General features: G+C 36.2%; 1 protein-coding gene across 1 annotated transcript; it reads left to right on the top strand.

The window, feature by feature from the left end:
• Positions 1-16,144: 16,144 nt before the first annotated feature.
• On the top strand, positions 16,145-56,840 carry LOC311155932 (sodium channel protein type 2 subunit alpha-like; the record flags this gene model as incomplete). Its single annotated transcript, XM_084209433.1, has 26 exons — positions 16,145-16,417; positions 18,089-18,220; positions 19,528-19,604; positions 20,446-20,574; positions 21,029-21,120; positions 22,168-22,404; positions 23,695-23,758; positions 24,891-25,032; positions 25,838-26,044; positions 26,626-26,916; positions 27,557-27,937; positions 29,387-29,519; positions 30,345-30,583; positions 32,373-32,546; positions 33,345-33,701; positions 35,512-35,949; positions 42,218-42,335; positions 44,209-44,363; positions 45,534-45,707; positions 48,705-48,827; positions 49,092-49,373; positions 50,910-50,963; positions 51,761-51,902; positions 54,482-54,612; positions 55,016-55,286; positions 55,657-56,840. 26 exons carry the CDS (start codon positions 16,145-16,147, stop codon positions 56,838-56,840), a joined length of 6,000 nt encoding a protein of 1,999 aa, XP_084065559.1.
• Between the last annotated feature and the right edge of the window lie 12,967 nt (positions 56,841-69,807).

Here is a 69,807-nt window from a genome sequence, read left to right as displayed (position 1 = left end):
TAGCAACAGTTAATTTCAGTATCCTTTCCCCCTCCTTTTGCAAAATCAGATTTTGCTGTTGAACTTGAGGATTCCACTATATTTCATGTTTCTATGTTCACCAAAATATCTCATCATTTCTGGATTGTAATAAAAAAACTTCTAGTCTGAGTGGGATGCAAAAAGAAAAATTAAGTAGTGGAAGGGTAGACTTAATGTTATTTTTCCCACTTGAACTTGCTGAGCTTGAACAAACATGTGGGTATGAGTTACTAACAACAAAATCCCCCATACAAACAACAACAAAAAAACCCAAAAAACCAGCAATCAACGAAAACCCCAAACCAAAAGAAAACCACCCACCAGCACCCCCCCAAAATTAGTGTTCCTGTGTGACATGATTTGATGCATAGCACCACAGCTCCGTTTAAGGTGAGAATTTTCATATGGAATGAAAGGCAGTTCTGACACTGCCATTTTCATGTCAGTTGTGTGTTTGTCTAAACGTTTTTCAGCTTTTAAGCGGACTGAAAATTTACTTTTGTTAGAATGGGATCAGTTGCTGCGTTGTTGTTGTTGCTGTCTGCCAAACCCAGCTGTTGAAGGCAAACAGGAGGAGTCCATGGTGGCTCTGATGTCCCCGGGAGAGGCACGGCGGCTGCCGGGCGGCTCCTGATGGAGGGAAGGGTGTGTCAGGGTGGGAGCGGAGCGCTGGGCGCGCATCCCCCTCGGAGGGTCGCGGGGGTCACAGCTGTGTACGAGGTGCTGCTGGATTTGCCAAGGGCTGTGCTGGCATTTGCCACTCCAAGGGCTTTGATGTCACCCACCGCTTCCCCCCATCCCTGCCCTTCCTCTGTGTTGGGGATTCAAGAGGAGTTCCATTAGGCTTTTGGTTTTTTCTTCTTTCTTATCTGTATTTAAAAATATTGTGGCTTTTAACTGGTCCTCTAAAGGTGTATTAGCTAAAGTTTATACAAGTGCAGACTTGATGAAAATACAATTTCTGTGTAAATCTTAGGCATTGATAATTTTATGTTATTCCTAAGAGACACAAAAGCAAACATTGCCCTTTCCATATTTAAAACATTATTCGGTGTTTGCAGATGAAATTCAACAGAGAGAAATGGAAGTGGGTAAAACAGGTTGTTGATTTTAAAACTGCATGCATTAAAGGAATACTAAGTGCAGATAAATAGTATGAGACATGAAAAATTTTCTGGGCTTTTGAACAGATTTTGTTGGCCTAAGGTTTTATTACCAGCCGTGCAATATTGATATTGACAGTTTTTGTTTTCAATATTTTATCATAAAATTTGTTTCTCTTATTTGAGGCAAGGATGAAGCTTTGAGATAATGTTGAAAAACACTTTTTCTTAATTTAAGTAAATTTAATTTCTTGTTAATGCATACCCACTACTGATAAGTGGTGATAGCATGTAGAAGACATTCCATCTTATGCTAGTCCAAAGAAAAATACTGTACCTGGATCTAATTCTCCAAGAATATGTGTCCTCATTTAATGATTTTATAGGGACACCAAGTTAGGGGCCTTCTGGAGCATGTCGTTTGGGACTGCACAAGTGCATATAATCCAGAACACATAGGGAGAGAACTGGTGTAATTTAATCTTCAAAAATGTTTTCCTTTCCTGCTGAAACAAATTGTAAACTCAGCCCAGGACAAGGATGTATTTATCAATAATAATCACAGATGTCATGCTCCATAGAGAGGGTTGAGTCATCCTCAGTAATGAGTGATTGTCCTGGTTGAAGCAATTGTGTTTGAAGCACACTGTCTGCTACCAGGGAAGATTCTCCATCAATTGTTTTGTTCCTCTTGTAAAGGTTTCTGTCACCATGAACTAGCTGATGTCTAGACAGGAAACTAACTCTTTCTCAAATTTTTAAGTACAGGTTGCATTTTCCCCTGTGATGTAATAACTTCAGTATAAATAGTTTTCTTAAAGTTGTGGAAAGAATGCATTCTAGAAGTTTAGTATCAAAACAGAAGTTTAAAAGAAAAATTAAATTATCATGGATGCAGTTGTTGTATACTAAACAAAGCCCCTTCCCCCCAACAGAAATTTGAATGTATTCTCATATGTGAAAAGATAGATTTAATACAGGTATCTCCATAGAAGTTCTGTCATGTTTTCTGTGAGGACTGGGAAAATCTCGCCATAAAATTCAGTTCAACAATTAAAGTAAGGAAATTCAGCCGTAATGGTCCAGCAAGCCTCTTTTGTGCCCTTTTGTGATGTATTTGTGACATATGTTAAATTTGAGACCCTTCTGTATCTACAATTTTAATTTATTCTTGGGTTTTTACTGTGTTGATGAAACCAGTGATGTATAGATCTAGGCTGGGGTCTCTTTAGCTTGAAATTACAGCTTTCTCAGATGATACATTTGCAGAATCATTATCCAGTGTTATCCTGTGTGTTTGGACTTAAAATTCTTGTTTGAAGTTGCCATATCTGAGTGGGGCCTGAGTGGCCAAGAGACCTAAAATGTCCCTCTGTGCCCTTGCAGTGTTACCTGCTGCTGCAGCGGGGCAGGAGCAGTGTCCTCCAGCAGCTGTCCCCTGTGTGCATGCAGCAGTGGGCAGTGCTGGGCTCCCTCCCTCAGGACTGGGGCTGTGCCCAGCAGGCAGAGAGGTGATGCCATTTATGCTGCACCCAAAGCAGGACCTGGCAGGTCATCTCTAGTTTTTTTCTGTCTTGGGTGCTCCCAAGACCCCACCAAGTTCTGGGACAAAACAGGCAACCCCTTTGCATTTGACTGCCTGTTTGGCTTTGTGTCTGGACTGGCTTTGTGATTCACTAAACACATTATCCTGGTATGAAAATGAGTGGAGTAGATAATCAGTGATGATATACTACAGAGGAGAAATAACCAAATACAAGCTCAATCTTGACACTCACTTTGATTTAATTTTAAAGTGCATGTAAGTTTACAATGCTTTTATAGATACTGATTTACCTTGAAACAGTATCATTGATAAGGGTTTTTTGGTTTTTTTGTTCCTTAAGTGTGAAATATGAGATCCTGCTGTGTTCGTTATTATGCCATCAGGTTTCCTGAATGTATAATATATGTCTTAGAATATTTACAACATCCCTGGGAAGTATTTTGCTGAACTATTTTTACTGTGTATAAAAAACTTACACACCAGAGGTTAGGCTATTACAGATTGTATAAAGGCTGCATCTTTCCCTTTCTCCTGCCTTTGCTGTATTTATTTTCTTTCCATAATTTCTTTAGTAATTCTTGACTGTTTCACACCACACCTCCCTTACCATAGCCACCCTTTCCTTCTGATGTACCCCTCCCAGCTGCCTCCACCCACTGCACTGCTTTCCCTCCCAGGTGGCACACAGTTGTTCTGTTCTCATGCTGCATGTGTAGAGGAAATGTTTGGCATTTGATCAGACAGCATCCAGGAAGGAGCTTTCTGTTTCTAGTACCCAAATAATTAATGTGAATATGCTTCTTAACCATCTGGCTTGCTCAGCCAGCATGCAAATTCTTTATAACAATGAGAAATGTGCCTTCTGAGCAGCTGGCCAGCCAGTGAGGAGATGCTTATTTTGAAGGTGTGCCACCTAGTAGGAACCTGTCCTTTTTTGCCCCTAATCCATCAGTGGCTTCTCTGGGACCTGCTGCCTGGGAGCTGCACGTTTGCTCAGCTTTGGGGTTGTGGTTGTTCAGCAAGGGGTGTGTTTTTATGTGCTGGCTCAGCTTGGTATCTCCACCCTGATTCTGTCTGGGAACCCTTCTCCTACAGCAAGGTTTACATTGAAGACAAAACATCAAAGGAAATTAAATAAATCAATTATTTGAAAATATGCAGTATCTTCAGTGTTTTTAGGATGTATAGCCAGATTAATTGGTACAATAAGAGACAGAAGAAAGCATTTGGAATGCGTTTATCTACAATTTGTTTATAAAGGTTATGCAGAATTCTGATGAAAAAAAACCCAAACCTTCTGATTTGCTACAAGGTTTTCTGGATTTATTCATCTGGTGCATAGGGTGTTTTAAGGTTTTGATGTTTTTTCCTACCTAGATGGTGGAGGAAAGAGCGGGTCATTGTCTGAGAGCTGAATTACTGGACAGAGTATTTCTAGTGTTGGTTGTCTTTGATTACATACAGGCCAGTGGAGCCAGGAGGGAGGGGTGTCAAACAACTGGCACAGTGAGGGTGTACTTCATGAGGAGGCTAATGTGTGAAGGCACTACTTAGGCAAACATGTCTGTAGAAAATCCAGTGGAAACAAAGGAACTTCATATTTGGAATCGCCTCATATTAAGGGTAACATGAAGGTGACTGCTTTCCATATAAATCCATCCAAATCTGAGAAGTCTTTATGACAATTGGGACCTCAGGTTCAGCAGTTGGAGGGATCTCATCCAGGAGTGGAGCCCCTTACTGCCTAGGACATACCAATCTTCATGCTGTAGGTTCTTTTTTCTTCTATCCCAATCAAAAGACAGTTTCTTTTCTGTTAACAGTATTTCTGCTTTGGGACTTGGACTCCAGCTTTAGTGCAGAGCAGTGGTGGTACTGAGCTTGCTGAACTTTTGTTGATCTCATGGTCTGTCCTGGAGAAGGTAAGAGTGCAGCTTGCTTGACATCTCCCTGCAGGCAATCCTGTTAGGTACAACAGCCTGGATCAACACAGCCTGGATTTCTTCCAGAGCCTCCACAAGAGATTTCCAGGCATGTAAATACATGACATATTGGACTACTGTGTTAGATAATTTTGAGTTCTGTGTTGTATACCACTTCTGTTAAGAAAAATATATTCATTAACTTACATTTGGATTCAGATCCTATTTCTTGGAAGTTTATTTTTCTTTTTGCAGGTTAACTGGTGTATTTTTAAGGAGTTACTACATTTTTCCCTTGTTAAAAAGATTATACAGGTCTTTTTGTAGAGAGAGCTCTTGACTTACTCTTAAGTTATTCACTTCATTAATAATATGAACCTCAGTTTTGGAGGGAAAACATAATTCAAAATTGGAGTGATGCCTTGCATGACTTCTAAAGAATTTATAAGGAAGTTAAACCAATAAGAATTTTTATTATCATTTTCTTTCACGATCTTAAGGATTTAAATATTTTTTAATGTCTTTCAAGTGATATATCAATTGCCAGTTCTTTTTGTTAGACAAAGACTGTCATAGGCAAGAAGAGGTTTAAAATGTTTTAGAGATAATATTTGACAATATTATGTAGAGGTTTCTGTGGCCTAATAAAGATTATCTTTTTAATTAGATTAAATAAATTGAATGAAGGAAGAGTCCTTTTGTCTCAAGCACCTAATAGCCATGATCACCTATTTTGTCTTTCTTTCCTTCATTCTCCTTCCATCTGGTCACTGGAGGCATATTTTATTTTCTTATCTTGTTACATCTTTGTCCTTTCACTAAATTCAATCAGAGTTCTCTCCTTTGTAGTGAAGATACTACTTCATGAATGATGAAAAAGAATAAAATTAAAGCCTTCAGAAAATAATAAATAAGAATGATCTTCGAGTTTTTCTGTTAAAAATCTGTTCTCAGGCAGATTGAGGACGATGTTCCTCCCATCTTTGGACAAATGTATCAAGTGACAGTAGCTTAGTATTTGCAAGTAGTTTAAGAGATGTAAATGTGTTTACCAGCAAATCAATTGGCCAGAAAATCCTTTTTCATGGTTTTTGCATCACTGATGTGTGATGTGTGCTCGCTGGTGATGTGTTCTCACTGCTATCTTTTAGATGGAGATGGGTGTTTAATTGAAGAAGTCTCTTGTAACTGTTTTTCCAAAAATGGTGTTTTAGTGCTGTTCCTCAGTTTCTTTCACATTGTGAATTTTCTGGCACTTTTAGAAAAGTTGTAACATTATGTTTATAATGGATATGTATTCACTTCTAGCTTTAGAAAGTTCTACATGAATTTACAGATACTCTTTTTTTTCTTGAACTCATAGAGCTTTGGTTTTGGCTCCGTTAAAAAGGATTATGTGCTCTTCTGGAAATCTAAATGATGCAAAGAAGTGCGGGGGAAGGAATGCAGGCACTGACTAATAGGATATTCCCCTCTCCTGATGAATACTTGATTAAATTATTGATTCCTACTCTATGACTGGGAAGGAAGAAACACAGAAGGTTTTGAAGCTGAATGTCATTCCACAGTGCTGACAAAGTACAGTGGCCCTGGTGGTCTGGACTGAAACAGCTGTTTTCCTTTTGTCTGAAATAGAAAATGGCAGAATATTATAAAAAAAAAAAAAAAAAAGAAAATTACTTTTTTAAAACCAACTGCTGCACTTTATATCCTCCTCTTTTATTGACTGTTTTCTGTGAATGCCTTGCAATTCTGTTTTCTGTTGCACAACCACAATATAAAATCTGTGCAGTTCAGGCAGAGATTCCCTTGTTAAAGGGCACTGTGTCCTATGGCACATGTATTAAGAAAAGTCGTGTCCCTACAGTGAGGAACAAGATTAGAGTTAGTTTTGGCTGGGTTTTATGGGTTTTGGGGGCCAGTGGGGGGAGGGAGGATTTTTTCACTCTCTGCTAATTCTACTTCTGTATACTCTACTACTTCTAGTCACTGTTGCTGTAGGTATATTTTCAAACACCTGCCTGTAGATGCCACCAGATATTCATCTGGTGCTGTTTTGTGCCAAGGAAATGATTATCAAGTGTCATTTCTGAAAGGATTCCTAATGGCTCTAGATTTTATGATGAACAAACACTGATCACTATCTGGCCATCTTTGGATGTTTCCTGTGCTGATCTTGCAGTAGTAATAAAAGTGAGAGTCTTATGAAGTGCTTTCTTGTGTGGGAGGTGGGGCCTCAGCTGCTCAGAAGGGCATTTCACTCCCTGTGGTGGAGACAGGGACAGACCTGTCATCAGGGGCACGCAGGGACATCTTCCACCCCATCAGGCTGCTCAAAGCCCTGGCCAGCCTGATGTGTTGAACCACACCAAGGGTCCAGGTGGGTTTGTTCAGGAGGGGTATGAATCACTGAGTTCAAGGCAGTTGATTCCAAACCAGTAGATGGTTCTGTGACTTCAGAATAAGTATTACTGGCAGACACTTTTCTATGCAGTTCTTTTTCTTTTACCAAGTGGCACACCCCGATAAGGCAGTGTGAACTTGGCAATTTTTTTTTTTTTTTTACGTAGTCATGCTGCTAATAAAATGATTGCAAGCAATTTGATATTTCACAATATACAAAACCTAGGTCAATAAAACTACCAACTTTGTCTCCTTATTCTTAATCACTGAATTTTGTAGCATGCTTCAGGAAAACATGGATTTCTGGCATTCTAACCTGAGGAGAAAAAGAAATTTTTTCAGTTGTTCAGTATGTTGTCAGTGACCAGAAGATTGAACCAGAACACGACATTTATCTTTATCTAAAGATTGTAATGAAAAAGGTTATAGAAGTCTATCCTTTTCTTTCTGATCTTCAAGAATCTTTTATACTTAATTGATGAACATTACTTCTAATTGTACAAGCAGTGAAATGCTTTAAAATGGATTTTCAATCAGGTAAATTGGTTGTAAAATGTATTTCCCTGGCTAGATTCTAGTACTATTAATAGTGATACTTCATTAATAATTGTCAATATTTCAGTATTTTTCAATAATCCAATGTGACATAGTGTTTTACTGCTGCCTCTTTTCAGCTGGCAATTGGTATCAGCCAATGCAGTCTTGATTTTGAAACTCTAATTTTAATGTAGAGGGTAGAACATGTTCAGCGGGGAAAAGAAGGTTAAAACATGTTCAATGGAGAAAAAAAAATATTTTAGAATATTCTTCCCTTTTTGATTCAGCAGGTTTTGTTTTCTTTTGGAGGATACTGTCATATCTGTTTATTTGTTCATCATTTCCTCTGCAGGCCCAAGAGTAGCAATAACTTGGGGGTTTTGTTTTATAATAGCTTAATCTAATCCAGTTAACTTTTCTTGTCCAGAATTTTTGTTTACACAATCTAGAAGAGGAGTAATTTTGAAAAGCAAGTAAATATGGAAAGTAAATGAAAACATGAGACGTTTCCAGCTGTCCTTTTGTCTCCAGTGGTGAGGGTTTTGTATGAGAAAATCTCCTGTTGTATTCTTGCCAACTGGATGAAATGTCAGGTACATTTGAATGCAGACCTGTCTCACAATATAAAGCCAAGAATAAAAGGGAATGAAGGAGGACAGATACTTCAGAAAATGTTAAGACTTTTGGATTCAAGCCCCAGAGAAGACTACTGCCAAATTTGCCTTGAAGTTCCTTTGTTCTGGCTTATGATCACATGAATGTCTGAAAATGACTGATAAAGACTAAGAGAATTACCATTGTTTATAGGAAAGACTCACACTCATAAGAAAAAATTCCCTTTTAAAAATAATTACACCCCTGAACACAACTGAGCAGAACAGACAGTGTAGTAAATCCAGGGCTTGTTTGTGAAAGAGGCCTGTGCTTATCAAACTAGTTTCACCTTGACACTTTCTAACGCTTTAAATTCAACTAACCTGTTAACGAGTTTCTTTCACAATCTCTTTTCCATTTGAATCACTTGTGATAGGAAGGAATTCTGTATTAAACTAGTTCTGATTGTTGGAACATGGAGAAAAAACAAAGGAAATGCTCTCTAGCTCTTTACTTCAGCCCCTGGCATAGTTGAGGATTTAGTTTGGTTAACATTTGGCTTAAAATGATGATGATGAGGGTGTCTGATTTGTTTGGGGTTTTTTTGGGATGAATTTGGCATGAGGAAAAAAGCCTCTTGCCCTAATTCTGTTATGCTCACTCTAAGTGCTGTGCTATTTGTAATTTTGCTGTGTTCTGCAAATTCCTACACTGCTGTTAACATGTATGTAATTTGTGTATATATTTTCTGCTTCAGCTAGGGGAGTTTGTTTGGCTCTCCAAAACACTTTGACTTGTCTATACCCTCCTTTGCTTGATGGTTATTCCTGTGGCTATTCCACAGCTAATGTATCAAAGGGAAGACATGCTCTTACATTAGTTTTCAAATTTATAAAAACAGTGGTTTTTGTAAACTGACAGAAATGCACATTAAGTGAAATTTTAATATTAAGTAAATTTTTAATAATGTGAGTTTTTAATATTAATGTGCCATATAAATTGAATTGGTTAGGACAGAATATGTAGATGACAAGTAACAAGGTACAAACTAGTAACATACTATGGAACACAATCACAGGAGGTAAGGACCAAAGCAGACATGTAAGAGAAACTTCTTCTGTGACAAAGCCTTGACAGGGGACTTCTATTTAAAAGTTCTGCCCACAGGAATGAGATACTTTGGAGTGATGCTAATGCCACTCTTTATACTGCACCCATTCACAGAATCACAGAATAGGTCAGGTTGGAAGGGACCACGGTGGGTCATCTGGTCCAGCCTCCCTGCTCAAACAGGATCATCCCATGCACATGGCAATCTGTACCAAAAAAAAAGCTTTTCTTTGTAAATAATTGAATCTCCACTAAAACAAAAACCAAACCAACCAAAAAATGAACAAGTGCACTTTTGAATGCCATCATGGTGTCAAGTGTTCTAGCATATTCTTGCTTTCCTTCTCATGCTCTCATGTTCATTGGCAAGCAGATGGTGAACTTTGTCAATGAGGCTGACAGCCTGAAATCCTCTTGTACCAACACAGCATTGTGTTTCAGGCTGTTGAACTAAACAGAATAATTGGTATTGAGCTCTCATTTCAGTTTTACAGGCTTATTCTGCTTCTGTGGCTTTTTTAATGGATGTCATTAGTAAACAATTTTTTTCTGATACGTACAAAAATGTAGTAATATACTGGAAGGAGCAAAATCCTTTTTGAACCTAACAGGTGGACCTTTTCAAGAACATCCTACCATACATCTCTCTGTTTATGTATGCTGATGCCATTTTCCACTTTTGGTGTGTTTGCAGGAAGCCCTAGAATGGATGTGGGAATAAGAAGCTTGACTAGGCAAATATTCAAGCAGCAATCAATTTATTAATTAATATGGCAAAGTATGAGCAACACAGCGCTGGGTACAGTGGAGGCAGTTTTCCCTCCAACTGCACACCGATATTTGGGTTTACAGGTATTTATAAGGGCACTCATAAGCTTTCCCAGCAGTTTTTATTCCAGTTTTTACTCATCAGCAGTTTCTATTCCAAATTTTTACATCACAATTCTGTACACTATTGTGATTTAGTTTTTCTCAGGATGTGTCCCAAAAAGGAGGATCCCCAGATGGCGGTGGTAGTTTCCGAGATGTTGGTCCAGTTTCTGCAGGAATAAAGACGAATCCCAGCTGGTGAAGTCCAGCTCCCCAGATGTGGGTTCAGCTTTTTGATTACAATGACTATAAATCTCACAACAGTGATGTCCAGCTTCCCTTGGTCGAAATTATAAATCCTTGAGATGATGTTCATCTTCCTTTCTCAAGCTGTTTTTCTCGGTTTGTTAAGGCGTGAGATGAGCATATTTCCTTTATATATATTCCAAAGCTATAGTTTCAAGAACACAAGCAATATTCTAAAATTATATTCAAAAGGTTATTATTGCAGCACTCTTTAAGGCCTGACTACAAGCAAAAAGCAACATCCTTAACACTTTAATTCAAATGCTCCTAAACCTACCAAGGTTAATTGCAAACAAAGGATAGGTTCAAAGGCCCTCTTCCATGCTTTACTTTCCTCAGTTATTATTAGAATTTGCAGCTGTCCCATGGTTGGTGTCCACACATATCTCAATCACAAATACACACATTGCCTGTCTGTACCTGACACCAAACACAGTATTTCACAGGAATTTTGCCCCCACATTGCTATAAACTGAGCAAGGTCTTACCAGTCATACCAGCCTGTATCCATTTGCAGAACAGTAGCTGAGTCTTTCTAGGAAATCAGAGCAGCACAGAAAGTGGACTCAGATTACACTAATGAGGCCATTAAATGAGATACAGGGAGTCTGTCTGGCCAAGGAGAGGAATGGAAAGAGGTCTGGCTGTACTCCTTGCTTTATGTCTTTTACATTCTGCAGCCAGTTTTCACATTCTGTGTGTTTACTTCAGTGGGAGAGTCGCTTTCTTTCTCCCCCTACCCCTCCATCCCCCACCACGTTCTTTTTTCCTGTGTTCCCTTATTTGCCAAAAGGAGAAAAAAAACCAAATCAAAAATTTGAGGAGGAAGACCTGACATAAGTAGGTTCACTGAACTGACGTCACCAGATGAAAATTCTGAGAGATTTTTTACTATAAATACATGAAAGTAAGAAGCACTGATGGGCTGTTGAAGTGAATAACAGCCTTAGTGTAGGAGCAAATCTGATATAAACTTGTCTTTAGATTGTGAGAGTTAAAAGGCTGAGGAAGCTTTAAGTTAGGCTTATTATGCAGAGAGTTGGCTACATTAACTGTTCAGACCTAACTAGAAGCAGGGGCTTGATGTTTTGAGCAGTGTTCCTCTGGTCTGGAAAAATGTCCAAGTAGTCATGCAAACAACAGAAATATCATCATATGTGCATATCACGTTTGTGGCGAGGTATCATGTTTTTCACAGTTCTTCCATACCTTGCCAGTAGTAAAATCTCTTATGGTTTTTTATTTGCTGTCTATTGGCTCTGTTCCAAGGTGGCTGCTTGATACCTGGGGATTGAATTGCTTGTTTGTGAGGACTGAATTTCCTAGATCTGCACCCAATTAATGCGTTTTCTGACATAAAGGAAAGGCAAACTGATCTGCCTCTAAGTGGGTGCAGATTCTAAAAATTGGCTTATATTAGAGGATTCTTATTTTTTAAGATCAGCTGTAGCATCCTGTATCTTTTAAGCATTTTTCACTCCTGCAGTATTGATATTTTTGATGTTTTCTGTGTATTACCATAAGTTAATAAATTGAAATCAGAGGCTATTGAATTGAAAATATCTAGTTTAGAATACCTTTGGAAATAACATAGGTAAGGTAAGACAATTTTCATTGAAGGAGTAGAATCCATTAAACTGAACAGAAATTCATTTTGTCCTCCATAAGCATTTCTTTTGGGTTTTAAAATTATTTTCATGGACAAGCTATAGAGAATGAAATTACTTACAGACAAAAGAATGACATGGTAAAGTATTTTCTTTAAAAATCAACTGTCCCACTTAGTGCTATTGCATTAGCACAATCTTTTGTTGAGAAGTATCAGGGGTGAAATATAGCATAGGTCTAATCTATTCAGTTGCAAAGCAATAAATAATTCAGAAACCTTTTAGTTCTTATTGATGTTTAGGACCAGATGCTTTCTAGATTAAACCACTGTACTAAGAATTTTCTGGATTTGTCTTACAGCCTCCTGCTTGTTTTGTAGTCACAGAATTGTGAAATTGACATAGCAGTAATATACCCAGCTTATTTTCTCTAGAAATTGAAGGCTGCATCACTGCTCAATGACAATATATTAGTTAATAGAGTAAGTCTTAATTTATGTAGCAGAATTAAATGTCCATGGAAGAAAAACCCTTATTTTTTTGTATACAGCAATGCACAAAAAAGAGCATAGCAAAAACAACCAAAAAACTGTAAATTTGTGTATGACTTGTCAGATTTGATCACTTGCCTAAATGAAATTTACTGAACATCTTTACCTGACTGCCTTATTTTTAATGAAATTTCATACATGTGTGGCTAAGATATTTTTAATGAAATTTCATACATGTGTGGCTAAGATGTTTTTTGAGGCGTAGTAATTTCAGTAGTATGGCTTCTTTAGTACACTGAAAGCTTTATTCAAGTTACTGAAATAACACTATGAAATGTACCATGGCAGAGAGAACATTGGAAACAATACTGTAAAAAATTGGTCATTATGTTGTAGAACGTATAGTAGGAAGAGCAGATGTGTTATTTCTACATTTGAAAAATGTTAAGATAAAAATACTTTGTTAGGGAAACACATTTTGTAAGTATTGAGGGTTTGTTGCTGACTGGTTTGGTTTTAAGCGTGACCATTATTTTTGAAAATATTAAAAGTAATATAGAAAGAATTACATATATTTTATATTTATTGGTATATATATATATGGAAACAATAAAAACTGAATCATCATGCTTTTTTTCATAGCCAGGTGGACTCAAGCTTAAAACCTCAAACTTAATATAAATGACCCTGATGCTTTTCTGTGTATACATATTAAGAATATTTTCTAAAAAATCATTTAAAAATTATTCTTACTCACTCAACTATACTCCATAAGAATATATTTATGTTAACATTACTATCAGTTGTTAACTGGCTCATTCTTGCCCAGGGAGTTTCCTCCTGGTACCGTGCTACTACAGAGTCTGTGGTTTGTAGCAGTTTTCTGTAATCTTTCATTTGTAATTTGAATTTTCTGTCCTGCTTGATGGACAGAGTCTCCAATCAGGTTTACATGCACAACATAGCCATGAAAAATTAGAAACCTATTTATTAACAGTAAGCTGAGAAAATGGGAATTTCTGTGTTGGGTTTTGTTTTTACTGATGTTGGTTTTTTTAATGTTGGGCTTTCTGAAGGACCTTCATGGGATTTTTTGGATGGAAGGGTGACAGTTTCTTCAGGATTCACATTAAATAAAGTTTACTGGTTTGATTGTTATCTTAGTTTGTAATACAAATGCTGTCAAAATTGCAGGAAAGAGACACATTTAAATAGTTCAACCAATTCATCTTGCTTTATCTTTTTTTCTTTTTTTAATTCAGTTTCTTTATTAGGTAAAGTGATTTTCATGACATAACGGTATAGGCAGCATCACTTTCTTCCACAGTGTTACAACATTTATATTTGCAGGACTTTTAAAAAGTCATGAAAAGGAAACAGTCACTGAACTGAAACTCAAAAAGAATTTAATAGGTGTGGGGTTTTTTCCAAGCATGGGCTGTGATTAGGCTGCTGGAATAAGGCATTCACAGAAGAGATGGTCATGTAGTGGAAAATACCTTTTTTTTGTTTTGTGCTTACACTGAGAGTTGTGCTGCAGACATTGGCTGTGGTGTCTCTAGAGAGAAATGCTGGAGTTCATCTCAGCCCTGTGGGTCCCACTTCAGCCTTGCTGAATAAACCAGCGCAATAGGAACGTGCAGAAAAGAGTGGCTCTCATTCTGATAACAACTGCAACAACTCAGAAAAACTGCCAGGAGGCTGTAGTGGTATTTGCTAAAATGAACAGTCATGAACTTTTAGTTTTATGCATTATAAACCTTTGAAGAGTAAATTTAGACAATATATAGACAGACAACAGTTAGTGACATTTTCAAGTGCATGTTTGATTTGAGTAGTTTCTGTGGGCACCACATTCATTGCTTTCCAAGTCTATATTCCTAACGTGGACTAGAAAACTGTTTTTAAATTTTGTTGAGTTTTTATCAAGTAATGAGAACATCCTGTAAACGACTAGCTCAATTTAGCTCAATTTGCATTCTCATCCAGTGGCTTTCTTTTTTTTTTTTTTTTTTTTTTTGGTTTGGTTGGCTTTTGTTGTTGACATGCTTGTGTCTGAAGATAATCATTGAAACACAAAGTTTCCTGAGTATTTCTTAGACTCCTAAGTGTACTCCTACTTGTTTATAGGCATGGTAGACTGGTCACTGGTGTGTAGCTGTGCTGAAAAGCTTGTATTTTATTTGGCCTGTAAAGAGCAGCATTCCTGTGACAGGGCAGCACCATATGTACAGCTCCTCTTCTATTTGGCCACACTGGAAGCTTCACAGCCTGTGTGAGGGACACATGCTGGAGCAAGGGAAAAACAGGAATGGAAGACTGGCAAAGAAGGACTGCCATGATCTGATACCAGCTCCATTCCCCACCTTCCCCATGCCTCTTGTGGGAGGAGAAGGTGTAGGAGTTAAGTGTGAAACAGTGAAGTTGAGCCTGGAACAAAGAGGCAGATGGAAAATTCTTCTAGGATTTATGTTTTTTACCTTCTAATTCTGCTTTAATTGGCAGTAAGTTATTTTTCCCAAAGTGAGTCTGTTTTCCCCATGACAGTAGTCTGTAAATGATCTGCTTGTCTTTATTTTAATACCTGGGCTCTTTCACTTCACTCTCCCCTGTGCAGTTTCTTTTGTGGAACGTGAGTGGGAGAGCAGCCAGCCAAGGTCAACTCAGCACAATGTTGTGTTGACAAAGGCTACAACACTTAATGACTGTCAGCAATGGGACTGCATTCTATCTTGTGTCTGTTCAAAAGAATTGGTTTATTCTGAAGATGCTGCACCCTTAGGTGCTAACTGTACACTGTCAAAAATATAACCTAGAAAGAAATGATCAATTAATGCATTTATTATTTTTAAGTATTTTGAAAGTAGCCTTGGTCTCAAAGAGAGTACTGTAATTTTGATTGTGCTGTTCTTTTTGTATAAATCTAAAACTCCTCATCCATCATAACTTCCTTAATTACAGAGATAGCACCATCAAAGTTACAGTTGAAAATCAGGTAGATATGAATCAGAAAGCCTAAAAGGGAAAGACTGAGCTTCAGGCCACTTGCTTTCTGCCTGTGAATATGGCTTTATATATACAACGTGTTTGTGTAGTACCTAATCATATAATATAAAATTAGTTTGGCAGTCATAGTGTAAGCCACCAGATGGAGCAATGTTGCCATAAAAAATTGAGAGTAATAAAAATAGTAAGTTTTTTCTTTCTGCTTTTGTAATATAAATGCAAGGTTTTTCAAGGTGGTGTGCCAAAAATGTATAGATCTCTATGGTAGAGGTTGTGACCATTGACTGCAATACTTATTCACAATAAGGTAACTCCCTTAGGCTAGGGAAAGTTAGAATGTTGGGGTTTTTTTTTTTTGTTGTTGTGAGGTGTTTACCTGAGTTGACAAACTGTAAGAGAATTTGATCTCTTTTTTTCTTTTATTATTTTTTTCTTTACTTCTTAGCTTCTATCTCTTTGCTGTGAGTAGCTAATTTTCTATTAAATATCTGACTGTTAATTGAAATATTTCTTTATAAAGATGGCTTTATAAAGAGAAAAGAGGCAGATTCTGACTGTGCCAAAAGCTTGTGTTTGGGGATTTTGTCAGTGGTGTGACCTTCTGTTTCTTCTTTCTTCTTCCTACATGTCCTCCTAGGATCTTCTTACACAAGAGCCTAAAAGCATTTAAAATTTGCAGAATGAAAAGATGGCGCGGGCAATGCTGGTACCACCAGGACCTGACAGCTTCTTCTATTTCACTGAAGAGTCTCTTGCAGCCATTGAAAAACGTATTGCTGATGAAAAATTTCAAGGTCACCAAGATGAGCCTACAGATGATGCTGGTTATGAAGCAGATCACCCAGAGCCAAACAATGACTTAGAGGCAGGAAAGACCCTGCCATTTATTTATGGTGATATTCCTCCAGGAATGGTGTCTGAACCCTTGGAGGACCTGGACCCATACTATATCAATAAAAAAGTAAGTGTTTTGTGTTAAGAATGTAATTAGAGCACTCCTGTTTTACTATAACCTGATAAATGCTCTGCTGGGGAATTGGTCAGAAGCACTGGTTGAAAGTATTAGGCACTAGGTACTGTCATGTTAGTTATTTTGATTTCTCTATAATGACAACTGTAACTCTTGCTAAAGTTGCCTTAAAAAAAAAGGGGGAAAAAAAGGCGCTTTTAATGTCTCATGTTATGGTATTTTAGTTAATGGATTTTGTATTAAATGTCCTGTAATCTCTTCAGATCTGATTTAATGCTGAACCATTTGAAAACTTTCTATCTCTCTGGCTGCTCTCTGGGTTTTTGTAAGAAGCAGGATACCTGAGGTCTAGTTCATTACAGATGTCTTTAAACAAAATGCTCACTCAGTCATATGACAGAACAATTGCTGTCAAACATTCCTCAAAATACCATAAAAATATTTGTTTACAAAATTTTAAAAAAAGTGTAAAGACTAAATCAATCTTTGTGTTTTGGTATTGGATCTATGTTATAGGCAAAGAAGACAAAATCTAAATTGATATATACTGATTCAGTTTCATTTATAGATATACTAATAAAAAAGGAAGAAAAAAGCAAGGTGTTTACTTTGGCAAGTACAGATGAAGGAAAGTTATTTTTATATATGCATGTGAAGTGAAATGATGTCAAAAAGGAAAACAAAACTGAGTTTGCATTAAAAAGGCAGTACAAAATAAGCAGCAAGTGGCTATTTTATTGTATAATCAATAAGAGGCTTGTTGAATTAAAACCATAGAACAGGTTTTTGAAATTAAGTACTAAATAATCAACAAAATAGTGTCTTGGAAGATAAGAATTTAACCAAAGAGCTGTATTAGATCAGTAATAAGCAACCTAATTAAAGCAGGTTTTTTCCTAGGATAAAATGTTGAAGACTAATAATCATGCAGATTTTTCAGTTATTTCAGTTATTGTTCTCTTAACTTCACAAACACTATTGGCAAATGACCTATTTCTTTTATAGTAAAATGTCATTGGAAAACAGAAATATTCAGCGTTGTAACCTGCTTATTTCCAGATAATAGATTTTGGGAGAATAATCATTAAATGTAGATTGAATTAAGATTTCAGTAGATGAAGTTTTCATTGTGTCTCCTATTTAAAATCAGAAATGGTTACATTGATGGTACTAGTGGCAGCTGCACAAGCAATAAAGCAGTAAAGCCAAGGATTTTAAAGGTCAAGGCCGTCTCACCTCAAAAGAAGTTTTAACCTGCTGAAATGGTTAAATAGTTCCTTGTGTAAGTAACAAAAACCAAAAATTGTTACTTAGTTGCTTTGTTTTGCATTGCCAACTTTGTTCTGAAATGTAAGTAAAAGAGCTTTATTAAATTTAAATGTAAAAATTCACATTTTTAATTATAGTTTTAATGTAATTACTTAATCCTAGAAAATCTGAAATGCAGATTTTAAGAGCACAGAGACAAAGAATGTGTGGTGTAGCATTTTCTTTGCTCATATGAAAATTTAGAATCTGTTATTTCCTTCTGCAATTCTACTGAAAATAAATTTGTCTACTTAGATGTGTGTAAGCGGCCTGTACTATGGCAAGGTTGCTAAAATGTATCCTGAATTTCCTAACCCAGCTACCCTCATGCCCTTTTTGTCTTTTTTTTTAAAGACATTTATAGTACTGGATAAAGCGAAGACAATCCACAGGTTCAGTGCCACACCTGCCTTGTACCTTTTATCTCCTTTCAATATCACTAGAAGACTAGCTATTAAGATTTTGGTTCATTCATATCCTTTTCAAGTGGTTTGTTAAAAATGGTTACTAATTAATATTACTAATGTTAAAACTAGGAGTTTTGATTTAGTGTTTGAATGTGTTCCTGCCAAAAAAATTATACTTTCAAAATCAATCTGAGCAAAGATTAGTCACTTAATCTTCTGATTAAATTGAGAAGAAGAGAAGTCATTAGTAGAGTTCCCTAAGGTGCAGTATTGAACCCAGGCCTGTCTAAAATCTTTATGGATGATCTGGATGAAGGGAGCGAGTGTACTCTTTGTAAGTCTGTGGATATCACCAAGTGTTGTGGGAGGGTCGATCTGCTGGAGGGTAGGAAAGCCCTGCAGAGAGACCTGGACAGGCTGGATGGATGGGCCAGACCAAGAACATGAGTTCAGCATGACCAGCTGCTGGGTCCTACAAATGGGCCACAACAGCCTCATGCAGTGCTACAGGCTGGGGGCAGAGTGGCTGGAAAGTGGCCCAGGGGAAAGGGCTTGGGGGTGCTGGTAGACAGCAGCTGAACATGAGCCAGGTGTGTGCCCAGGTGGCCAAGAAAGCCCGTGGCATCCTGGCCTGTATCAGGAATAGTGTGACCAGCAGGACCAGGACAGTGATTGTCATGTACTCGGCACTGGTGAGGTCACACCTCGAGTGCTGTGTCCAGTTCTGGGCCTCTCAGTTCAGAAAGGACATTGAGGTGCTGGAACAGGTCCAGAGAGGGGCAGTGAAGCTGGTGAAGAGATTGAGTCCTGTGAGGAGCAGCTGAGGGAGCTGGGGGTGTTTAGCCTGGAGAAGAGGAGGCTCAGAGGGACCTTACTGCTGTCTGCAGCTCCCTGGAAGGAGGGTGTAGCCGGGTGGGGCAGGCTCTTCTCCCAGGTAACCAGAGACAGGACAAGAGGAAGTGGCCTCCAGCTGCAGCAGGGGACGTTCAGGTTGGACATCAGGAGGAATTTCTTGACAAAAAAGGTTGTCAAACATTGGAATGGACTCCGCAGGGAAGTGGTAGATTCAATATCCCTGGAGATGTTCAGGAAATGAGTGGATGTGGCACATAGTGCCGTGGTGTAGTTGACAAGTGAAGAGTCGAAAGTTGGATTTGGTGACCTCAGCAGTCATTTCCAACCTAAATGATTCTGTGATAGGTGTATAACTATCATTCTTGTGAAATCTCTTTGCATTATTTATGACATTGTTAGTGATAGAAAACTGATTTTTGTCATATATGTTGTCAATATTATGTCTTGGTCAATTCCTCGTGTTTTGTGTTCTGCAAATTTGGCTTTTAAAAGGGGTATGTTCCTTAACTACAGTCAACATTGTTCAACAAGGTCATTATGCTCACTATTTTGGCAAATTGTGTATTTATGACATGGAAGAAACTTCCAGAATGGGCGAAGAATGTAGAGTAAGTATACTTAAATAGGCTAATAATTTTTAAAAATGAAAAGCAAATGAAGAGCTAGACCATGCAGTTTTACTTACTTGTGTAATACCAGTACTCTCCTTTTTCCTGCTTGGAGTTTGATCATCCCTAATCAGCGCAGTCCTGCAAGCTCTGTGAAGGAAGGAAGCTGTGACATTGTTACCCTTTTTCTCTGAACAAAATGCTGCTAAATACATTTCCTCAGAATGTTCGTACCAGCAATGTTTTCATGCGTTCTCCTTCCCGAGCTGTTCTGTATCATTAAAAAAAGAAAAAAAAAATTGGTCATTCTGCCCAAAACTACTGGTTTTCAGTGTGCCAGATTCTTTCTACAGCCCCTCTGAAACACCTTCATTTTGTGCAGCAAAATCTAATTATGGGACACAGCTACTCTTTAAAGGAAATACCTCTGCTGAGGATTATTGTTTATCATTCTTAAGTCTATGTGTTCAACTGTCAAGTACCTTCAGTAAGTACTAGGTGTTACTTACCCATGGACTTTATTTCTGATGTGGCAACCATGCTCAAATGTTATATGAACAAACTTTTTTTTTCATGTTATTCATGTTATCATTATTAGTGCTGAAATTAAAACATCTTATGTGCTAGAAACAGCAAAAATATTTTTCAGACAAAATGAGAAAGTATCATCCTATTATCTCACAAAAGAATGGTGGAAAACCAGTCATACTTTTGTGTGAGTTTATAACTGCTGTTCAGTGAATGTGCTAATTACTGGGTTTGAGTTATTTTCCTGCATGCTCATGATGTATCACTGAACAACACAACGATCTTTAACTTTTGCTTGCATGTTTCCTCATAGGTACACTTTCACTGGAATCTATACTTTTGAGTTTCTAGTAAAAGTCTTTGCAAGAGGCTTCTGTATAAATGATTTTACGTGCCTTCGTGACCCCTGGAACTGGCTTGATTTTGTTGTAATTTCCTTTGCGTAAGTATATAATATTTTCTTAAATAAAATAACCAAGATTTTTGAACCTGAAATAGTTTGTTTGGCTTATATTAGGCCATATTAAATTAATTGTAGCTGAATTGTGCTTCAAGTTTTTCCACTAGAATATTTTACACTAATGTAGCACATAGCAGAATTAGTGGACTATTCCACAATACAGAAGATACCACTAACAATCAATTTAAAATAGGATTTTAAAGACAAAAGCAGGTCTATAGGTTTCATTTTAAAATTGCAGTTAATGGTAAATCTTGAGGGTGAATTTCTTAGGGAAAATTTAATGGAAACAGGAGAATATGGATGCAAGTCTTTAACTTATTCCTTAAAACAAACAAACAAACAAACAAAAAAACCCAGGGTTTCTGGATTTCAGGTCCAGGTAAGTAGTATAAGCTCTGCCTCAATTCTGAATAACTGTGATTTAATCCTACAGGTATATAACAGAATTTGTAAACCTAGGCAATCTTTCAGCTCTTCGAACTTTCAGAGTATTGAGAGCTTTGAAAACTATTTCTGTAATTCCAGGTAAGAAGTAACTGTGTAAAATAGTAGACACTCTACATCACCTCTGTTTAATTTTGTGTGTGCTGTCATTGTGTTTGTGTGTGGAATCCCTCACTACAGATATGTGACAGAGTTTGTGGACCTGGGCAATGTCTCAGCGTTGAGAACATTCAGAGTTCTCCGAGTTTTGAAAACAATATCAGTCATTCCAGGTGAGAGCGAGGTTAAACACTGAGGCTGACTGAAACTGCACAGAAGCTGAACTCATGTTTTTAAGAGAAACATCCAGGTTTTTGTCTTAATTTCATTTCCTTTCCTAATTCTGTAAAACAGTCAGCCTCAGAGTTTAACAGTCAATTGCATGAAGAACTCATCTGCATAGCCTGTATATTCCTCCATTTAATAATGTCAAATTTTCTCTCCCACAATAAGGATCAAAATTAAGTCTTTTTAATGTGAATGTTATATATACATATTTATGAAAGACATTTGGGATTGAAAATTTTAGAGTTTTGTAAAAGTTGAATTTCTGACAGAGGAGTAAGATAATAATGAGTAGCATGGGGATTGCATGATGTAGTTATTAGCTTATGATGCCTATCTTCACCAAACCCCACCTCCAACAGAAGAAGATGCATTAGAATGCAGACATCAAAATTGCTACCGAAGTAAAATTGTGGTCTCTTTTTGTTTGGTGTTATAGAACCAAATATTGTGTGTTGTAATAGAATACTGGCAAAGGTTTGGAGCAAGAGGCATCAAAAAGAAAATAAAATAAACTATTTTCTTTAGATGTAGTGTACATGTATAGAGAGCATGAATTCAAAGCTCTTGATTTGAAGAGCAGGTGCTTTGGAATGTATGCCATTCATTCCCATTCATATTTTCAAATTATTTTTCAGGATTGATGAAACTTATTGGTAGCTTTCCCTTTGGAAAAGAAAATGCTTTAAGACTGTTTTTTTTTAAGCTGTGCATGGTATTTAGTAGTGTGTTGGAGACATTTAGATTGCATTTTAGCTTAGTTAAATATTTCATATTATAATAAAAATCTGCCTCTGTTTGCAGGCTTGAAGACTATTGTTGGAGCCTTAATTCAGTCTGTGAAGAAGCTCTCAGATGTGATGATCCTGACTGTGTTCTGCCTGAGTGTATTTGCACTGATAGGACTGCAGCTGTTCATGGGCAACTTGAAGAATAAATGCCTGTTCTGGCCATCAAAAAATTCAACAGCCTTTGTAGAGCATGTAGTTCCATTCTTTAATGGTACAGAATTTGACTGGGCAACGTACATTAATGACGAAAGTAAGAAATAGTGTTGTGATCTGCTAAAATTCTATTTGTATGTAAACCAGCACACAATCACAACATAACTGTTTTATGCTGCAGACTAAAGATTAAAAAACCCAATTAAATTGGATGGCAAAGAATAGGAATTTGTGTGTATTACATCCCAGTCTGCTTGCACTGGGCTGCCAAACCTGGACACAGTGCTCTGGGTATGGTCTGATGAGTGCAGAGCTGAGGGGGGCAGTCACTTCCCTTGCTCTGTGAGCTGGCCTTCTGTTCCTGCAGCCCTGCAGGCTGTTGCCCTTCTTGGGTGTCAGGGCACCCTGCTAACTCAGCCTCTCCTGGCTCTCTGTCCAGCAAAATGCCCAGTGCATTTTCTGCAGAGCTGTTGTCAGCCACTCACTTCCCAGCCTGTATCACCGTAAGGGGTTCTTCCCTCCCGGATACACAGCCGCATTTGTCTTGGCTGAATTTTATGTGTCTCCTGTCAGCCTGTTTCTCCAGTTTGCCTAGGTCCCACTGAATGGGGTCTACCTTCTATAAACTTCTTCCCTAATTCATTATCGTCTTTCTAACTGTATTCTTCTTCTGTTTTTTTTTCTTTTATTTTAAGGACAGCACAATTGTTAATCATTAATAACAATATGTATTTATATTTTTCTGAAGGCTACCACCTTAATTAAAAGAAAAATCCTGTAAAGTTGTTTATAGTACAGCAGCTGTTGGAACATTGTAATTGGAGCACCTGTCTTCTTTTTAAAAGCTGCCTTCATATTTTCCCAGGATGAGCTAGTTAATGTTGCTCTGACTGCAAAACTGCCAGAAAGCCATTATAAATGCTCCATTTTAAAGGAGACAGGCTTTGTCTGATTACAATCTACTTACTGAATAAGAGGAATTTTAAGTTTTGTATTTTATATCTCTTAACTATCTTGGAAGGGTATTCAGTGGGAAGTGACTCAAGAAAAGAAAATGCAATTTATGTTCTAATCATTGTCCTAGGATTTTATTTTTGCAATGTATTTTTATTTTGTTGCCCAGAGAAGCTGTGGATGCCCCTTCCCTGGAAGAGTTCAAGGCCAGGTTGCATGGGGCCCCAATCTATTAAGTGGCATTCCTGCCCATGGCAGGTGTTTTGGAAACAGATCAGTTATATGATTCTGCCAGTATTTGAACCCAATGCTGGGAAAACATTAATGGGAGATTATGAACATTCAAAACCTGATGACTTGAACATAGATTCATCCTCACAAAAAGACCAAAAAAACTATTTTAATTTGTAAACATATTACTTCTTTTTTTTAGGTCATTTCTATCGCCCAGAAGGAGCAAAGGATTTTCTGCTTTGTGGCAATAGCTCAGATGCAGGGTAAGGTACACTGAAAATGACATACTATCTGTCTAAACATGTAAAAATATCAATCTAAACTTTAAAAAGATATTTTAGTTTCCTAATGTCACAGTTAATAATAATATGGTCATGGTTCCTAGTAGCTAGACACTTGGTTGTATGAAAATGTTAAATGACAAAATATTTTGCTGGAAATTTGTTTTAAAGCTCATATGTAATTAGAAAATTCCTCTTAGGTGGTAGACCTTGTGTTATCAAGGACTTAAGAACATTGTTTGCCATGGGTTTCCTGCCATTTCTCAACTCTAAAATAGCAATCATATAATAGCCATATCATATAATACTATATGCTTATGAATTATCAGTCCATCCCTTGGTTTTGGTTGGTAATGGCTTTAAAACTCACACACTCAAACTATTTTTGTGACCATTTAACTTATATATGTAACTATCAGATAAAATTGTGTACAGGTATAAATGCACATCAAACAGGCACCCATACAGGAAAAGAAATCTTCATAGTGTTTTTCTATAGAGGTTTGGGGGACAAAAGCCTCTTCTGTCCTAATTGAAACAGCATGCTTACATTTGATATCAAGATTACATCTCCTACTCTCAAAACCAGTATGAAAAATTGCATGGCATAGAAGTATCCCTATGCTGGTTATTTGCTCTTGACAAATTGGTAGAATTTGTTGATTAGGCTTACAGATGTGAAGAAGCCAAGAAATCTGGTGTGCCAACCTCCCTGACAGACAAAGTTCAGCATAAAATATGTGTGCTGGCTGACTTTTTCCTGCATGGAAGTATCCACCTATTGAAATATCTATGTTAAATGCATATATTATTTTCATTGAAGAGATATTTGCAGAGGTAGTATCAAACTGTTTATAATAGACTTTATTTTGTTTAAAATTGTGAAAGGCCATAGAAGAAATTAGTCATCACTTGTTTGCTCTCTCTGGATTATTCTTTAAAGAACAGACTTTCAATTTCCTCACTAATCTTTGAATTGTTTTAAGCCATAAATAGCAGAACCCTCCACAGATGAAGCTTCATATGAAGCTCAAGAAACAATATTTTTTTTAAATAGTGTTATATGAAATTTGTGTATGGATTGTTTTGCCTCTTTTTCTTTCCCCTCTTCTAGTAAATGCCCAGAACAGTTTATCTGTGTGAAAGCTGGTAAAAACCCCAACTATGGATATACTAGCTTTGACACATTCAGTTGGGCTTTCTTGTCACTGTTTAGACTGATGACACAGGACTACTGGGAAAATCTTTATCAGTTGGTGAGTATATTTTAAAAATTGTGGTTAGTGTTTTACTGGCCCCAAATCAATCATTCTCATTTGTATTACATACCATTGCTATTGTTAGCCATTAACATCTATCAAAGGGAGCAAATTCAGTTGCAAAACTAAACAGACATGGACATGATACAGAATCTCTCATGATTTCTGAAGAGGCACATGAGGGGTTTTTTGGTCCTTAATTTAATTTTTTCAGTGTATGTTTCATTTTGTGCCTCATGATATTTTTTAAAATGTCCATATTGAGTTTAAATTGTAAAAAGACTTCATGACAGCAGAACCTGAACCTTAATTTCAGTACCCTTAGTTCTATTTTTTCTAACTTAGAATGCATGAGTTGATGCAAATTAACTTTCATACACTCGCTTTTCATCATATAGTGTGTGCAAATGTGTTAATTATAATAAATACTATCTTCTAATGATCTAGTCAATTGTGCCACTTTTAGATCATTTGGTTGTTTCAAAGGGAAAGAATGCTAATACATGGTAAGCATTTTAAGCCTCCAACCTGTGCTATGTGACTTACATTAAGAACTCTGATCCCACATACTTCCTAAGATTATTAGGCATTGAAAGAGGTTTGTCACAAAGCAGCATGATCCTTAGGCATGGTTTTCACATACAGGAATGCTCCCTTTATTTGTAATTCAGAAAATTTGTATGATTTTACTACAGAAGGAAAACCAACTAAGTTTTGCACTTTTCAAAGTCATTAATGCTTATGAACTGCAGAACTGATAAATTTCTTCACCAGCTGGTTGATTTCTCATCTCCTTCTGTAGACACTACGAGCTGTTGGCAAATCATATATGATATTTTTTGTTGTGGTGATTTTTCTGGGTTCCTTCTATTTGATTAACTTGATTTTGGCTGTGGTTGCCATGGCCTATGAAGAACAAAATCAAGCAACTATTGTTGAAGCGGAGCAGAGGGAGGCAGACTTTAAACTGAAGCTTGAACAACTGCGGAAGCAGCAAGAAGAAGCTCAGGTATTTTCTACCAAGAATCTGCCCCTTAGCGTGTTTCTTTGCAGGCTATTTATTAAAACAAAACCAAAAATTAAATTTACATATTAAAAAAGCCATTCTTTAACATACCTTGCAAATACTGTGGGCTGCTTTTTCTATGCCTCTTTATTGTTTTTAAAATATATAATATTTTAAGTGTTAAGGAGTTTCTGAACTGAAAGCAATGAGTAGCATCCAAATCAGAATAATAATTTAAAATTAATCTCTATTATCTTGGGTAATAGCTAGTAAATTGTCATGATGATTTTCCAAAATCTCATCTTAGAAATAATTTCAGTACTCTAATTAATAAATGTAATAATTTTGAAATATTTTCTAATTAACTTTGTGGCTGTAGACGATGTGGCTGACTCCATGACACTGTTGCTAAATAGAACTCCATTCGAATTCCATTCATACTACAGAATTTCATTTGTAACTTTGCACAAATCCAGCTGTGCTGTTTATTAGAAGTAATTGGATACAAATCTTAGGAACAAGATTATCTTTCTTTAAAAATGGCGTGATGTATAAAGCATCTTGTTAAATAATTGCTGTGGCAGGCAATAGCAGCAGCTGCAGCAGAGATGACTGAGTACAGCTGTGAAAGTGGGAATGCTGCACCCTCAGATAGTTCTTCAGATTCATCCAAGCTTAGTTCAAAACGTGCCAAAGAAAGAAGAAATAGAAGGAAGAAAAGAAGGCAGAGAGAGCTCTCTGGAGAAGAGGATGGCATGAAGGATGAAAAGCTTCCAAAATCTGAATCAGATGGCAGTATCGAAACGAAAGGTTTCCGTTTTTCATTAGATGGGAACAGACTAACTTATGGGAAGCCATTTACATCACCCCACCAGGTACTGTGAGTAATGCAATTGTAATTTTTGGAATTTGTGAGATTACTGTCACATACAGCAAACTTCACTGCAACTTTGCAATGTAAGGCAACAAAGGGAAAATAATGTAGCATTCTCTTAAATACCAACATACAGTTGGTATTATTTTCTCCAGCGTACCTTAAAAAAGTGTTTTGTTGTCTCTCATTTTATTATTTAGGACCTTAACATGCACAGCATTTTCCTAGTTAATTTGAGATAGAAATGCCTTCTTAATTCATAAGAGGAAAATTTAAGTATAATGTATGAATTCAGAAGATTAAAGGTATTGATATCTTTTAATGTAATGCATGATCTTTGTAGATCATTGGAGTTTATGTAAATCTTGGTTTTTCTCTTTAAAGCAGATCATTAAACAGCTATGGCCTTATACATGTTATTTTTTTTCTCTCCAGTCATTGTTTTAGGTACAGTGTAAATTTACCCATTCAGTTGACTTTCATCTGCAATGCATCTTTGAGATCACCCTGTGGCAGTGTATTAAAGATAACACTGACAAATTCCCAGGGAATATAAATGATTGTTGTTTTTCTTGTGCATAGACATGAATTTTGTATACTTATAATCTCCAGACGGTCATTTTTTTATGTTTCCTTTGCAGTCTTTGCTGAGTGTTCATGGCTCCCTGTTTTCTCCCAGGCCTAGTAGCAGAAAAAGTTTTTTCAGTTCTAGAGATGATGGGAGAGAGAGAGGATCAGAAAATGACTTTGCTGACGATGAGCACAGCACGTTTGAGGATAATTTGAGCAGAAGAGGTTCTGTGTTTCTGCCGCGCAGGCAGGCAGAACGGCGCAGCAGTAACATCAGCCAGGCCAGTGGGTCATCCAGAAGGCTGACAGTCTTCCCAGTGAATGGGATGATGCACAGCACTGTGGATTGCAATGGAGTGGTTTCCTTGGTGAATGGACCACCAGGTGTGTTGTCTCCTGCTGCACAACTTCTGCCAGAGGTGATAATAGATCAACCATCGACTGATGGCAATGTAAGAAAGTTTAAAATTACTCCAGGTTTCATGGCCTTTCTTTATTGCATGGACAATGTTTCAAAAATTATTGTTTTGAAAATGGATGGGAAGTTGTGAATGCTTTTGCAATCTTACTGTAATGAAATGAGTTTGAAGTGTTTCAGTCCAAAGTGAGAGGCTGAAGCATGAAAGAGAACAAAGTAGTAAGTTTTACATACAAAGAAAAGATATGAGTACATCTGCTTAATGAATAATTAGCAATGTTCCATCTCTAAATCTGTTTTAGGATTTCCAAATAGGATGTCCAACTCTAGGCTTCCTGTACATTATTAGATTTTTACATTCTTTTTTTCTTTATGGTTTTAGCCTCCTTGTAAGTGTATTTTCTGATTCTCTGTCAGTAATATGCATTTGTTCATATATTTGGTATTGTGCAAATATAGCATAGTCTTAAAGATTATGTTGACATTTTAAAAGTCCTGAAAGCATTTTTTCCTCCTGGGTTTCAAAGGCTATCTGAGTTGCTTACTGCCTAGGATCAGGGTATAATTTAAAAAAAAAGCCAAAAACCCCAAACCAACAAAACATTTTAATTCTGCTCGGTTTTTCCTTTTCCCTCAGTCTGCTTTGGGAATGGAGCAGACACATTTGCATGTTTTTTCCTAAAAATGTTATTTTACTGAAACAGAAATTTCTTTATGGGTCATAGCACTGAAAGTACATGAGCCAGCTTCCTTGCAGTTATCAGCCAGATGCCTTCCAGTTATAATCTTCTTGCAGTTTATTGTACATTTACTTTCATTCATTTATTTAATGGACTGAAAAAAAGTCTACCCATCCTTATGCATTCAAAAATTCTTCATAACTGAGATGTGCTCAATATTATAGTTATAACACAGCTTTCATTTTTTAAAATAAAATCATGTAAAACAAGTATTTATTTTTGGGATCAATTAAGTCACACCTATGCTGTTTCTTCAGTTGAAATTCATAAAATAAATCAGAGTTGATAATGATTCAATTTAGAAAATATAATTTAAATAATTTTGAATGGGTATAGAGATCAAAAGTGATCTTTAAAACTTTATTTTATGGAATAGTTGCTGCAGAATCTTCTTAGCATTAATGCCTTGTTAGAATTATTTTGTGAATGAGCTAGTTTAGAATGGAATTATTAGAGAAAATATGGAACTGGGAATTGTTGTTACACAAGTTCTGCAAGTCTTACTTTGTTTGCTTGGCTGTAGCCCCCTCCAAAATTTATTGGTGTCTAAAGTGGAGTAATGTTATTTGAGTAAAATGCAGCAGAAGTATGGGAGCTAAGTATCCAAATGTTTTTCTTAATGTTTTAAAAGTATTAATTGTATTAGGAAGTATATAATGAAAATAATAATTAAGAAAAAAATCACAATATTTCTGAAGTTGAATTTAATTTACACACCTTTGTTTCTTTTATTTTTTTCATAGAGCACTACCACAGAAATAAGACTAAAAAGCAGACGTACAAGTTCATATCAAATACCAATGGAGTTGCTGGAAGATCCTGATTTAAGGGAAAGGGCCATGAGTCTAGCTGATGTTATCACAAATAGAATGGAAGGTGTGTTATAACTGTAGACACTTGAACTTTCTTGACATAGTCTTAGATTGCTTGAAGGTACTATATAACAATACAAATAGAGAAGAGGAAAAATATATCAACATTGCAAATACATAAACTGAATAACAGGAAAAAATGCATGCACATAGTGAAAAAAGAAAAAAAAGGAATCTGGTAAGCACGCTGGTGTAAAAAACTCATTGTAATTAAAATGGGTAATATGTATGTGTTTTATGCTTGTTATTCATGCTTAGCAATGCAGGTATTGGAAGAAATGCCTTGTGATACATTTGCCACTAACAATACCATAAAAATATTAGATCAAATCCAAGGCCAGGCTTTTGTTATTAAGGAGAAGAAAATTTGTACAAGAATTACTTTGAACGGTGGAATGACTACTTGTGAAAATAATGAAAAAAGCTTGAATAATTTTCAACACATTTTTAAAGCTAAAATTAATGTTATTTTTTCCTGAAAATAAGTACTTAGACATTTAAGAGGAGTTTGAAGTTGAAAGTTTTACTGAAAAAAAGCTTCCAATCTTTAGCATAGTTTTTATGGTTTTTTGTGTTTTTTTAAACAAGACTGTGTGTTATTAAAAATAGACAAGTTTTTAAATTATTTTCTCAGAACACTTGAGGTTTTTCTTTAAGGTTTCTAAAACCTTTTGTGTCAGAAACAATAAACTAACCTCCTGGAAATCTGAGGATGTTCCTCCAAGTGTCCTTAGTGGTTCCAGGTATGATGATTAAAACCTGAAAAAGCAGATAAAAAATTACCTTCACATTCTCCAAAACTTCACTATAAATTTCTCTTTTTCTCCAGAACTTGAAGGATCCAGGCAAAACTGTCCACCTTGCTGGGATAAGTTTGCCCACACTTTCTTGATTTGGGACTGTTGTGAGCCCTGGTTAAAAGTAAAGAGTGTAGTTGAATTTATTGTAATGGATCCATTTGTTGACCTGGCTGTCACAGTTTGCATAGTTTTAAACACACTATTTATGGCCATGGAACATTATCCAATGACTGAGCAGTTTGCCACTGTACTTACAGTAGGAAATCTGGTAAGTCCTTCAATCTGCAAACTTTTATACAGTTGGAAACTGGTTTCTCTTTGGAATAGAATTGATTTTATAGTTTTTGTCATCCCATAAAATTAATATTAAGGGTTTAATTGTACTAAAAATAGTCTAAAAATACCATTTGGACTATGTTGTGTATTAGAGTATTTGAGAGATGCTGTATCTTAAAGTTTGTCTTCTGTATTACAACTTCTTCAATAGAGTTTCCAAAAGCCAGATTTTGAATTACATGAAATGGAAAGAAATCTGACATGCTTTTGTTTAGTATTAAAAAAATAAACAGGAGTCAAATTAGATCCTTTTTATTGTAAGTACCATTGACAACACAAAAAGAGCTGAATGCTATTTTGGATTATTATTTTTCACAGCTATTGCTATGTATTGATTTGCTTGAAGACCATTTATTTGATTGGACCATAACAATTTGGAAGGCAAAGAATGTGTGACTTATTCTAAGAGTATTTGTTGATGCAGCTGGGTTTTGTTCCTTAATGGACCCAGTGTGTGGGTTGGGTTTGGTGAGGTAGCATTATTTTGGTTTATAAAAGCAATAATACAGGTATGTTATACTTCTTTAACCTATGCTTATTCTAAGTGGTTATTCTGGTGATTATGATCTAGAAAAATAATAAAACAATTTTGTTATTGGAATATCTGAAATTCTAATACATGTTGGTAACATACTGGGTTTTAAAGGGTTAAGGTATCAGCATTTAAATTATATGCTGATACTTTTATCCAATACAGATATATTTCACTGTTTTCATCTTAACCTGGAATAAGAGATCATTATCTGTACAAGATAAATATCTCATGTTGCAGTTTAAAATATATGCAGGATGTCTTTGAGGAAAAGATAGGGGAGACAAATAGATGAGGATCAGTAGCTGTTTCAGACACCTATCTTGTAATTGTGTTTGTATGTTTTACCTAGGAAACTCCCATTCTTACCTTTCCTATGTAATGAAGTAGTTTAGTATGTGTGAGTGTTCCTTCATGCCAAGAATTTGTGTGTGCTCCCAGTCAGCCAGTATGCCACTATGACACTGGTATGGTTTCAGCAGTTGCTTTCTTCCTTTTTGGACTCTGTAGCTCTACATTTAGAGACTATAAAGTGCTCCTGATGTTTTTGAACTTTTTTTCATCTTTTTAAAGAAAGATAGTAATTTATGCAGTTTTGTAGATAGTGGTGATCATACATCTACAGTAAATACAATGAATTTATTTCAGAGGTGTTGTTTGCCTGCTGCTTCAGAAGATGTCAGAGGCATTCAGAGTCAGAAAGGAGTTTTACTTAGGCAAGCCTTGGCATAATTGACCTTTTTTTTGCCATTAGAGATGATAAGCTTACTTGTGAGTTCTTATAGAGACTTCATTAATAGTACATCAATTTATGACCAGTTCATGTTTTCCCACACAGCTTTGTTAAAGCAGCTTCCATTCTGACAAGGGCAAGTGCATTATCTTGCTGGGGAAAGTTCCTTTAATTAGATGGATGGCAGATATAAGGAGCAAACTGGAGCCTGTTAGGAATAGCTTATTCTTCTGTAGGCACTAAATGTACCTTAGCTTTAACTGATGGTGTGTATTTATGCTACAGCTCATTTTGATGTTGCTACTTACCTTCTCTGTGGGGTTCAGCTTGTGATAATTTTACTTAGTGATGTTCTGCTGTAAGAGGGATGTTACTTCTTACTTCAGTTGTTCCCTATCTGCAGGTTCAACTTCGTCATATTCATCCATAAAGTAACAGTAACATTTTTTTCTTCAGGTCTTTACTGGAATTTTTGCAGCAGAAATGGTTCTCAAGATAATTGCCATGCATCCTTTTAATTATTTCCAAGTTGGCTGGAATATTTTTGATAGTTTCATAGTTACTCTTAGTTTGGTGGAGCTTTTTTTGTCAAATGTGGATGGATTATCCGTTCTCCGCTCATTCAGATTGGTAAATAATACATCTGCATTAATTAATGAATTATGTTTGTATTTCAACTCTGTTCATATAAATAAGACACCTTCTAGTATACTTTTTAGTAATTGACACAGGGTATATCTGCAGGCATGTTTTAGAAATTATTTATCATTGAACACTGTGTGCCATTTTACTGTTCAGAAGCAAATATTCTTTAAGGGGAAAGAGCTGTAATTTTATTATATTGTTTAAAGATGAATGAGTAAAGTTCAGTGAAATGTACAATTTTTTAGTGTATATTGAGAAGTAGGAAACTTTGTAGTCTTGCTGGGTTTCATATCTGGAAATAGCAAGAAGGCTAGAGGTGTTCTTTTAAATGTAGGAATTATAAAATTCATGGATTTAATAAATTTTAAGGAGATAGATTTTTCTTTCCCCCTTAGGAAAAAAAAACCCTTTATTTTATTAGAAAAATAGTTTTATTTTAATTTGTTTCTACATGTAGTGTCCAAAGTGTATGTGTTAAGAATCCACTGTCTGAGCAAATACAATGAGTGTGCTGTTCCTTTCATGTGGAAAAGAATAGATATGCTAAAACAATGAAACAAACAAAACACTACTAGAAAAAAACCCCACAGGAAAAAAAAGAGCAAAGTCTAAAATTTATTACATTTTAAAAGTATAGGCTTCATGAAATACTATGGAAGTTAGGGTTGTTGGAATCATGTTGAAGTTTCTTTTTGCTGTTGCTGAGTCACTAGTTTGTAACACTGCCATCTCTATAGCATTTTTGTAACTACTGCAAATAATGCCTGTATTTTTTTTTTTCAGTTGCGAGTTTTCAAATTGGCAAAATCTTGGCCAACCCTAAATATGCTGATTAAGATTATTGGCAACTCAGTGGGAGCTCTGGGGAATCTGACCCTGGTGCTGGCCATCATTGTGTTCATTTTTGCTGTGGTTGGGATGCAGCTCTTTGGGAAGAGCTACAAGGAATGCGTCTGCAAGATCTCCAGTGACTGTGAACTGCCTCGCTGGCACATGCACGACTTTTTCCACTCTTTCCTGATTGTATTCCGAGTGCTGTGTGGAGAATGGATAGAAACCATGTGGGACTGCATGGAGGTTGCAGGCCAAGCCATGTGCCTTATTGTTTTCATGCTAGTCATGGTGATTGGAAACCTAGTGGTATGTAGTCAAAATAGTTTTACAATTAATTTAGAGTATGAAAGGTAAGAAAACCAGTAATTAATTATAAAAGTATTACTAAATGTGATTTTAAAGTATGATTTTTATTATTTGGATTTGTTATGAGTATGGGTTTTGAAATGGAGTTTTCTGTTTGTTAGATATCTGATCCTATCTAGAGTCCTTGGCTTGGAGGATGACCCCCCCAGGGGTCCAGGGTGCAGTTCAGAGGGTGTGGGTGACAGTGTGCAGCTCCAGGTGCTCAGGGTGTTGTGGGCTACTCCTGCCCCCCCAGAGAGGGAGAGCAGAGCAAGGGCACCCTAAATGTTGGACATGCAGAGTGGAAGTCTCCTGTTTGCAGAAGAGGATATAGCAGGGCCTTTTCTCCCTAACCGATTTAGTCGTTGCTTTCAGTCACACATAGGCAGGTTATTGGGCCTTTTTGTCAATCTTTTTCTGATCTCTTCTGTCTGTATGACTGCTATTGCATTCTTAAGACTCTGAAGTATATGCCATTTTGAGACCTGCTTGCTGCACCACCAGCATTTTACACAAATGGAGTAAGGAAACTTGAATTAGAAGGAGGTTGTTATGCAGAAAAAAACCCCAGATTCTATTACTTCAGGTTTTCTTTTGCTTCTTCATTTTTTGCTTGCTATTTCATAAGTGCTTTCTACAGATACTTCTAACGTGGCCTGTATTATATCTGCATTTTTCTTTCTCAGAGGAAAGCATCAGATTGGCACTAGTTTGTATAAATTTCTCTTTTTAAATGTTTTACTTATATTTTTTAGCTCGCCAGTATTTAAGACATTATTTGCTCTGCCTATTGCTCCACTTTTCTCATTCCCTCTGTTATTAAACATCTCTGCTTTAAACAATTTTCAGTAGCAGGAGAGATTTTAAATTAGCCATCCTGTAAGTATTCTTTAAGAACAAAATTTCTGAGGGGGATAAGGTAAGTATCTTTAAGCCAGCCCTGCTTCAGTTGCACAGTCACTTGCTTCAGGATTTTCTATAAATTTATTGTCTTATAATGAAGAGAACTGTGAAGTTGATTAAACTCCATAAGTAGTTTTCTATACCAGAAGATTGAATTTTGTGGAATGAAGTATCTGCCTATGTGAATATTTCCGCAGTGTTTACTATATTCTGATTTTATTCCATAGCTCTGGGAAAACTTACATGAGCAGACATCCCTGCTGTGTGTGTAGGGCTGTTTTATCCATTTGTCGTTATGCCATCCTAAAACATTTTTTTATCTTACCTTCCAAGCTGATGGAAGAGCTGATTTGAAGATTTTAAGAGCTGGTACTCGGCTGCTTTGGCATTTGAGTTCCTGGTAACCTCTGGGCTTTTGTAACTGATATATGTTCTGTGTTTTGTCTTGCTGTGGGAAAAGAATGACTTGGGGATTAAAAGACAGGGTGCACTCTTCATTTTTTAAGTCGCATACAAAAAAATTATTTGTGTGAGTTTGGACCAGCACATAGAAAATGTGTTTTCTGCACAGATCACAGTCCTGTGATTTGCCAGGAAGGTAAACATGTTGAATCTGTTCAGACAGCACCGAAGAATCATTAATTTCTGACTTTCTACAAACATAAGCAATGTAAAGCCATAAAATCCCCTCTGTTGAGGTATAGGGAAGGTACTTAAATTGCATTTGCATTTTATTTATTGTGTACTTTCAAAATCGTTACTGTAGATGAAAACACAAAGCCTGTGTTCATAATATGTTCATAAGAAGCATGTGGATGAAAGATGGGAAAAATCAGCTCTGTTGTCTTTGCTTTTTTTTTTAAATTAGGTACTGAATCTTTTTCTGGCCTTGCTGCTGAGTTCATTTAGTTCAGACAACCTTGCTGCCTCAGACGATGATAATGAAATGAACAACTTGCAGATTGCAGTTGCAAGAATTCAGAAGGGAATAGATTATGTGAAGAAAAAAGCAGGTGAATGTGTCCGAAGGTCTTGTTTGGGAAAACAAAGAACAGCAACGGATCAGTTGAATGTTGCGAGAAACCATTGCATTCCCAACTGTACGGTCCCTGAACCAAGGATAGATGCAAATTATGGCAAAACTGAAAATGGAATGGCCACTGTTATAGGTGACAATGGTTATGAATCACCCGCAAACAACCCAAGCCTTACTGTTAAAGTACCTATAGCTGTTGGAGAGTCTGATTTTGAACGTCTGAATACAGAGGAGTTTAGCAGTGACTCGGATTTGGATGAAAGCAAGGAGGTAAAATATAAAAATTTTATATTTTAGATGAACAAATTATACTAACTGTATTGTTTCATAGTGTAATTCTTCCTGCTTAGAAATGCAAACCAATTGTAACTCAAGATTCTTGGACTGTACAGAGTGTGAATAATCTGAAGTGGGAAAGTGGAGTTTGAGAGTAGGAAATCCTGGAAGAACTGTATAAATTTATGTGAACCCATTTATTAAGATGGTTGAAAAGCAAACTACCAAATTGTTAGTTGAATAGAGAAATTAGTATATATGTACAGAATAAACACTGTGAAAAGGCTGGGGGGGTTTTTATAATTGTAATGTTTCTGTGAGATACATGCAAGTAAACTGCTATTTAAAAATATTAGGGAAGATAATAAACAATATTAATACTCTTAAAGGAAAATCAGCTTAACAGAATAAACTAAACAGAGGTGCTGACTCAGGTTAATGAGAGCAGTAGCAACAGTTTTCATGTTCTGAAATCAAAATAATGGGGGAAAGCCAAGGGAGCAATGTTTGTATTATAATGTGAATGTATCAACTGAAAACTCAAGAAAAAAACAGAATGACTGACTGAAAAATTTTTTTTTTTTTTTGAGAGTTTTAAACTAGTCATTTCTAAGACAACTGCCTGATTTGAAACTGGGTCATCTCTAGGACTGTAGTCATTTGTTTGCCGCTTCAGTCTGAGGGGAAAAGCAAAATCATGAATTTCAGCAGGATTTTGAAAGACTCTAAAAATTCAGATTGCAATCTGTGGCTCTAGCAGACTGTGTCTGGTTTCACCACCACTGGCACCTGAAGACATGACGACATAAATAGAATATCATTGCTTGGGCAGACAGGGGTTTGTTTTGTTTTATTTTGGGGTTTTTTGGGGTGTTTTTTGTGTGTGGTTGGTTTTTGGGCATTCTGTTGATGAATCTGAGAGATTTTTGATTGGTTGTGGGCTTTTTGGGTTTTCAGGTGTTCTGTTTTGAACTGGCAGTTAATTTGCCAGTGTTACTTCCAAAGTTTAGAAAATAATTTTGTTCCTGGGAAGTGTAGTGAAATTAAATTTAGAAAGGTGTAACAAAGTACTCTTTAGGTGTTTCTTTTATTGCAGAGTACAGTGTTGAGTAGTATTACACTTATTTTTATTATTTCAGTAGCTTGTTTCCTGATCCTTGATGTGTTCCATCTACTTTTGGAGATTGTGTTACTGCAGATGTTACATTGATCACTCAGTTGAGAAGACGGTAGATTGGCAAGAGGCTTCTTTAAAGCAAATCATCAGTATTATTGCCCCTTTAAAACAGAAACTGCTCCATGTAATGGAGCTATAATATTTGCTGAATAACTACTACAACTTTTACATATTATTAATCTGACTGAAGGATATTGGATTTCTTAGTGTTTTAGTAAAACTTGGGCTTTGTAGAAGTAATATTTAATGAATCTGGGTAATTTAACTTTAAATCTACCACTTGCCTGGAAATTAGCTTTCAGTAAGGACATCTATTTCTTCAGTATTTTATATTTTAGAATTGAGTGACAAATTCTGTGCTTTCTTACCTTTGATATTCAAGGTGATACATAAGCACTAGCTGTTTATAGGATACTGTTACCCAGTATCAGTTTTGACTTGCTCACATTTGGAAAACGGGCCAAGAATTGTCAACCACAGGAGATGCATAAACTAACAAAGCCCCCCTTATTTTGTGTACACTGGTTCACAGTCAGTAGGGAAATTGTCTTTCACCTTGTAGATTAGTTCAGCTCTTTCTTTCAGACTTCCCCTTTGAATGGAGCAGTTTGTGTTGGAGTTGTTACATCGCTACATTATTTGATGACTCCTTGAGAAGCCATTGCTAAGAAGTGAGATCAGATTTATACCAGAAGACAAATTGAGGAACTCTATAGGTTAATTGCTAAGCATGAGGTTTTGTTTTTCATTGCTATGTCTGCTACAATCCATAATGCACCTTGAACTTTTTGAATTTTTTTTAAAAATCATTCCGTTAAATATTTAAAGATGTGGGGAAAAATTTCTTACACAGAAGTTTCCATTTTTAACATGGTATGATTTACTTTTTTGTTTTGCCTGCAGCTCTTTTCTGAAAGAAAGGACCTAGATGTATCCTAATTAGCATCTAGTGAAGATCAGGAATAACCTTGAAAATGAAATGCAAGGAGAAATATATTTCTGTTGTTTTAAATGTCTAGTTACTACCACTTAAAGGATGCCTAAAGCTGAAATAGTGTGGGTGCATTTGTATGTCTTTTTTGTTTGGGCCTTTTTCTTCTGGAGGAGGAGGATTTGAGGGTGAAGAGATTTTTAGTGGTGGTTTGGTTTTTTGTTTGTGGACTGTTAATTATGTTCAGGCCCAAGTCCAGTATACATCTCTGAACTTTGGATGTTCTGCTAATCTTACCTCTTCCATTATATATTTGGATATGCCTAAAGCTCGAATCCACACCTAAAAATATTATGTTTTGCAAATGTGTGATATACCTGGAAAGCACATTTTTTAAGTTAGTAGGAATCCACACATCTGTTTCCAGTACTCAAACAACCTCAAGGGTACCATATTTTAATTTCATTGCGTGCCATTCTCTCACAGGAGTAAAATCAAGCTGGATCAGTCAAGACTGGTGCTTTTAAGCCAGGCAGAGCAACGTGTCAGCATGTTTACACAGGTTACCTAAACAAATCATACATATTTGATCACTTCTGAGATTGATTGGCCTGCATGCTACTCAGCTCCAGTATCTTTTTCCCCATATGTTGCAATGTAGTGGGAACATGTGCAGCTCTCTGTAACTGAGTCCCATGACTCACATCACAGCATGACCGAGGGCAGCACCCACACCTTCTTCTCTCCTTGTTACATCTTTGGTATTTTCTGTACTATTTCCGTGGCATAACATGCATGCTGTGTAAGTTTGATTCTTGTTGACTGAATGATTAAGCATCAGCACTTTTCAAGATCAGAAGAGGTTAACAACCTATGATTTTATGACAATGGGAAGGTTGTCCTCACTTGATGTTTTCTGTTATCTGTTGTACTATGTTTTTAGCTGTCATGTAATTATGAACATTTTCTGATCACATTCGTTTGACCAATGCCTCTGTAATATTACATATATACAGTTACTTGTATGCTAAAAATGTTTATATCTTTTATATAAATTGGTTTGTGTTTGTTCACAACATTTTTGTAATTCACATTTCAGTTTCCTCATATAAGAGAAGCTAAAATATAGGATGAAATATACACTCCTAGGAACAATCAAATGTATTTTGTTATACATATGAATAGTTCCTTTGAATACGGGTGTAATGATGTAGTTATATTCTAGTCATGAAGTTTATATATGTCTGCAGGGTTGGAATGTAGGGAATCATTTATGTAAGCTTTGTTCTTCAGCATAAATTATTGTTTCTTTGTGAACATAATTCAATTGCTTTATTTTTTATAAAAACAGACATAAAACATTAATCAAAATTTCTATGAAGGTGTTTAAATAAATTTGGATGGTTTAAAACTATATATAAATAAGGATGTTCAAACAAGAAAGAAATATAAAATAGGAAAATTCAGGATAAGGATCAAATTAGGACAGTTTTTAAAAAGACAAAATAGGAGCTACTACACTTCCAAATCTCTAAATTCAGAAACTCTAGAACCATAACATTTACAAAGTTTTTTATTTAGCTTAATTGTACCAAGCTATGCATTTCTTGTTCCTGATGATCGTTTCTCTATAGTTTGACAGTTCTGCTCTTTACCATTGAGATAATACTTTGAAAAGACAGCTTTTATTTGTGTGGATTTGTTGTGGAATCATTATATTCCATCCATTCTTTTGCACTGTATTACCTATTGGAAGTATTTAGGTCTCCCTTCTGTGTAAAAGGGGACACTAAACTGTTCAGAAGGAATGGAAAAATATCTTTCTAGGGATTTTTGGAAGCTATTTTCAAGAGGCACTTGGGAATTGTCATATCCCATCCTAGTGGTCCCAGGTATTAGGGGGTGAGTCCTATTTGTTGGATATTGATTATGTGACCCTGCTCCTAACTCAGGCTTCTGCTTACATGAGTCTGGACAAACATAGAGCAGCATGCAAACTGGGAGCATGTAAACTGGGAGCTTCCAATCATTTGACTGAAAAACACACAAATCTTTTTCATTTGGAAGTCACTTTGTCTTATTACCATTCCCTGCATAATAAGGCAATGCTTTTTTCTAATAGATAAGTGTGGCAATTTTTTCTAAATAAATCCATTCAGTCCAGTGCCTAGTGTACATACAGTGTGGCCTTCTTGCCTATGTTTAGTAAACTGAACAGCAGCTAAGGGCCCTGGAAGTTGAAGGATGAACATTTCTGTCTTTCCTTAAAGTTCTCTTCCTGGAGTTATTCCCCAGATCAGTTAGACTTCTGCAAAGACTTCTGCTGTAAATAGCAAAGAAACTAGATTTCTAATTTTTAGTTAGAGGGAGAAACTTCTATGCACATTGATTTTTATGATCACTTTTTGTTGTTGTTTGATACCTGCATCTTATTGAAAAGTGTGACCCCCTCACATAAAAAAGAGAACGAATGTTTAACTAAATTTGTAACTCTTCATGCAGTAGAATTATACTCTACACCATCTGTAGAAGAAAGAGACCAGACTACCTGGTTTATGTCAAAATAGTTCATAGAATCTCTAGTTTTATTTCTAGAGTAAAGAAAATTGCCTTTTTTAATTAAAAATAAATTTTAAAAAGCTCTAACCTCTGATTCTTCTACCATGAATTATATAAAATACATAACTTCATGTTCTAAACACATTGATTCTTTTCAGTTACTTTTGTGTTTACAGTTGTTCATCTTTTATATTTTCATTTGGATTAATGTCATCTGCTAAGCTTACAGTCCAAATTACTTAGGGTACTTTACATTGCTTTAATTTTTTATTAATAATATGACACAAAACTTCTTTATTCTTAAAAAGTACATCTCTTAAAAATAATGACTTATTTCATTAAATGTTTTAATTTACTCACCACCACTGCAACATTTTGCAATATATATGCTATGTCATGGAATGATGAAAGCAGCATAATAATAGAATTGTGGAGGGCATATTGTGCTATCCCTGGGTTCAGTAGAGGTAATGATAGGAAAAGTTGTTTGCTGTGAATATTGCTGTTTTGAAATTATGTTGCTAAAAAAGAAAAGGCATTTTTACTGTAAGCATTAGTAGTATGGTAATTTAAGTTAATGCAGGATGCTGCATTACTTATTGTTATCATATTGTCTGTCTTCTTTCACAAACATTAGTTATTACTTAAAATAATCTTGTTCTTTCACATTTAACAATTGAGGTGTAAATACAACTTGATTGGGTAGTAAATTGTCTGTATTTATCTCTTAAATATCTCTTAATCATAAAGATCTAACTCAATTAGTAAAAGTGGTGTTGATTTAGCAAAACTGAGGTTGTTTTATAAAGCGTGCTTACATCATTCCCTACTGACATTTACTTGTGTGACTTCATCACTGATGTTTTATACTTCTTGATAATAACATTGTAAAATGTCAGAGAATGCTGTGACCAAAACTACTCTGGTTTAGTTTGGTACTCATACTTAACCTAAGTGTACAGGACACCATATCTTCCCTTAAAATCTCCACATCTCTGCAATACACAGGCAGATTACAAAATAATATATTAAGGTTTGTTCTTGTATTGGAATGTGGCTGGGGGTTTGTGTCTGTGTATGTTTGTTTTGATGTTTGGGGATCATTTTATTAATGTGACTTACGTAATATTAATTATTGAAAAAAACCCAAAAAACCCCCAAAATTATGTCTGGGTGTTGACTGTACAGGTATGTGTACCAGAGTAATGGGTAGTTTCAGAATGCACAATGTGCTACATATGTGCATTGGCAAAAAAGAATGCAAATAAATGCCAGTTGAAATGTATAAGAAAGTAATAGTGGAAAGCAAAATAAATAGAATAAGTATCAGCAAATCAACTTGGTAACAGTTAACTTTCTAGAAATTCTGAAATTCCAAGAAAGATTCCATGATATGCAGTGCAATCTCTAGATAGAAAGTGGCAATTTATGCACATTTCAACAGCATTGACTGCTACGTGTGGGTGTTTTTTTTGTATTTCTGGTGAAAAACATTGTTCTTATTATTGGCACATGGTGTTGCATGCTTAGTTAATTACACTTCTAAAAATATAAATATCAATTAAATAAAAAATATAATTTAATTTTATTTTCAGAAGCTAGATTTTTCCAGCTCATCAGAAGGAAGTACAGTTAATTTAGCTGTCTTTGGAGAAGAAAAAAGTGAAAGTGAACCAGAAAAAGCATCAGAACTACAAGCATGCTTCACAGAAGGTATGGAAATAGAATTTGGGCCTAGCAATTACATTTTGCTTGCTTGCAACAACCATTGGCTGTTAAAGGAAGCTATTTCCTATAGCAGTCCTGGATCCTAATTCATCAAGTCTTAGGGTATGATTAATTTTGCGTGTGTAGACAGCAATACTGACATCCATGAAATGCTATTTGTTAAAGCAAAGTTCAGTATGTGTGTATGTAGTCATTTTTAATGTTTTAAAATAATCACTAGTCACTATTCTACAAACTTCTTTTCAGCAGACAGTAATTCTGTTGATTTAAATTACTTTGTCAGTAGTGAAATCTGCAAGATCAAGCCCTACACTTGGCTCACTTCACTGAGAAATTTAAAATGGAATCATGTGATTGATCACTTCCAAATGCACCATCATTCAATGGAGTTTGACTCAAACAAACTTATTTTGTTGTCATTGCGCCATGAATGGGGGGAGAGGATGTATAAATATACTCTGGCTTAAAACAGGTGGATGAGATCCTGTGTATCTATTTAAGTAAAGAAGTCATAACAGCATACTTGCAGGTCCTTAAATGTTTTGATTTATTTTAGTTCTGAATAGATGCATCTTCTAGGGGACTACCAAAATTTACTATGTAGGAAAGAATTTCTGGGGTTTTTTTTATATTATTGATAATAATTTCCTTTTAAATCATAAGTAAAATAATTCAGACAAAATATGGTCCAGGATTAACTCTCCTATCCCGTCCATGCTTTTTAGTTTACTGTTTTGCAGACATCTTTGATATTAGGCTGGGACTTTTGTCCTTTGTAGTATTATTTTACTGGTCTTTATAAAACCAGAATTGTTTGTCAGTGTGCAGCTGAATTGACTATATCAAGTTCTTAATTTAAAAAAAAATCCAACAAAAAAATGTACCTTTCTCAAATAATTTGACAACATATTAAAATTCTTCCTTATCCTTGTGTTATGTGATACCAATTCTTTCTTGGGTATAAGATTTATTTTTTCATAAGATAAATGTGTTGAGTGGTTGAAGGTGAGGTAGTTCATGTTCTTCACATTGGTGGCTGTTTTAGCTGAGATGATGAAATTCAGTGTCACTTATTTGTAACATATTAACTTAATGACACTTAACAGGAAAACCAGAAAGCCTTCGGGATCCATTAAAGTCATGTCAACATGGTTTTGTTTCTATGTGAATAATAATTTTTAAATAATTAGGGAGGCTACTCTTGGCTAAGCAGTTACTGAGATTCATTGCTAACAGTGCCTTGAGGCCCCATGATAAAGTAGGGAGCTCTCCAATGTGAGGCAGATTTCTGTGGACAGTTGCCACAATCTGTATCACAGTGGAAAAGTTCTCATTATCTCCTGTTAAAATGTTTGTTTTTGTAAAGAGTTACCCTTCGTCAGCCCATAGAGCATCAGTTGTTCCTCAGCATAGTAAAAATAGTATTAATGTCTGATTTATTTGAACCTTTTCTAAAGGCAACAGTTCTTTTAAAAGAAGAAGCTTCTGTGTTCTTGAACAAGCTCATGTGGAAGTTGCTATATGCTCGTTGTTTCTACTCCCTGACAATTTGCATATATTCTTTAATTATCTGTATATAAACTGAATCATGTAAATTTTTAAATCTGTTTGTAAATGAAAATCAGCTCAGTTAGATGACTGTCCTTTACTATAAGCTTGATGTAGCATCAGAGTAGAGGAAAAATTGTGTACACTCAAGTTTTCCTACATCAAAAGTATAAAATTGAAAAGATAAGTAGCATTAAGTAGCAAGAAGTAACTTGACCTTCCTGAAACAGAAGCTAGCTAAGAATGCTTTTATTTTTTAGGATAATGAAAATTCTACCATATAACAGTTTCTTAATTTTTGTGGCATTAGGCTGTGTACGGAAGTTTAAATGCTGTAAAGGCAGCACGGAGAGCACAAAAGGAAGAATCTGGTGGAACCTTCGAAAAACCTGTTTCAACATAGTAGAGCACAACTGGTTTGAGTCATTCATTGTCTTCATGATTCTTCTCAGCAGCGGTGCTCTGGTAAGTAGAGCTTCTACCCATAGAAAGAGTACCTAAAAAAATGTTTTATCTAAGTGTAGTATTACATCACGTGTATTACTTAAGAATAAAACACGAAGTTGTCTTTGAAGAGAACTTGGAACTAAACTCCCAGAATATTTTGGGTATTACATTTAATTAGATTGCATTAAAATTTTGATGACTGCTAGGTGATGTGTGTGTTTATGAAAAGGATTACACAAAAAAATCTTAAAGAAATTATAAAAATCATGAAAAGGGAAATGTGTGCATTAAACAACTGCATTACTTCAACTGAAAATTGTCCCCCAGAGCAGATAGTGAATTCATCATGTTCATAGTTAATTTTTTGCTACAGTTTTAGTTGCAGTATTTCTGGACTGTTACATAGGAATTCTTGAATTTCTTTTTACTATTCTTAGTGACATTTAGTGCTTCACATATTTGTTTCATTTTGGCTGCTGATTGACATGGGCTATTGTCTTGGTCTCTGCTCCAGCACCTAAAGCACCAGGTTCTTCCCTTCCTTCTTCCCTGACCTTGGTGTTTGCAGGGTAGTTTCTCTCACTTTTTTCCTTCAGTGCTCATACTGCCATGCAGTGCTTTGCCCTTTCTTAAACATGTTTTCCCAGAGTTACTGTCAGCTTTATGTGCTCGGCTGCTTCCTGTGTGGGATCAATGGTGGAGCTGGCACAAAGCAGTCTCCTGGTCTCTCCTCACAGTGGCCACATCTACAGCCTCCCACTACTAAAACCTTGCCATCAGCACCTAAGACAGGAATTCACTAGAGATCATCAACATAATATCTAGTCTCTGCTTAATTGAAGTTGATGTAATAATGATAGAATGTAATAATGATGTAATAATGATAGGTTCTGACAGAACCTGGCTGGGCTTTTCGGGGTGAAAAATTATAATTCTGTGTTGACTATTATTGAAATTTCTAAAAATCTTTTGGGCAACCTCAGACTTTTTATTGTAATTCCATTTTCAGACAATAATAAAGGCTAAAACGCAGAAAGGACGTAATTGTCATTCTGTTATTTTGGTTTTTCAAGGTAAAACATCTAAAGTTGAAACTGATTTTACTTTGCTGTTTTCATTTAGTTCTGGGTTAATTTGTAATTTTCAAAGACTTCAATATCTGACTTATATGTAACCCATTTTTTACAGGCTTTTGAAGATATATATATTGAACAGCGCAAGACTGTAAAAGTCCTGCTGGACTATGCTGATAAAATCTTTACTTACATCTTTATTCTGGAAATGGTGCTAAAATGGGTGGCCTATGGTTTTCAGACTTACTTCACTAATGCTTGGTGCTGGCTGGACTTCCTGATTGTTGATGTAGGTACTTTGCTTTCCAAGCAGTCTGTTTCTTCAATCTGATAGAGGTATATGCAGTGAATAATACTAATTTGGTTTAAAGGAATGGAACATTACATTCTGGTGACTAAGGCCCTGCTGCAGTTGTCCAGTGTGTAACTAAATCTCCCTTTGTGCTGTCACTGACACCATGTGTTTTGTGTTTTACTGTGCGGGGTCCCAGCTGCTGAGGGAGCACTCTTTACAGATTTCACTTCAGTCTGCTGGATGTGGCAGCAGAGAGAGCAAGGAGGACTCAGGCACAGGAAAGGAAAGGGAAATTTCAGTGGGATAGGGCATTTGATCCTGGCCTTAATGGGGCACTGACAAAGAACTGCAGGGGAGAATTGTTTTTCAACAATTACTGTGTTGAAAAACAACAATGTGTTGACATTGCACTCCAGAAAAACTAAATTAGTGACATTGCATGATATGTTCATTTGGAGTTCTTTCTTTTTGTGAAGATGTTGGACTAGAAATTCAACAAGTGGACAAAAGAAGACTCTATTGATTGGATGGTACCTGGGATCTAGGGCAGAAATTTTGTCCCCTACCAGTAGAATTTAAACTTACCTAATATTCTTTTTAAAGTAGGTTTTTTGGATGGAAAGGCACAAGTGATGTTTGTTATTTGTCTTCCTCATTTAACTGTGCTTCTTTTAACTGTGGATCCCCATTCTTAGCAAATGGACTAAGTCAGTAACATGAGAAAATATGTGATTTATTTTTCTTCTGGAGTATGCAGTTTCCTGTTTTTTACTTTCATGGCCCCTCCATTTCTTCTGTTGTGAGCACCCTATTAATACTTACACCAAGAACACAGTCAACGTATTCCCAGAAAAGATGTACAGATCTGTAAGAAACTTAACAAGTATAAAGGCCTTCCCCTAAGAGTAAATTTTCTTAAACAAGATAACCTTGGCACATGAAAGGAAAAAAAGTTGGGACTGTCTTTGAGTAAGGCTGAATATATAATTTTTGTGTATTTGCTTTCTTTGTGGATGCTATAGCATTCTGATTTTTCTTTATTATAACTTAAGTGTTAAGTGAAAAATTAGGAAAATTCTATAATTCATGGGAAATCAGCAGCAATCACCTAGATAGATTCTGTCACCTTTGCATAAAATTGTTGATGCCATGTTTTATACTCTTTTCATATTATTAATAACTAGGCAATATGTTTCCAGAAGCTTGTGATACATAAATTTTGAAATTTTTTCCATTACAATGGTCACTGGTAAAAAAGAAAGACAATTAAACAGAAATAAGTAAATCTATTACTATTTAAGGAGTATTCAGATTTAGTGTCTCTGTACAAGCCTGTATTGGGAAACGTTGATCTTGAATTCAGTTTTGAGATCAATTCTTCTGATTAGGCATGCCATGTATCCATGTGAATAGCTATGGGCTCTTCATTCTTTCAGCAATCTCAGTGCTTTCATGTAGCCATCCTAATCTTTTGTTTAGAGTGTCTGCATTTTGTGGTCCTATATAATAGATATAATAATTCATGTTGGGGGACACCATCAGAGGGTTTCAATTAGCTCTAACCTCAAGGTTAGACTAGACAGCTCAGGCTGATACTCGGTTTTGAATGGAGAATGCCTTACTCAGCAATGCAATTTCCAGTGTTTGGCCTCCTGTATTGTAAACCCACTCCCTCCACCCCTGAAGTCATGGTGGTCTGCTTAGCTTTTTCTGACATTATTGCTAGACTTACTTGTTATTGTTTTCAGCCACTAACAAGGAATTTTAATTCTTTCTCTTCCTACTGGTTTAGCATGCAGGTAGTGCCCTCAACTGCTTAAATAGATGTTAGTTTTATCTTTCTGTCCTATGCCTTTATCCAGCTAAACATTGAACAAATTTGCCATACCACTACCAGTCAAGTTGGAGTATCACTGTGAGCCATTTTACAGAATCTTTTCAGGCAAACTGTTCTGTACCTAGCAGCCTAAGCTCTCCAGCTGTTCCCTGTTTGGGAAAGAACTTATGGTGTACAGACAGTTCTTACCCATTGTGATGTTTACAGTTATTTAGCCCTGAAACAGATAATTAGCCCTGAAACAAATAAAAATGCTCGTTTTGCTCAGCTTTCCATGTGCAATTACAAATGGTATCACAGAGAAGAGCAAAAATGGGATTGTACAGTATTTTGCTGCTTGCTTGAGGTACCCTTAGAGGAAAGAAATCTGCAGGAGACTTCCTTGTGTAAACACAACAGGAGATAGCTGTCTGGAGTGGGAGGTTCAAGGAGGACACAAGTCATTGACTTTCACTGGAAAATAGCAGGAAAATCAACTTTTGAGCTGTTAATCCAGCTGTACGGAAGGTTTCAAAAATCCTTGTGGATTAAACCCTTTCTTCCACAAAAGTAGGCACATTAATTGTCCAAAATACAAACAATTTTTAAAATCCAAAGATTTTTCCAGCTTATGATAACAATGTACTTTTGTGTAGTTATACTGTTGGGTAGTTACAAGAATAGAAAGTTGAAATTAAGCTGAGGTTGGGATTCTGTCTGATGTGCTTCATTACAGGACATTTTGTAATATTTCCCCTTCTTATTTTGCAACACACCTCTTGAATTTTCTAATTTTCTAATGTTGTATTTTGGATTTCTATATGTAGAAGCCAGTTTATAGATGGTATCACAGGCTGTCCAAACCACAATCAAACACAAGGAGGGAGAGGAAATTACTTACTTTTTTTAAAAAATAAAAATGTACATATGCACATATCCACAGATAGTATTATGGATTAAAGTATGTTTTTGTTCAAACTGTTCTGAAATTTACATGCAATGTTAGACTAATTTTTTTCTTTTTTTTTTTGTTCTTTTTTTATTTTCACTAAAAGATTAAGGAACTTGTGAATTTTTTTCCCCAATATCCAGATCAAAATTTTACCCCTCAAGGCATTTCTGTTTTGAAGCTACTTAAAAAAGAAAGTACTTTTGTTTTGTTTTGTTTCCTCTAGGTCTCATTGGTCAGCTTAGTAGCTACTGCCCTTGGTTTCTCAGAATTTGGTGCAATTAAATCTCTCCGCACATTAAGAGCTTTGAGACCTCTAAGAGCTTTGTCACGCTTTGAAGGCATGAGGGTAAGGGAAAAAAAAGGAAATAATCCCTTAAACAAATCCCTAAAAATATGCCAAATTATAAAAGCATGGAATAATACTAATTGAATGTCTGTCAGTAAGGCCAACAGTAACATGTTTGATTATATGACATGCATTACTACTTTTCTATTTGCATTACTTCAATGTAATATAAGGCTTTACATTAAATCATCTTCTAGATTAAAAAAAAAAGAAAAAAATCACTTGTGTTGTTTTTAATTTTTTTTTCCTGTGTTTATTGACTAGGTTGTTGTGAATGCTCTTACAGGAGCAATCCCATCCATTATGAACGTACTTCTGGTTTGTCTTACATTCTGGCTAATTTTCAGCATCATGGGAGTAAATTTGTTTGCTGGCAAGTTCTATCACTGTGTTAACACCACAAATAATGAGATGCTCACACCAGAACAAGTCAGTAATAAAAGTATGTGTGAAAATATGAACAAGACTACTGGAGATGTTCGGTGGAAAAATGTTAAAGTAAACTTTGATAATGTTGCAATTGGTTATCTTTCTCTGCTGCAAGTGGTAAGTGCATAAATTTTCCAGCTTTCGTTTTAGTTGTGGTACCATTTAATTCCATAGTTTTCAATGTTATTTTAAAATAAATAAATGGATATGGATTTGACTTTATAATTTGGTTCTATGGAGCTAATTAATGTTGCTTATTTCAAAAATGAGATACATTGTCTGGCCACTTTGGAAGAGGAGGAATATCTAATATTTACCTGATGGATAAAAAGTTTCTTGGCGCCCAACTGCCAGTAACTTTTCAAGTGCTGTGGAAATACAGTGTGTAGTTAAAATATCCAGTTAAAAACTGCAGCTAGGTTTCATTTTCTTTTATTTTCTTTATCTGTTAAGGCATATTGACTAATATTTTTACCATGGTTTTCACAGATACATTCTAGGACTTATCTTCAAATAAGAAGAATGTTAGATTTCTGGGCACGAGCCTTTTTAGAGAAAGTATCTGTAAATTGCCAATAAGACATGCATATATATTTATAATTGTATGCATTTGACAAACTGCTTCTGGGAAATTAATTGTAAGCAATTTGTAATTATTCTGCCTTTACAAATTTCCAACTGGTAGTGTTTACTAGTTAGTATTGTGCTAGCAGGCTACCATCTGTTTGCTTCTGGGGGTAACAGTAGCTATTGCTAAACAGCACTGGGCAATAGTATAAATTACCAGCTTAGAGAGTGGCACTGCTTTTAGTATTTGTAGTATTGCACCCACAGTTCACCTGTGTAATGATTGCAGTAAACATGTCATTCACACCTTTCATGCCCTCAAAGTTTGATGAAGACCCTCTAGAAGGACAAAGAATTGGTTGGATGGCTGTGTGGAAGGACTTAGAGTCACTGTCTTAGTGTCCAAGAGGAAACCAGTACAAAGTAGTGTCCCTCAAGCATTCCCTCCAGGACCAGTACTGTCTAATAGCTCCATCCATGACATCTCTAGTGGAATTGAGTGCACCCTCAGCAGGTGGCAGATGACACCAAGCTGAGCTTTGCGATAGGCTTAGATGGCACACACTTTAAGGACAGATGAGCTACTGAGTCCTTGGGCAGCTTCCTTCAGTCTCTTCTTGGAGCTCTTTGTTTGCAGTGGAGTGACCCACACCATCCCTGTGCAGGTGGACTAGCTGATCCTGCAGGTTCCCTGTACCCTGACGTCAGGGACTCGGCTTTACTGGGATGTCAAATAGCGCAGTGCCTTTCCTGTTAAGGCAATGCTTTACAGATGGCTGCCAGCACATCACATTTGCTTGGGAGATAAATCACTCTCTTTCTGGTATGATGATACTGATTGCAACTCATCTCACAGAGAGTTTATATGAATTTCCATGAAGATTAGAATTTATTCGGTGTTTTTAAGAACTGGGGGGAGATATTCTACAGTAATGAACTTCCTGTAAATGCTTCCATTGTAACGCACCAGACTTAATATTTTCTTTATTTTTATGAATAGAAATACTTTGCAGAAGACACTGGTTTATTTAGAATGTTCTCAGACCTGGAGTTGTGATAGAAAATATTAACAAATTTTGTTTTTAGGCAACATTTAAAGGATGGATGGAGATTATGTATGCTGCAGTTGATTCTACAGAAGTGAGTGCAATATAAAATCTACTATGTAAATATAAAATTTACTGAGGGAAAACAAATCTAAGACCTATGTAAGGCTTCTTGAATGGTTGAAATGATCTAAAATATAAAAAATTAAATGTAAAGCCCTGATGAATTTGATGAATTTTCTACAATCTATGCCCACAAAGTGCTTATACTTTTATCAGGTAGCAAAAATTATAGCTGTGAGCTACATAAATTACTACTAATTTAATAATTCTTCTGTAAAAATCCAAAATAATGAGATCTGGTTTTCTATTAATGTCTGAGATTGTACAGATCAGGAAACAAGTTTTTTCTGTGTCCTCAAAAATAACCCAAACAGTCAAGAGGCATCACTGCGAAAGCTAATCCAGAGCTGCCGACTCTGATGATCTCAAAAACTAAATTTGCTAACTTTTGCTGATTTTTCTTCTAATCTTGAAGAAAAATCTTGTTTGCATCTCTCCTCAATCCAGCTCTTGATTTGCATATAGTCTATAGGAACTGAATTGATTTTGAGATTTGCACATTTCTGTCAAATTTAGTAGAACCTACATGAAATGTCAAATGTCATCAAAGAACGGGCAGAGAGGGAAGGAATGGCAAGTCCTGCAATGTGTGCAATTACAGAAACCTGTATTAAATAGATTTTCAAGTTCAAATATGAGGCAAGTGTAGTGTATGCTCCAAAAGAGTTGGGTTTACCCCCTGTCCATCTGGATGCAATTTCTCCTCCTGCTCAGGATCTTGTCTTAACTGTTATTTGTGATGTTTTATTGTTTTCCTATGTTACATAGGCAGGGAGACAGCCCAGGTATGAAGACAACCTCTACATGTACCTTTACTTTGTGGCCTTTATCATCTTTGGATCATTTTTCACCCTAAACTTATTCATTGGTGTCATCATAGATAACTTCAACCAACAAAAAAAGAAGATAAGTACCACATGTTTCATTTTCACAATACTTCATTGTTATTGAGCATTCAGTAAATGTATGCAAGGATAAATAATAGTGTATGAAATTTCTCATAGTAGTAGAAAGAAAAAAAGAAATCAGGTTTTAAGATTTTTGTTTGTTCAAAATAATTAAATAACATTCTTTTCTTTTTAAGACATCTGAAGTAATTTAAAATTACACTTAGTGTTTGAGTGTTCTCCACATCCCTGTGCAGCCCAATGATAGGTTGTCCATCAGAAAATTATGACTTTGTTTTTCTTAACTTTACAGTGCTGTGAATAAGCAATGTGAAAGTGCAGATGGCTTAAGCAAATAAAAGGCAGGAAAGAAGAAAATATGCAAAACGATAAATTTCAAAACTGATAAGGAGCTAACATATAGCAGTATTGTGGAGGCCTCCATTACAGAGACTAACACATTGAATGCTGAAAATACTTCTCTGTAGTGTAAAATTAGAGAGGGGAGGGAAACTGTCTTGAGTTAGTGAATTTGCAAGAAAAAGAAAATGTAGGTCATTTGAAAATGTGTAGGTTTTCTTTTCAACTTAAGCTGTTTCTATTATTTAAATGAACACAGGATTGTGTCAAAAACTCTAGGGAAACGTAAATAGATGAAAATGCTAGCTATGATGGCAAATTAAATTGTATTTGCTATTTAAACCATAAATGGTGGCATCTTCATCCTTCAAAATATTTGTGCCTTCCTTGGAGAGAACTTCAGGGGCATCCCTTAGCAGGAAGGTGGATCCATTTCTTATCCTTGGAGAGCCTATCTAACCTCATCCTAAGGTTATATACATGTTATTGGCATTTCTGGCAGTCGATGTGTAACAAGGTGACCTTACTCAGTAATGAGGTAATTATAAATTTTATTAAGTTCACTTGGCAGACACTGTCCACTGGAATCATCATGACTCAGAAGGCAGTTAAGGGTTCCTGCTAAATGGCTTTTTGTGGCAGTGTGGTATATGCCCCTTGCACATTTGGAGCTGTTGTAAGTCACCAAGAAAGTAAAATACTGGACATGCAATTAGGCTGGGGAAATTCTATCTATATGGTATTCTTCAGTCTCATCTAGCAAATTAGCAAGCATTAGTTGTCTGTCTTTTGAATTTATAGGTGCGTCTGTGTTCACAGAAATGTGCAGCTCACACAGTTCATGGCTACCCAGCAGTATTTTTCTTGTCACTGTTCTTTTTTCATATCACTGACACTTGGGCATGTTGGGATATGAATGGAAAAGACCTCGTGTTGCACTGTAGTGTCTCTGTGTAGTTAAACTGTGTTTTTCTGTGCTTCCTGTGTGCATCCTGCTTTCATTACATTAGTTCTGTGAGGGAGGCAATGCTCTGCTGTTGGGTTCCTAAGTGGTCCTTAAGGGGACCTATATTGGGGCCTGTATTCTCTCTGGGGACAGTACACCAAGACAAGGATGGCTTGTTCTCTCATGACAGCCATTACATCACTTAGACAGCAGAAGAAATCCCAATCCTACTTTCTCTATGGCTCTCTTCTTTTACTCTTTATTTCCCATTGACTGAAATCTTCCAGCTGTCATAGCACATTTCCACCATAATTATCAAATCAACTTCTTGCTTTTCTTCCAAAACTCTTACTCTGCAAGAAGTTAATTTTATTTGAATATTTGATTTATGAGGAGAGTTTGTTAAAGATGGTCTCTTTTGCCTTCTAAATCTTCATGTCAATATATAGACACAGCTGAAAGTTAAATACACCTTCATTCAGACTTATCATTACTTTGGCTATAAGATTGAGACTACATTTGACAAATTCAGTGTGACAAAGTCACAGAATCACCCCTGACACTGAAGTTCATTTCCACATGCCACTGCTTTGAAGTCCTGCATACCTGTAATGCAATTACAAAGAAGTGCATGAAGGAATAAAACAAGCTCCTTGACAATATAAATTGTATTTCTGATAAGGGTTGCCATGTGTGTATTACACCAGTCTAGAAATCCTTTAATTCAGACAAGAAACCCCAAAGTAAACCCATGCTTCTGATGATCTAGGTGCAGTGTAAGGGGATGATCAAGCTTCATATACATTGTCCATATATCATCTGAACTGAGATACCTATACTCAAATGGTAAAATGCACATCCTGAAAAGAAAAATCAGTAATTTCTTTCTCTTTGTATGTTTTACCTGGAGGCATATATGCTCACAGTGTATCTTTGTACCTTTGAAACTTTTTTATTTCTGGTAGATTGATTTACAATGTGGAGTTCATGATGCTAGATTTATTGTCTATGAAATATGTGTTTTCCAAGTTGGGTTTAGTTTTTTTAAATTTATTTAATTGAATTAATCAGGTATGTATTTTTTAAAATAAGAAATAGATGGAAGTTTTGGGGATTTTCTTTACTCCATAATTTCTTTCATTTTTTCTTCAAGATTCATCACATATTTTAACAATGTTTGAAATAATTATTATGTTTTGGTTCTGGTGACAATGTATAAGGATGACTAAAGGGCTTATTTAAGCCATGTTCTGCAATTCTGGGAATTAATGGATATTAAGGCTTGTCTGTAATCAGATTTGGGGTTTCTTTTATTAATTTACCTTGGAGGCCAAGACATTTTCATGACAGAAGAGCAAAAGAAATACTACAATGCAATGAAGAAACTGGGCTCCAAGAAACCACAAAAACCTATACCTCGACCAGTGGTAAGAAATGTGCTGTTCTTATGTCATCTGTATTTGGAGAGAAATCCCAGCAGTTCATCCATTATAATAAAATTTATCCTTTAACTCTAAAATGGTTTCAGCATAATTCAAGTTACCCCTTAATTCTGAATTGAAATGTACATGTGTCTGTTCTGCAGGAAAAATCTCTTGTATTTGTTATGCCTGAGGAAGCAGAGAATCAAAAAACATGAAGAAATATAGGCTTGTTGAGTTTTGAGAGAAAAACTTTGAACTAGCATATAAGTTACTGGACAATGGTTTTCTTAGATTTTTGAGCCTTTTGTTGGTTGTATATTTTGGGAGAGGAAGAATGAAATGGGAGGGAGGAAACAGATATTTATTACATAAAAATACTATAACCTTTTCTTTTTTCTTCCCTCAGAACAAATTGCAAGGTCTGGTGTTTGATATTGTAACCAAGCAACTATTTGACATCATCATTATGGTTCTAATCTGTCTTAACATGATCACAATGATGATAGAAACAGATGACCAAAATGAACTGATGCAAAATATTTTATATTGGATTAACTTGGTCTTTGTTGTCCTTTTCACTGGTGAATGTGTCTTCAAAATATTTTCACTCCGTTATTATTACTTCACCATTGGCTGGAATATTTTTGATTTTGTGGTTGTTATTCTTTCAATAATAGGTAAGAAATTCTTAAGTTCAAAATGAAATATAGTTATAGGTGTATTTAATGCTTTATCTCTGTCAAGTTGCTCAAATTAGAGGAGTTACTTAATTTTAATTTCTCTCGATTATTTAGGAAACAAAATGCATACTTGAAAGTGCTAATTTTCTTAATAATTCTGTATCAGTTTTAATACTTTTAGGTTTGGGGTTATTTTCTAAAAATGCTGGGAAAAATTCCAAAATTATCCATAAAAGATAAAATTCATCTTCAATTATATTTTCTACTAATTCCACAACTAGAGCTGGGGAGGGAGTTTATACTTTTCTGCGGAAAATGTAATCTGTGTTAAAAACTTACTCTCTTAATTTATTTTTATGTTTCACAGGTATGTTTCTAGCTGAGGTGATTGAAAAGTACTTTGTGTCGCCCACTTTGTTCAGAGTCGTACGACTTGCCAGAATCGGTCGGATCCTGCGCCTCATTAAAGGCGCTAAGGGAATCCGCACTCTGCTTTTTGCTTTGATGATGTCTCTTCCTGCTTTGTTCAACATTGGGCTGCTGCTCTTCCTGGTCATGTTCATCTATGCCATATTTGGCATGTCCAACTTTGCCTATGTCAAGAAGGAAGATGGGATCGATGACATGTTCAACTTTGAAACATTTGGCAACAGCATGATCTGCCTGTTCCAGATCACCACGTCCGCTGGCTGGAATAATTTGCTCAACCCAATTCTGAACAGTGGCGCGCCAGACTGTAACCCCTATGAAGACCACCCAGGGAGCTCTGTGAAAGGTGACTGTGGCAACCCTTCTGTTGGGATTTTCTTCTTTGTCAGCTACATTATCATATCCTTTCTGGTAGTGGTGAACATGTACATTGCTGTGATTTTAGAGAACTTCAGTGTTGCTACTGAAGAAAGCGCTGAACCCTTGGGTGAGGATGATTTTGAGATGTTCTATGAAGTCTGGGAAAAATATGATCCTGGTGCAACACAATTCATAGAATACAGCAAACTGTCTGATTTTGCAGCTTCTCTAGATCCTCCTCTTAATATACCAAAACCAAACACGGTTCATCTTATTGCAATGGATCTACCTGTAGTGAGCGGTGACAGAATTCACTGCCTTGACATCTTGTTTGCTTTCACAAAGCGTGTTTTGGGGGAAAGTGGGGAGATGGACGCCCTCAGAATACAAATGGAAGATCGGTTTATGGCATCCAATCCTTCTAAAGTCTCCTATGAACCAATTACAACCACACTGAAACGAAAGCAGGAGGAAGTGTCTGCTGTCATCATTCAGCGTGCTTACAGACGTCATCTTCTAAGGCAATCAGTAAAGAAGTTTTCATTTATGTATCAGAAAGATGGGGCTAATCAGCTTATCAAAGAGGATGTGATTGTTGGTAAGCTGAGTGAAAACTCATCTCCAGAGAAAATGGATATGTCTGCATCCACCACAGCTCCACCTTCTTATGACAGTGTAACAAAACCAGAAAGGGAAAAATATGAAGATGACAAATCAGAAAAGGAAGACAAAGAAAAAGACAGAAGAGGAAACAAAAAGTAAAAGGCAGTTTTATCCATGCTGACTATTTGCAAGCTTGAAAATATGTTTTTGTCAGTAGTGCTCTTACTGGAGATTATGCCAAAATTATAAGTTTTTACATATTTACCCACTACTACAGACAGTGCCTGTCCGAGACAATGATCCATTACTAGTAAACTCTTGGTGTGTAACAGGGAAACAAACTTGCAGAACAATAGTTCTGATTATCAGCTGTTACTAATTGAGAGGAGACACAAAACTTCTACTTGGAATATAGGAACCCTTAATGGGTCCTAATAAGCCTGTATTTTTGTGGAGTAAGTGTATCCACTGTGTGTATCCACATTTCATCTCTTGTCTGTGTTCCATGATTTCATTTGCTTTAATAACATACTGCTTCATTAATTCTGCCATGCTGAGAAAAAAATCGAAATAATCTTTATTTAGATAAACACTAAATATTACTCTTACGTGCAGAGAAACACGAATGTCAGGAATACGTAATTATGGCATCATAATATGAACGTAGTTCTCTTCAAGCCACTTCTAAATGCAAAAAAAACAGGATTCCAGATTATCAAACCTCAGGGTGTATATCAAAGAAGCACCAAACTCTAAAAAAAACCGAGTCCAGATAAAGAATGTGTCAGTAAATCAAACAAGGGAATAATTCTCTCAGAAAAGAGGTTGGTAACTTAATCTTTTAAGTTTAAGGTATTTATTTTTACTACCTTTTAGTAGTTTTTAATTTATTGTACTGTCCATTTCAAATACAGTGTTTTAAATAGATGATGCTACATAGAGCTCCTGTTTGAAAAATTGTGAAACTGTGAAAAAAATTACTTTCAGAGTATACAAGATAGTTTATAATTCCTGAAACATTCAAACAATTCTTTTCACAGAAAAGCTGCAAATGGCAAATTCTGCCTATAGGAAATTATATCTTTTTTTTAATGGTATCTTTTGACCTGTATTATTGTGAGTAGCTTCCATACTTTATTCCAAAGTCTGTTGCTACACTGCTTATTTCTCATGAGTGTACCCCACTTAGGAAAATAATCAAAGCTATGAGTATAAATTGATAGCAGAGTACCTTTGGGGGACAAATACTACCTTAATATATACCTCAGATTTAATTTTCTCTACTTTGGAAGGATGGATCATAGGAGAGAGGTGGTTTTGACACCCTCTTGGCAATTTAGTCAAGTTTCCACTGTAATGTACCTTCCATAGAGAGCTGAGATGACCAAAAATGTAGTGAAATCAGCTTTGTCCTGCACTGGGGTTTAGAGGATTATTTTTGCATTCAGGCTGACACTCTACATGTAAGTAAGATACCCTCTGTTATTTAATCAGTTGTTTTACACAGTGGTACCTTTTTGTACAAGGAGACAATGACCTAATTACCATATATGTGTCAAATATGTACCCTAGTAAGTTAGCTTACAACATTTCAGTAGATATTATGATATATTCTGTGATACTTCAAATAATTGGAAGCTCTAACTGATGCATGCATGCTGCTATTATCCTACAGCTGTTAAAGTTGAACATGGGAAGAAATGTGAGTGCTAAAAAGAAAAACTCTTTGACAAGACCATCATTCCTCATACCAGTAAGCAATAGTTTGCTGCTATTAAAGATTATATTTTGTGTGAGTCTTGCAATCAGCAAATATGCAGTAAGGTAGTGGACTATACAGGACAAATAGATGGCTTAAAATATGGGGCTAGAAGAAAATTATGAGATATATCTATTATTTTTATTTTAAAAATAGTTTTGTTTTATAACATTTTTTACTCCCTGTAAGAAATTACACATATTTTCCTGTTGTTGTTATTATTTATTGCTGTCTATCTTTGACACTTTACTGTTCAGGAACATAATATATAATGTGTATCTGAAAACTTCTGCTAATTGCTTTAAACAGCTTTTAATAAGGAATAAATTTAAAACAAATGGACAGTACAAATTTTTTTTCTGATCCGTAGGTGTGTCTTTTCATGTGAAACAAGATAGAAGGCCTTTTTTAATGTTATAATCCTGTCTATTGATTTTCAGGGATCTTAGTCATAGGAACATTGCTTTTTCCCCAGAGTTAATCTCACACTGTCTGCTTTGCTTATTGGTGCACTCTGCAGTAGAAACACTTTAAATATAATTTGTTATTCAAAAATCTTCCTTCATGAGGATGAATAGTGAACTTGTGCAATGGACAGTGAAACACTTTGCATTTCTTACAAAAGAACTAGAATATTGATGGGCTCTTGCTTTTATGGAAATTATTGGCTCGCAGTGTACTGATGAACTGCATGCAGGAAGTTGTTTTACCAAAAATAACTACATTGCTAACAACCCAAAAGAATAAAGATAACCTTTTTATGTAACTATTTTAGTCTTTGTCTTTTATTGTATGAATTTTATAGAGATTAACAAGTAATGGTTGGTAATATTAAGGGGAAGTCACTTCAGCAGTGAGGTGATTTAGACATCTAGATCACCTGTTGCTTTGTGACTTAGCTCAGTCTCAACTTGTCACCATCAAGATGAAGTGCTGATGTTGTTCTGACCAGAGGAGTTTTCCTAGAATTCAAAAAAAAAATTCATTTCAGCTAAATTGCCAAATTTTTGAGTTGTCCAGGAAGAGCTCTAGTGATATTCTCTGTTGGGCAAGTCCAGTGTGGGATGGCTCCACAGCTGCTCCTGCAGACCCTGCTCCCTCTGGGATAGGGGAGCCAGGATCTGTCACCAGAATAACCCCATGGGGGCAAAATAGAGTTGCTTTAATTCCTTTCCCTCTGAAAGAGGAGGGAACAGGAGCTGTTAGAGGTTTTAGGGGCCGTGTCACAGCCATCGTCAGGCAACTGCTGCCTTTGCTGAGGCTCTCAGGCTGGTCCCTGGTGAGAGGTTGCTGCACACAGGTGGCAGGATGAGGGACATGGTGAGTGCATTGGGCATGGGGTGATTAATCCTTTTCTTTTTTTTTTCTTTGTGTGTGTATGTTCTCATTTCTTTTGTGAAGATAAGCCGCTCTATGCTTGGGCCAATATAGCTAACAGGAAAAAGCCCTGAACTATGCTGTGCTTTGAAGGACAATGTGCATGTTTTTATGTTTTTAGTAACTATACCTGGTTTGAATTAATATGAATGGTTTTTTCAATCCAGAATAAGTAGTGTTTTATTATGGCAGTTGCTAATAATTATGTATTAATGTAATAATGTAAATACTTAAAAAAAGTATTATACTTTATATCCTTAAATTGCTGTTTAAAGTTAAGTCAGTGATGGATGGGTGTGTAGGTAAATTGAAAATTCTATGTGGAATAAGCATAAAATATTTATGTAATAATTTTTCTACAAATTTGGTAGTGCACAGAAATATATAAGGTGATTTATAAAATCATTTTACCCTATACAATTTCTATTATTTTTAAAGTTACAACTGTTGAACCAATAATACAGCTGGAGCCACTCCATTTTTAGTGTCTTAAATGCAATATCTCAGACAAAAAAAGTAATATATTTTTGGATTCCAAGTGTACATATTTGAAAAAATTTGTATACTTCTGTATTTCTTTGAAATTATTCCAGTATACCTTGAAGGTTAAAAAACTTATGGAAGACACAGTTGACTTGCAGATTTCCTCCTTAACCTGCAGCTATGAAATAAATCTGTGTTTAAAAAACTTATGGAAGACACAGTTGACTTGCAGACTTCCTCCTTAACCTGCAGGTATGAAATAAATCTGTGTTTTAGTTTTGATATAAGACAGTGGTTTCAGGTAATGGGTCAGTCATAAATCATTATGCAAAGCATTAAGCAAAATTCCTAGAGCAGTAGGACACTCCACTCTCTTATTGTCCCAGCTCACAGAGAAGGAAAAATTAAAACTGCCTAAGAAATGAGCTCTCTCTTACTGACCCAGGAATGTAGGGTGTATTTCACTTCATGAAGGTGTCATCAACATCCAGCTTTCCTCCCCACCCTCCAAAAAAGCCTCAACTATTCTCACAGACCTGTATGGGAACATAAAAGTGGAACATGTTTGGAATTTTTCAAATCCTGGCTTGGCTCAACCTTGTAACACTTCTAAGGACAAGACTAGTCACTCATCCATCATACGAAATCCCTTGTAAAAATGAAAAAGGGAGAAGATAGCAGGGGGAAGAGGTGGGATATTGCTCTCTCGCTTGTTTTCATAAAGAGGCCTTAAATAGGTTCGGGGGTTTAGTTGGTATTTTCAGGCAGGAATTTGCGTTGCTGGGGGCCGTGGGAGCATCCTCCGGCTGCTGCGGGGCGGACCGGGCGCATCGGCACCGGGCACATCGGCACCGGGCACATCGGCACCGGGCACATCGGCACCGGGCGCATCGGCACCGGGCACATCGGCACCGGGCGCATCGGCACCGGGCGCATCGGCACCGGGCGCATCGGCACCGGGCGCATCGGCACCGGGCGCATCGGCACCGGGCACATCGGCACCGGGCACATCGGCACCGGGCGGCACCTGCGAGCTCCGGCTGCGGGCACCGGCACCGCCCGCCCTGAGTCACGGGGTTCGTGCAGGCACAGCCTGATCGTTGCTCCGGGTGGGTGTGTGAAGATGGGCTCACTGTCAGCACCTCAGTGACTGGAACAGCGGCTTCTTGGATTTCACTTCTGTACCCTAAGACATGTGGACCTATATCCAGACCTGATACCATGTCAGCTAAGAACTGCCGTGCTCATCTGAGCTTACTAAACTGCAGCTGAAGGGTTTTGATGCAGTGAGGAATTCCTCAAATTGCTTTAGGTTTACTTTTCTTAATAGGCATTATTTATCTAATCCCACCCCTGCAGTCCTGAAACAGCCTCAGCCTTCTAAATGAATCACGTATGAAAGTATCTGTGTCATTTGCATGGCAGACAGTGATATTTATATATATATATATATAAAATGATGTATTATTAAAAACGCAGGGACTTTTTTTGGACGTAGAAAATCCTTATGATTTTCATTCTATAGTGTAGATTCAGAAAGGCTTATCTAGCTCAGTAAGGCATTAGGAGAAGTAATCTGAAATCTCTGCAGTGTAGGAATGTTTAATGGCTCACAAGCCTCTGCATTAGCAGCATCTTTTTCGGGGGGATGGTACCATTTCTTTCATTCTTAGAGCACAGCTAGGTTTTGTCTATGTGATACAGCATGCAGGTTCTGTCACTCAGCAAATTTATTTCTCCTCGCTGATCAGTGGGAGCTGTTGAACAGTGCAAAGAGACATATTCTAGTGCTTGCCTTAAAAAAAAAAAAAAGACACTGCAGTGTAACCCAAGCAAAGTAAACTGCGGCACAGTCTCATCCCTCTGGAGAGGGAAAATTGCATGCTGAAGCACACATGATTCCTGCTGCAAGAAAAGCTTTTGATGAAAATAAGGAATGGCATTTCATAAACAATTTATAACAATCAAACCCTGCAGTTCCAGACATGCTCTGCACTTCCATTTTCTATTATCTTAAAAGCATGTTACTTTCTCTTTAACAGCAATCTTGATAATCGTCTTTGTGGAATGTGACAGCTGATTAACAAGCAGCACAAAATATTTTTCAAACAATATGTATCTGAAATGGAATGTAATAAACTGTTTTGATTTCCAAAGAAGTAACTATCTGTAACAGCCATGTTTAAAAATGGTCAGAGAATTACATGCTGTATTGCAATTTGCAATACTGCTTTATAAAAGAGTCATGCTTGCAGATACCATAGCAACCCATCATGTGGTACTTTCTGATGCTCATATTCTGCAGCCATACTTGCATTGATATCTTTATACAGTGTTTAGTGAAAATTGTAGCTGTATCCACAACATAATAAAAACTGAACTATGCCAGCAGTGGTCTTGGGCAAGGCAAAAAGTTAAAATATTCTCTGCAATAATTGACATTGTGAATACCCTTTCTCTTGTCTTTACTTCTTCATGGCCCTGATGGTTGTTGAATGTGGTCTTACAATGATTGCTGCGGCATTGCTGCAAATACTAGTAAATTAATTTATACAGATGGAAAGCAGATGCTCATGCTCTAACTATGTAACATTGGAAATTGAACGTGATTTATGTGATGCTGAATTGGAGGGCAGATAAATGCAGGCTCCTGATGGCCTCTGCCTGGAACTGCACGCACATCCAAGAAAAAAAATTCCAGAATGATGCTAAAGAGCATCCTTCTGTGAATTGACCAGCTTTACTGCTCTTATGTTCTCATTTATTTGAAAAGCACTTATTTGAAATTTCCTTTACCTATGTTGCATCAATCTTTTGGAATTCTGTTATTTTTGTATAAATATTGGAAGAACAAGGAAAGGAGAATGTTTGCTTTGAAAAATAGTAACCAATGACATATGAAGACAACATAATACAGTGTTGATATGATATTTCTACTTGTATTTCAGGATTAAAACCTTTTTTTCACAGTTGAATTCTGCTACATATGAGGAGAGCATCCAACAGGAAATTTCAAAAGCTACATAGAAGAAGTGACGGGAAAAGAAATCACAGTGCTGATATTACTTGCTGACAGGTTATTAATATAAAGTCTTTTGCAGAAGTTAATTGGATATTGATGAACTCTGAAAATAAAAGATTGTGCTCCAGAACATGCAGTAAGAAAAATCTGCAGCAGAGTATGATTAGAAATTACTGTCTTACACATGGAACTGTTTTACTTTTGTGATTAGAGAGAATACTTCATACTAAAAGCTAGGATCGAAAAATAATTTACATATCTGTTAATACCCAAAACACATCTATGTATATGTCTTTAATAATTTTACCGTTTAAAAATTCTCAAAAGTTTCTTAAGAAAAAAAAGAGAAAAGGCATAATAGGAAGGTGTGTGGGTTCAACTTTGCTGTATGACTTGGTACCTATTCACATTCCAGCTTCCCTTTCCCTGTTCCACTATCAATCCCTGTCCGTGAGATAAAGGTTTCACATGGCAATTCAGACTGATGTGATGGAATGCACTGCTTTTATGAATCCATGATGAAATAAAATAAAATGCTTTCTCTCCTCTGAAGAACAGAAAAAGGTTGAGTTTGCAGGTCTCTGTGGCATTGTCAGCAATATACTGTCCAAAAACCACTTGTACAATGGTTGGCTTTTTAAAAGTTCTGTATTAAATCAAAGGAACTGCATTTGAAAGGTTTCCTCAGTATTTCCTTAGTATTTCTTCATACATAGGACATAGAATAAAAAATTAGTTCTTCAGAGCTGCATTTAGTCTACAATCTCTTTTGCCTCTGGTTTTACAGGAGTAAATTTGTGGAAGTCTAAAGGAAGGGAATGTAAGTAGGTAGGTAAGAGCCTATACCCGTCCCTCTACACGTAGCTTCTTTCTGACTTTAAGGCAGCTCTAGTAGAGTATAATTGTGTCTCCTTTTATTTTCCTTCCTGCTCTGTTCCCAGTCTGGAAGACAGAAGAGTTGCCTTTCAAGCAGGAAGACCACAAATCAATTTATTGTTGCAGATGATTCAAATGGTGGAGCTGAAGAGTAACTGGATCAGCTGCAGCAGTTTTTTCATGTATGACAGCGCCAGCAAATGATGGTAGGTCACCTCATTAGCAAATAGACTTCAGCAGCAATTAGAATAAATGTTACAGAGTGAAGAGAGAAGATAATTGGTGTTTAAAAACAAAAATTAGAGACAAGGTCTTTTAGGTTTTATAAGTAATTTTATTCCACATAAAATTACAACTTTGTGTGTGAATTCTTTAAAAAAAAGATGCACATTGCTCAGACCTCCCTTGTGGAGATAAAGGACATTTAGAAGTGATTTTAAATAATGTTGAAACATGGCAAAAATACCACCTTAAAATTTTGCATTTAACTGCAAGCAGAGGCAGATAAATTTGATATTCAGAGACTGGTAAACAACTTACTTCCTCCTTTTACTTATATTTTTCATATAGAGAACTTGATTCTGTCTGTTTTAAGAAGTGTCCTGTCTGATGAAAATAAGAAAGACTTTTGTAAAGTATCTGGTTTGTTCACAACTTTGTGAGAGTTTCTTGAGGTGTGACTGCATTTTCTTAACAGTTTCAAGTCTCCAGTTAAGTTTCAAGTCTCAAGTTAAATGTTAGGACAATTTCAGATATGAACTTCCCTAGCTCTTTAAAAATTTTCTCATGGTGCTTTAGGGCTTTTCTGATATCTAATCAGAAGAGCCCTAAAGCTTTCTGATATCTATCTGTAACTAATCTGGCAGAATGCAATATTAACTTCTACTAAATTTCTAGTCTTTCTGAGCACAGCTGGAATGCTCGTCTGAAAAACCTTCCTTGAATATTACTGGCTGCTGGCCATTCTGACAGTGAAAAAAACCCACTAGTGCCAAAAAGCCACCAGAGGTATTACCAAGCTAATCCAAGGCTGATCTGATCCCCAGGGTGAGAGACTGACAAACCAATACCTTGCTGGTTCTTTCCAGCCTGTTGATTGCACATGCACTGGGTAAGTCACGGTAGTTACCAAGCAGGAGGAAAGTTCTTCCAGCACACCACAAACAACTGCTCAGCACTTTAATGTTCAATAAGTCTGTAAAAGCCCAACAGCCAACAAGCCCCTTCTCTGCCCTGTGCACTGTGGTGAGAGCTTTGAGTGCATAACCAGCAATCTCTCTTGTAGATGAGGCAGGGTTTCTCCATCCCATTTTTCTGCTCTGTTTACCAAGCTGTGAGATGAGGGAAATAAGTAAAGAAATGGAAAGGAGGAGAAGAAGCAGCTCAGTTCAGAAAGCTGACAAGGAGCTGGAAGAGTGGGGATAAAGATGAAGGAAAGGAACAAAATGAAGTGGGGCAGTAACTTCTGTTCCAGACTGTCAAAGACTGAACTAGCTTAACTGGTTTAATTTAGTATTAAAAAAGCCAGAAAGTCATGAGTCCACTGGAAATACAAACTTGATATCAATGAGGATTCTTTAGTGTAAGAGGTATTGAGCAATTGCACAGCTTTCTTTGTATTTATCAAACCTGCATGGTTCAGATTTTCTTCCTGCTTCTGCTCAGTTTATATATTAAGGGATTACTGAAGATTTGTCTGAAACCATCTAGATCTTGTGCTGTCAGTTATACTGACATGTTATGAGAAATTGTTACAGTCACAGATAGTTGGTGTATTTCAATTAGCATTCCATATCATTATCTTTTCCTATTCTTAGTTGTAGCAAAGGAGTTGGTTCAGCTCATTGGCTTTATCAATGCTGTCATGATATTTTTAGAAACTGCAATTGTTTGGGACTTTGAAAAAAGTTTTGAAAACATGGGCACATGTATGTTCCAATATAACTGAGGAATACTCCAAGGGGCTCAGAAATTTGCTAGGATATGAAGACAATTTAGCAGATCCTTCACAACTCAGCTGTAAAAGGCATTGGAGGAAAGCAATGTCGAAGTGTTTATGAAAACTATTTGTTACAGTGCTGTTAGGTACTTTCAATGTTCAGGGTTCATGTAAGAGATACATTAATACAGCTGCTGGGTAGGCAATGGGCACGGGGAAGTTAGGGTCAAATCTTACCCTTAAATTCAAAAAGTGAATTTTCCTGATCCTGAGTGATTTAGGAAAAAAATGTCATTCTTAACATAATATTAATGCGAAATAATTTTCTTATTTTGTCGACTTACATCAAATTATTTTCCAGTATTCCAGTTTCCTTCTCTAAAATGCAATGCATCAGTCTTGATTCTCCTGAGTCAGTGTGAATATAGTAAAAGTAATACTGACAGACATAATGTTTATAAATCTAGTTATCATAAAATCAAAATTTCATTTATGTAGGTATGTTTTATATCTCTGTGGCTGTCTTTTTCCCTCTTTAGGATTCTAGACATCTCTGGTGAGTAAGCTCTGGTGCTGGTGCCTCACTGTGATTTTTGTTTCAGTAGCGCTTCTGACAGCTGACATCTCTGAATTTGCTTATCCTTACTAATTGTCAAGTAGAAGGTCTAAATTAGGCCATAGTTTCACAAACATATTTAACTGCCATGAGGTGTCAATGTATGTGAAAGAAGAAGTCCTTTCCCCCCAGTGAGAACAACCATTTATACTTTCCTACAGCAGACTGGATTGGGGAACTAAGAACTGAGCGAGAACAGAAGTTTATCTTTAACCTAGATATTTTTTCCATTAAATTCACTCTGCTTCAAGTACTATGGTGTGTTAGATTTTTCTGATTCATTTGTCTCTACCAAAGCTTCTGAGTTATGAAATAATGTTTATTAAAAAAACACCCTTACAACAAAGAAACAAAAGAAACGAACAAAAAACCAACCCCAAATCCCAGGAAAAAAAACCACCTCAAAAACCCCCAAGTAAAAATGCAAGACATGTATGGAAACTCAGAAACTCAACACCATTGTATCTGAACTTTCATTCGTTATGACTAGTGGAAAACTTGTCTGTGTACATCTAATATTTCAATTTTCTGTTTATTTATAATATTTTGTTCTGCTAGGAAGAATTTTTAGAAAATACTGTTGTCTGGTACTGTATTGCTCTAAGCTGTCTCAGTAGTTTGGATGTGTCACCTGATAGCAAGTCTTATGTTCTTCCCTAAGTTTAATCATAATAATTAAAACATACCCAGGACCAGCCTTTAATTGCAGTAATAGCTTTATTTTCCATGCCTCTGTTGCTGGTAGTTTTATAACCTCAGAAGTGTGATGCAAAATTTCTTAATTTTGCCTTTCAATCATTGAATTTGCAGTTCAGGCATTACTTTCTTCAAAGTAATGCTTTGAAGAAAAATGCTTTCTTTTTCTTTCAATGATTTATTCACAATCAACCTTTTTCTTGTCAACTCCAAAGTAGGTTATTCCATGTGCAGCTACTGATTTACCAGCCAGTCATTTCATCTGCCTGCAAGAGAAGTAAAAGTTGTGCAGGTGATCAACTTCACTTCTGATTGATTTTCAAACCTGAATCCTTTGTAACATTTCCTGGGGGATGCCTCTCATTATGGTTATTCCAGCTCCCAAAAACACTGTCTTCCACCAGTGAATGTTAAGGGGTGTTGAGATAGACTAAGTCAGTGCAGGCTGCTTCCATTTCAGAGGAGGGCCATGCTGCAGTTCTGTGTGGAGGAGTTCCAGCTGTTACTCTGTTGTAATATATTCAAATATATTTTTGTCTGACATGGAAATGTGCCTTGGCATCAGGGTGGGTGTGTGAGGCAGAGGCAGTGCCCTGGTGAGGCAGGAGGAGGAGCCAGCATTGTGTGTGACCCTGTTCGCAGGGGCCCCAGGACGAGGGAAGGGACAAGAATCTTGACTCCATGTTTCAGAAGGCTTGATTTATTATTTTATGATGTATATTATATTAAACACTATACTAAAAGAATAGAAGAAAGGATTTTATCAGAAGCCTAGCTAAGAATAGAAAAAGAATGATAACAAAGGCTTGGCATGGACCGAGACAGTCCAGACAGCCAGACTGTGATTGGCCATTAATTAGAAACAACCACATGAGACCAATCACAGATCCACCTGTGGCATTCCACAGCAGCAGACAATCATTGTTTACACTTTGTTCCTGAGGCCTCTCAGCTTCTCAGGAGAAAAATCCTAAGGAAAGGATTTTTCATGAAATACCATGGCTACAATCCTGGTTTGGCAGCTAGCATAGACAAGGGATACAGTAACTCCGGTATGGGGGACTTGTATAAAATGTGGGGTAAGGAATAAGAGGACATCCACACAGTGAATTTATTTCCACTTTAAACTTGACTTTAACCTTTTGGTTGTGTGTCCCTGTATTATTCATGCTGTAAAGATCTGGGAATTTTTAGACTCATAAAAAATTTTAAGATTGTTTGGTTGGGTTGCTTTCTGTGTTTTGAGTATGCATAATAAATGATTAGTGAAGAATGCAGAGACTCTGGGGATTAATAGAGTTTACTCTTGAGGATTTGGATAACCTGAAAGTGCTTCATGCATAACTGCCTTTGCCATAGCCATGTTTTCCATGGATAAGAAGAGATTTTTTTTTAAGAAGTCTTTATTCAATTAAAGATAAATCTTTGAATTTCAGAGATCTTTTTATGAAGCAAGTGGCTTCATGACTTTTTTTTACAAAATAGGCTGTGTACATGTTTATTACCATACAGTTGATTTTTTTCAATTTCTAATGCTAATTTTTCTTCAGGTATTCATAGTCAAAAATAGGGATTTTCATATTTTTAATCACTTCTTAATGTCTGGCAGGACATATAAGAAGAAGAAGAAGAAGAAGAAGAAGAAGAAGAAGACACAGTCTCCCATGAGGTAGGGTATTTTCATTCTAGCATCCTGCCACCCCACCTCTAATGCTTTTTATCACTTTTGGCTGCCTCAATTATCAAACTGAGTCATGCCATCAGGAAGCAAACACTACCTAAGCTGAATGGAAGGATTTCCAGATGGTGTTTTTTTTAAGTCATCATGATGTAGTTATTTCACATTTGTGAAAAACCTTGAGAAATTCTCCCTGTCTCAAAACCCTCATCAATCATTAAACGTCAGAAATGCAGCTTCTAGCAGCAATATACCTTTTGATAAAGAATATACATCAATTTGCTTCTTTGAATAGCCATTTTTTCTGATATGAATATGTAAGCCATGCATTTGAAAATAGTTGATTAACCTAATTCAGACATATGTCATGTAATTATGCATGTCTCAGTAATACAAAAAAAGGAATTTTTTTTAGCTTTAAAGGATTTAATCAGAGCAGGACTCCCCTACAAATGAATAGAATGATCCTTCTTCATCTTTGGGCTCTCTGCCAAGATCCGTGAGTATGGCAAAAAAATCAGACTGAACACTTTAAAATTAGATCTCACCTGTCTCTTCACAAATGCTAATAAAATGGAAGAAATAACTCACTTGTATTCCAGGCTTATGTACCAAATGTACCAAGATTGTGGGGGCTAAAATGGGGAGACTGGGTTGATTCTGCAGATGCTTGCTGAGCA

Source organism: Fringilla coelebs (assembly GCF_963513975.1).
Source record: "Fringilla coelebs genome assembly, chromosome: 7".
NCBI classification, from domain to species: domain Eukaryota; kingdom Metazoa; phylum Chordata; class Aves; order Passeriformes; family Fringillidae; genus Fringilla; species Fringilla coelebs.
Note: the sequence above shows the minus strand (reverse complement) of the source record. Positions and strands in the feature narration are given on the sequence as shown.